The sequence below is a fragment of the Eulemur rufifrons genome, chromosome 7 (genome assembly GCF_041146395.1).
Source record: "Eulemur rufifrons isolate Redbay chromosome 7, OSU_ERuf_1, whole genome shotgun sequence".
Classification (NCBI taxonomy): domain Eukaryota; kingdom Metazoa; phylum Chordata; class Mammalia; order Primates; family Lemuridae; genus Eulemur; species Eulemur rufifrons.
The window spans coordinates 203,762,481-203,834,569 of NC_090989.1; the positions used below are offsets into that span (position 1 = coordinate 203,762,481).

The window sequence follows — 72,089 nt, forward strand, 5'->3', positions numbered from 1 at the left end:
GTTTTTTACTATCTTTTTGAACTATCTTTCTAGTGTTTGTTCTAGAGATTACAATACGCATCTTTTTTATGAGTACAATGTTCCATAAATATAATGTTCCATGCACAATGACACAGTATGCATCTTAATTTATTACAATCTACTTCAAATTAATACTAACTTAATTCCCATAAAATATAGAATACTTTCACCAATCTCTTCTTTTCCCCTTATGCTATTATTTTCATATATATTATACCTAGTGTGTTACAATCTGAACTATATAGTGTTATAATTATTTCTTTATACATTCTTATGTTTTTATACAATTTAAGAGAATAAGTGAGAGATATATTTATGCATACTTTTATTTATAACTCAGATATTTATTACTTCTGGTGCTTTTCATTTCTTCCAGTTGATTTGAGTTACCATGTGGTGTCATTTACTTCTAGCCCAAAAGATTTCCTTTAGTATTTCTCATAAGGCACATCTAATATCAAGAAATTATCCCAGTCTTTTTTATTTAGTAATGCCTCTATTTTACCTTTATAATTGAAGGATAATTTGCTTGGTAAAGAATTCTTCATTAGCAGTTTTTTTTTTTTCTTTCAGCACCTAAATATGCCATTCTCCTGCCTTCTAGGATCCACTGTTTCTAACGAGAAGCTGGACATTAAACATATTGATACTCTCCTATGCATAATACATTTTTATTTTAAGATTTTCTCTTTGTGTTTGGCTTTCAACAGTTTGGCTATGATGTGTCTAGGTATATATATCATTGTGTTTATCCTACTTGGGCTTGATTAATTTTCTTGGATGTGTAAATTAATATTTTTCATCAAATTTGGGAAGTTTGGGACCAGTATTTCTTCAGAAAAATTACAATTGCTGTTTAATCTACAATTTGAGGAGGTATATCTGATAAAATGTGAGACATTTATTGGGGAAAGTCTAGGAACCTGGGTATTGGAACATTTCTTTGGATTCAGATATAGCCTAAACCCATTGAATTTAGTGAGTACCCCTTGATCTCATAAGCAGTTTCTCCCTGGGTAAGACTGCTCCTGTTTGCTGATACTCAACAAAAGGATGACTCTCAAAGTCATTATCCTCAGTGAAAAAAAATCCAGATACAAATGAGTATACACTATGATTCCTTTTGCATGAAACTTTAACAAAGATAAAACTAACCCATCGTGATAGAAATTGAGAGGGACAATTCCCAGATAGAGATGTCTGGACAGTTTAAAAAGTGATCCAATATATTTGGGCTCTCAATAGATGAAGATTTACCTCAAGTACTCATTCAGATAAGGTTTGAATACAAGGTTATCTTCAAGAAGAGCACTATGCTCCTGAATCTTTTATAAAATTGTCACTACCCTTATGAAGTCAGGTGCTTGGTAAGTGCCAACTTCTCCTCCAATCCCTGGTAGGATGGACTCAGAGTGAGGTCAGGATCGATATGAAGAAATGGTCTTCCTTCACCTAGGTGGATTTACCAAGCATCCAGGAAGCCCGAAGCTATTATTAATACCAGAGGAAAATGATGTGGTCAAACATCTACTACTGTTTGGTCAGAGCAGATACTCTTTGCTCTGTATACTTTGCCTGGCAAATTAGGTTTTTGAGGCTTATTAGGCAGTCCAGATTTGTTATATGTAGCACTCTCTGCAGTTTTAAGGTCTTTAAGGTTTACTAAAAGTCACTGCTTGTAGATTGTTGAGAAAAAGAAGTGAAGATTAACCAGCTTTTGACACTTCTCTTTCTCCAAAACCTAAGGGATGATCCTAGTATAACTCACCCCTTGAAAGGAGACACCCACTCTCCTCAGGAATGTTCTGTATAATTTCCCTTAATGACTCCAATTAAAAAAAACAGTTATGACTAGAGAAAAATTGCAAGCTATAATCCAGAAATTAAAAATCAAAACTTCAAAGAAACTGAAGATCTTAATAGTACAAGCAGGAAGTAGGTAGCACACATGAGTGTATATCCTTAGGATATTAGACCAAAAAGAATAAAATGTATTTGGTTAGGGCCAAATTTATCAATACAAGTATGCCCACTGTAGACTGAGGAGCAGCCCATACTGCATTTTATACCAATGAAATATATATTTTTCCAATAGAATCCTGATAAATATTTTTTAAAACTCACCAGGTATTTCTGACGTACAGTCACCTTTTATAGTAACTTGAATGGATCTGTGGTGGCTGGTGAGTGCTTTTTGATCATGAAGTTCATTGAAACGAAATAGATTTATACACCTTAGTAGGGCACCTATCTGTATATTCATTATATATTCATTTATATATAGTATACATAATGTGTATATATATAGTGTGTGTGTGTATATAGTGTATGTATGTGAAATTCTAGGTCTCATGGGCAGAAAACTAACATGAATCATCATAACATGGATTCAGATAATCTCTCCCAGTCCTTAATATATCCTAGTTTAGAGACAGGAGGCTTCAACTAAAGGGGAGGCTGGGTCCCTTTGATGACATTACTCATAACTTAGTCACAAGTATATGCCATGAATCATTCCCCAGGCACTCCCAAGGGGACCTTTGTCCATATATGGATTGAATCTCCTTCAAACTGGGTCTACACTGTGTGGTGGCATTATTGGAAGTGATGGGTGCTGCAATTACAATTCACATAGGGGTGGCTCCGAAATGTGTGGTGAAAAGAAATCTTCCCAGTGGGCGGAGTTTAAGGGGAAGTACAGTTGGTTGTTCACTTTGAAGAAGAGACCTGTCCTGAGTTTAGATTTATACCAATTCATGTCCAGTGGCTCAGTGAGTTGACTGGTAGCTGGTGGCTAGACAAAAACAAGACTGGAAAATTGGTGACAAAGGTCTGGTGGAGATGTTTGTGCATGGAATTCTAGGAATAGATATAGAATGGTGCTTACAAATACTTAACAAAGGAGATAGGACATTTGCGGGAAGAAAACAAGTGAGGTTTGGGTGTTCATTCCTTTGGCTCTCTGTGGTGAGCCATGAATTAGCTATTACAGTGTTTCTCTTTCTAAGGCCACAACTCCTGCCAGGGTGGCATTTTCTGCCAGGTTCTAGTAATACTTCTTACCCTCACTATAGGCTAGGTAATCTGTGGATAACAATGGCTCCCTATGGTCACTGTTCACAGGACACTTCACCAGCCCTGTTCCTGTTTTTAGAGCCCCATCTATCACTCTCCTCTAGTGTCCCCACAACCACCCCGATGATAGACTTCATACGGGTAGGAAATTTTATCTCTTTTATTTCATGTTACTGTCCTAGCATCTTGAATGGTATGTATTGCACAGCAGGTTTTCAATACATATTTGTTGAATGAACGTATGTAGTGACCACTTTCCATTAATGATCTTTCTGTTAAAGTCTATTGTGATTGATTTAATATAGTTCCACCAGCAATTTTGCGCTTTTATTTGTAATTCGTTAAAGAATGACAAGAGGATTATAACCAGCAAAAGACCAGCAAACTTGTCATTATAAGCATGGAAATCCAAGATAATTAACAGAGAATTCATCAAAAAGCAATGTTAATGTATAAAAACCAATGGCTTTTCTATATACCTCTAACACCTACAGCACCTGACTGCACCTGCCTTAGAAGCCCCATGCTGGGTTCGGGGGGCTCCAGGACAGGGCTTGAGGGTCAGTGGGTCAGGTTAGCTACAAAGGGACAGGATGGAGGTTCTAGGTTGAAAATTTATAAAATTATAAAGTAAATTTAAAGTTATATTACTTCAATTCTAAATACTTCAGTAGTCATGTCTTTTTAAAAAAATCAAATTTTTGCCAGACTCACTCATGCTCACTCATGTATGTAATTCCAGCACTTTGGGAGGCCAAGGCCAAAGAATCCCCTAAGAGCAGGAGTTCCAGACCAGCCTGGGTGACAGCGCAAGACCCTGCTTAAAAAAACAAAAAACAAAAAACAATCAATTTCTCTACATAACTCAAATTTTTTTTCACAGTTTGCAAAAGTAACTGTACCTTTTCTTAATATTTTCAATACCCAATCCATATTGTTTCCCCAATTGTCTCCGAAAGTTTTATGGGAAAAATAAAATGCTGTTATTTCAATCAGGATGCAATTGAAGGCCACCTTTTGCATTTGACGGTAGTGTTCAAGTTTAACCCTTAACCTCTTGGAGCTCTTAGAGACCCTAAGCAGGAGACGCTTAGAAAGTTCGTCCTCCTTGGCCGGGCGCGGTGGCTCACGCCTGTAATCCTAGCACTCTGGGAGGCCGAGGCGGGTGGATTGCTCAAGGTCAGGAGTTCGAGACCAGCCTGAGCGAGACCCCGTCTCTACTAAAAATAGAAAGACATTATATGGACAACTAAAAATCTATATAGAAAAAATTAGCCGGGCATGGTGGTGCATGCCTGTAGTCCCAGCTACTCGGGAGGCTGAGGCAGTAGGATCGCTTAAGCCGAGGAGTCTGAGGTTGCTGTGAGCTAAGCAGACGCCACGGCACTCACTCTAGCCTGGGCAACAAAGTGAGACTCTGTCTCAAAAAAAAAAAAAAAAAAAAAAAAAAAAAAAAAGAAAGAAAGTTCGTCCTCCAGCGTTGTCAGTCATTTTAAAAGTGGGCGCAGAGTTTTCTGGGAAATGTAGTCTTGACTTGGTCTGGTTCCCCGCGCGGCACTCTGGGAAGGGGCTACTGCCTCCTTCTGCGCCTGCGCAGCCATAGCCCAGCCTGCTCATTTGGCTTCTCGTTCTCAGGGGGAGCGGCTTGGAAACCTCGGGATCTGGTTGGAAAGCGGAGGGTCCGGACCTGGGGTGAGAGTGCGAGGGATCAGGCTGGAGGAGGGGCGCTTGTGCTCGGGAGGGGCAGCGGGAAGTTCCTGGGATTCCTGCCCCGAAGCGCCAGTGAATGCGACAGGGCAGGCTCTCGGCTGGCCGGGGGAAGGCCGGTGGGGAAGGGACCCCGACCCCGCGGGCTTCGGGGCGCGGTTGGGGCTGAGCGCTGGTCAGGAGCAAGTGCCCCGTGCTGGCCCTGGTATGCAGACCGGGAGCCCGGCCTAGCCGGCGGCCGGAGGGGAAAGCTTGTTTGTAAAAGTTGACAATGAACGTGCCTGAAAGCGCGGGCGGTGGGTCTGAGGCTAGACCGCGAGCTCTGCAGCCAGAGAGACACCGGTAAATTGCAGCTCTATTGCCTGTAAGCAGGGGCGAGGGAAGGAACCTGGGTAAGAGTCTGGTTTCTCATCTAAAATGAGGGTATTAATAACTACATGGGTAAGTCATCACCTGTAAAGCAAATTGCCAGGTGCAGGTTACTAAGCCCTGAGTGACAGCTGCTGTTTATATTTAGTAGACACTTTTTTCTATTCACTGGGTGGCTTACGTAAACCTCACAACCACTCTATGAGGTCGACGTAACCATTTGGATCAAAAATAACGACTGAGGCTCCCGTTGGTGGAGCGATGTGCTCAGGTCACAAGCTGGTTGGTGGTGAGGGAGCTCAGATTCAAGGGCAGTTGTGCATTATTTCCGGTCTCAGGCATTGTCTAATATCACCCATGCCTAAAACTAGCATTGCAGCCTTCACAGCACTTCGCAGAGTGACATATCCCCAAACACACAAGGATATAATGGGAGATCCATATAGATGGAACCTCTGCGTGTGTCGTATGTATTTTGGGATTTCTGGTGTCTCTGCAGCTCCCTTGGTTCAGCAAGTTCCTGGCCCCTTCTGCACTGTGAGGCTGTGTGTCTTTTTAAGTCTAATAATGAATTCTAAGAGTCAGGTTTTTGCCTGTGAAATGACTTTGTTTTTCAGGTCCAGGTCCCAGCTCCTTGAACAAGGCAGCCTTGTGAGGTAGGAAACAGGGTGCTGCTGAACAGGAGTTTTACTTGGAAGAGAGCACTTGTCTGGCCTAGACCTCTCTCCAGAGCTTTAGAGCAGAGGCAAAAGAGTCCAGAAAGGAGCAGATACTGGATTTGTATGGTCAGAAGCAGTTCCTGATCCTTGTGCCCAGAATGAGCCAGACTTGGTGGTGACACCACCTCCAGAAGCCACTGGGTGACAATGGGAGGTCCAGCTCTGAGAAGAGCAAGGTGTGCTGGGGAGGCCCAGCAGCAGGCTGCTCAGGAAAGGCCACGTCATTGCTGAGCTTGTGAAGGGAGATCTGGGGGTCAGGGGTAACCAGGTAGAGGGTGGAAATCCTGTTCCAGTGATCCCAAAATAGCCTCCAGTCCCTTTGTTCTCCACTCTTTACAGATGCTCCACTGCTGTCACACATGTGGCACTGAAGACTTCATCCTGACCTCACAGAATCCCAGAATGAGGATACATGAAGGGTTTTCTAAGGTTATCTACTTCTAACTCTTTTGAAAGCTTTAAAGACATTCGACGTGAAAGGCTCAGTGACTTTCCAGGGGCATATGATTTATGAAAGAGCCAGGAGGAAAACAGTGCAGTTCACTCTCACAGGTGAATTACCAAAAGCATCTTATCAAAAGAGCCTTTTGAGAAATACATCCAATTTGAAACAAACATTTAAAAATCCTTGCCTTAAAGCATCTCATCTCTCTTACAAGGCTCTCTGTGGATTACCAAGGGATAAACAATATTCCTAAGAAAAATACATAAATGATGCACACTGAGTATTTTTCTGCTAAGTTTATTTTAATGAAAGAATAGGGTCTTATCCTTTGGTGTACTTTAATCCTGCTACTTTTCTATTGTTTTTATTTCTTTATGTGAGTTAGAAGGACATGCATTATTGTTAAATCAGTTGAGAAAAGTTTATATTCATTCAGTAAAAAAGGTTTAATATCCATAATCATTTCAGAGTTATAGAGAGACAGGTGGTACCACCTCCGCATGGTCCTTCTCATGCCTTTTCAAGGCCTATAGGACCCTATTCCCATAGAGAGGCCGCTCCCCAAGTGGGTTGCTGTGAGGCAGGCCAGACCTCATGACCTGGTCCTCTTTCTGTACCCCCCAGCTGAGCCTTCACAGTTCTCTGCAGTCTCCCAAGAACCACAGAAAATGAACACATCTCAGGTGAGCTCTTTATTCATTCCCCACTTTGTATTGTTACGGATTTATGAGGTTTGGAAGGGTCCGTGCATTAAATGGAAAAGGAAAAATAGAAATAGAGCAAGTCATTCTTGAGGGAAAATAACACAGTTTTACCTTGAACTCATGTTTGCTCTCAGCTTTTGATAAATAACCATTGTCAGGGTAAGTCGGTTCTTTCTAGTTACCAGTTTGCTAAGATTTCATGTCATGAATGTGCACTGAATTATATTGAATACCTTTCGTTTACTGAAATAAAGCTATAGCCATTTCCTTTTATCTAGGAACATTGTGAATAATTCAATCAATTTTCTAATATTAACTTGAATTTCTGTATAGACCCTAGTTGCTAATAAGCGTGGTAAATTTCTTCTTACATATTTTCCTGGGGCTTTTTGCTAATATTTTATTTAGGATTTCTATTTCTGTATTCACAAGCTGGATTAGACTATACTTTCTTGTTTTCCTATCCAATTATGGTATCATGGTTATAGTCTCAAAAGGAAATGGGTACTTTCAATGCTCTTTTTTTTCTTTTCTAATAATTTAGAAAAATGAGAAAATTGTTTTATATAGATTTTTGTGAAATTCACATATAAATTTTGACCTTGTGAAGAAGACTTTTTTTGTGAAGATTTTGATTACTGAATCAATTTATTAATCAATTTATCATAAGTTTGTACTGGATTTGTATTTTCTCTTAATATAATTTTTTATTACATTTTCATAGAATATTGTTCATTTACATTTTTAAGTGTATTTTCATGAGCTTGTTGATAGTATTCTCTTAGGATTTCAAAGTCTGTATTTCCTCTGCTATAGCAATAATTTTTTTTTGATTGGCTTTTAAATTTAATTTTAGTATAAAAACTGCTGACCAAAAATGGTCAAAATATATTCTAGTTGGCCCAATTTGAAACCTAGACTCATAATTTTAGGGTCTGAGGGTCGTAGCTTTTTGTGCTGGCAGCATAGTCTAAATATTGGGAGCAGATCAACATATTCCTGCCATATTTGTGCCGTCCACTTTTGCACACGCATCTGTCAGCACTGTTTGGTGAAAAGAATGTACTATCTCCATTGGATTGCCTTGACACCTCTGTTAGACATTAACTGGATGTATATGTGGGTCCGTTTCTGGACTCTCTTTGCTTCAAGTGATCTATGTTTATCTTTTTGCTAATACCACACTGCCTTGATGAGTGTCTCTTAACAGTAAGTCTCAAAATCAGGTCATGGGAGTCTTCTGACTTTGTTCTTTGAGGAATGTAAGTTTGAGTTAATCAAAATTTACATAATTCATCACAGAGTAAAGGAGAGAAATCATATGATTATATGATTACATGTAGTAAATGAATTTGAAAAAATTTAATACCTATTAATGAACTCTTAAGGTACTAAGAATAGAAAGGCTCTTTCTTAATTTGATAAATAGTATCTTTAAAAACCTACTGTAATATAATTTCATATGGAAGGGTTCTCTTGAGATTGAAAATATTGGAAATTTTAACCAGTAGTACTGGTTACAGAAAGAAAGGAAAGAGAAAGAAGGAAAAAGTACAAGGATTAGAAAGGAAGAAATAAAACTCTCATTTCTTAGAGATGACATGATTGCATATATAGAAAATCCAGAAGAATTTACAGATAAATTATTAGAATTAATGTTAGCAATTAGCTGTATACAAGATCAGTATAAAATATGGAAATATATCTGTATCCCATCAATGAACAATCATAAAATGAAAGTTTATATTTTGACATCATCTATCGAAGGATCATCAAACTCTAAATACAAGAATAGCCTATGCTTCTCCCAGAGCTCCTGAAGCATTTTTCTTGACCTTACGTCGAGAGTGCTTCTCGTGAAGATTTCCTGCAGATGTCTGCAGAACAGGCACAGTATGAAGCCCTCCCAAGGATTTTCAGTTATTTACTCTCCCCATGGCACACTTTGTTTCTAAGTGTGATTCATTTGAGCTGTGGACTTCTCTCTGGGGCTCTCTTCAGCACCCGGCTTCTTCTGCCCACTCTATGTTTGTGTTAGATTGTGGGCAACATTGCCAAGTTTTTGTTATCTAATACTATCTTACCCTCTGTCTTCCAGAATTTGTGCAGATTTTCCAGCTTCTGCTGGGATGCATCCTTGTATTCTTCCTTTGTCATACATTTGTAGTGGGTTTTGTATTTTAGCTAAGTGTGTTTTTGAAGGCAAGTGATACAAATGTGTGTGCTCAGTCTATTGTCTTGAACTAGAGGAATCATTTATGTTTGCAATTCTCTCTTTTCTTAATTTTCAGTTGTCCAATCTCTCTGATTTCTCTTTCCATCATTTAGAAATTCTTTCTCAGCCTTTATGCCCTATTCTTTTTCTGCTTACCTCTTATTAATAAATATTACTATTTCCTTGAATGCCTTACATAGTACTTTTCTCTCCCCAGTTTCTATGTCCTTTCTGAGCCAGCTCTTTTTCTGTTAAGACCTCAGTTACCATTTTCATGACTAATGTCTCCTAGATTCTTATTTTCATTTTAGACCTTCCTTCTCTGTTCCAAAATCATGTGACCAAAGGTGGAGGAATTGGGTAAGTCTGTTATGTTCCACAAGTATTTTGAGTACAAATGAAGAACATCTGCCTCACTACAACCCTCTGCCCAATCTCTTACTCTTATTCATTTTTCCAGTTTCTATACGTATATGATATCAGCACCAACTCAGTTGGTACGTAGCATCTGTGTATATAGCTGCACAAGAAAATAATGAACAGATTTTATTTCCTATAAAGAGTATCTTCCCTTTCTTTGTTGTTTTTCCTTAATATAGATCATCTCTTAATTTGGATCTTTTGTTTTGCTGTTTAAGTCTACTATTCACATAAAGCAATGGTTCCTAACTGGAGGTGATTTTGCTCCCCTGGAGACATTTGACAATGTTGTTATTTTTAATTATCACAACTGGGGATGCTACTGGCATCTAATGGGTAGAAGACAGGGATACCACTAAATGCCCTAAAATGCACAGGATAGTCCGTCCCAAAAATTCATAATCTGCTCCACAGTCAGTAGTGCCAAGCTAAAGAAACCCTGCTTCTGAAATATAAATCTGGTTGTGTGGAATACCTCTCGGGCTTACACGTATCTCTTCATTGGTTCCCCATCACCTCAGCAGAGATCTCCAGGTTGTGGTGTATGTGCTACAGAGTACTCAGCATAATCCGTTGATGTATGAGAAATGTATACAGGAATCCAATTTATAATAATTGTACTTACAAAAATAAGGCACTAAGTTTCCTCAGTATATTAAGTTACAGTGTATGTATATAATTAGTTTAAAAATAAATATAAACAAATCAGAACATGAGAATATTTGTGCCAATTATGTATTCCCAAAGAATAAGACAGAATTAGAGCCACGTTAGGCATTCTTGATAGCATTTTGTTTTAAACTCTCAACAATAAACGAGTGAGTTTCCAAAAGTATTTTTCTATTCCTGATTTTAAACCCTCAGATTAATCAGAAATGTGCCATTACAGGCATCAGTGTCATTGGAGGACGTGACTGTGGAATTCACCCGGGAGGAGTGGCAGCAGATGGGCCCTGCTCAGAGGACCCTGTACAGAGATGTGACGCTGGAGAACTACAGCCACCTCGTCTCAGTGGGTGAGCAGACCGTACCATGTGACTCCCTCTACAGTGCAATTCTGTTTTTTCTTTTTTCTTTTTTTCATGTTAATCACTTTTATTGAGGTGTACTTAACAGAAAATAAAATTCAGCACGTTTTAGTATACAAGTCAGTGAGTTTTGAAAAATGCGTACAGTTGATTACCACCATCCAATCATGATTTCTGTCACCCCCAAAATATTCCATGTAGCCCTTTGCTGTGAGTCTCCCTCCCTCACACCTACCCCTTGAACCCTAGGACCTATTGATCTGCTTTCTATTGCAATAATTTTACCCTTTCTCAGACTTCATATAAATGGAATCGTAGAGTATATACTGTCTTTTGTCTGGCTTCTTTTCTTTAGCATATGCTTTTGAGACTCATGCATGTGTTTATGTGTATCAGCAGCTTATTATTTTTATCCTAAGTTAGTGTTCCTTTGTGTGCATATACCACAATTTGTTGTCCTTTATCAGTTGGTCGACGTATGAGGTTTTTTTTCCAGTTTGGGCCTATTATGAATAAAGCTGCTATGAACATTCACATACATGTCTTTGTGTCAACATATTTTCATTTCTCTTGTGTGAATATCTAGGAGTGGGCTTGCAGGGTCTTCTGGTAAGTAAGTTTGTATGTAACTTCATAAGAAACTACCAAATGTTTCCAAACTGGCTCTACTGTTTTTCATGCCCATAGCAATATATTTGAGTTCCTATTGCTCTTTGATTACTGATATTTGGTAAGTCTTATTATTTTTGACCATTTTAGTTGGTGTCTAGTTGTATCTTACTGGATTTTAATTTGCATTTCCCTGGTGACTAATAATGTTGAACCTTTTTTTCATGTGCTTTTTAGCCATTCATAAATCTTCATTAAGTGTCTGATCAAATCTTTAGCCAATTTTTTGTTTAGTTTTAAGGGGTTTTTGTCTTATTGTTGCATTGAAGAAATTCAGGTCTTTATTAGATATATGTCTTACAAACTTTTTGTTGTTGTATCCTTTCCTGGCGTTGGTATCAAGGTGATATTGGCGTCGTAGAATGCGTTGGGGAGGATACCATCCTTCTCAGTGTTGTGCAATAATTTCTACAATATAGGTATGAGTTCTTTGTAAGTTTGGTGAAATTCAGGTGTGAACCCATCTGGTCCAGGACTTTTTTTGTTGTTAGAAGATGTTTAATTGCTGCTTCAATTTCTGTGCTTGGTATCGGTCTGTTCAGGAATTCTATTTCTTCGTGCTTGAGGCTAGGAAGGTTGTGTGTTTCTAAGTATTTGTCCATTTCCTCCATGTTTGTAGTTTTGGGGCATATAGATTTTTATAGTATTCAAAGATAATGTTTTGTATTTTTGTGATGTCTGTAGTTACCTCTCCTTTTTCATTTCTAGTTGAGTTTATTAGAGTCCTTTCCTTTCTAGTTCTTGTCCGTCTAGCAAGAGGGCTGTCAATTTTGTTTACCTTTTCGAAAAACCAACTTTTGGTTTTGTTAATCTTCTGTATAGTTCTTTTGTTCTCAATTTCATTTAGTTCTGCTCTGAACTTAGTTATTTCTTTTCTTCTGCTAGGTTTAGAATTAATTTGCTCTTCCTTTTCCAGCTCCTTGAGACAGTTTATTATTTTGTTGATTTGTGAGCTTTCTGTCTTTTGGATGTGAGCATTTAATGCTATTAGTTTTCCTCTCAGGAATACTTTTGCAGTATCTCACAGATTTTGATAACTTGTGTCCCCCTTATCATTTAGTTCAAAGAATCTTTTGATTTCCATCTGGATCCCTTCCCTGACCCAATAGTCATTCAGCAATAGATTGTTTAATTTCCATGACCTCATGAAGTGGTGAGTGTTTCTGTTGGAATTGATGTCTGATTTTATACCACTGTGATCTGAGAAGATAACATAGTATAATTTCTATTTTTTAAAATTTGTTGAGATCTTATTTGTGGCCTAGGATGTGATTGATTTTAGAGAAAATTCCATGAGCTGATGAGAATATATATTTTGCTTTATTTGAGTGGAATGTTCTGGAGATGTCTGTTAGACCCATGTGTTCTAGAGCTCTGTTTAAGTCCACTGTTCTTTGCTTATTTTCTACTAGGAGGATCTGTCTAGTTCAGTCAGTGGGGTGTTGAATTCCCAAGCTACTATGGCATTACTGTTTATCATGTTATTTGGATCAAACAGCGTTTGCTTTATGTATCTGGGTGCTCCTGTGTTGGGTACATAAATATTAAGAATTGTTAATTCTTCTTGTTGGATTTTTCCTTTCACTGTTATATAGTGACCATCTTTGTCTTTCTTTACTTTTGGTATTTTAAAGTTTATATTATCTGATGCAAGAATAGCTACCCCTGCTTTCTTTTGGCTTCCGTTTGCCTGGAAGTTTATTTTCCAACCCTTGACCTTGAGTATGAAACCTTCTTTTTGAGTTAGATGTGTTTCCTGGAGACAGCAGACACTTGGCTTGTGATTTTTTTTATCCACTCAGCCAGTCTGTGTCTCTTCAGTGGACAATTCAAGCCATTCACATTTATTGAGAGAATTGATATTTGGGGTAAATTTCTGTTCATGTTGTTGGATAAATTCTTACTGTTTTGTTTTACCTCTTGAGCCATTGTGGAATCCAGGTTCTGGACTGTTAACTCTTGAGTGATTTTACTTTGGTGGGTGTCTATTGTGCCATTCAGTGTATAAGGCAGGTCTGAGTGCTTCCTGCAGGTCAGATCTGGTCTTCGCAGATTCCATCAGTGATTGCTTGTTTAGGAAGGTCTTCATTTCTCCCTCATGGATGAAGCTTAGTTTTGCCAGGTAAAGAATTCTAGGTTGGCCAATTATTCTGTTTTAGAAGATTGAGGATGAGTCCCTGGTTCCTTCTGGCTTGTAAGGTTTCAGTTGAGAAGTCTGAAATTAGTCTGATAGGTTTTCCTTTGTAGGTTATCTGCTGTTTTTGTCTCACTGCTCGAAGCATTGCCTCTTCCTTGTTTACTTTGGCGAGCCTAATAACTATGTGATGTGGTGATTGCCTTTTCACATTGAGTCTCCCAGGAGTTCTATGTGCTAGTTAGTACCTGGATATCTAGATTTCTGGGCAGGCCAGGCAGGTTTTCCTCCAGTATTCCAAGAAACAGATTTTCCAGCCCTTGTGTATTTTCTTCTTCTCTCTCTGGGATGCCTATAATTCTTATTTTTTTTTTTATTTATTTTTTTTTTTGAGACAAGAGTCTCACTCTGTTGCCCGGGCTAGAGTGAGTGCCGTGGCGTCAGCCTAGCTCACAGCAACCTCAAACTCCTGGGCTTAAGCGATCCTACTGCCTCAGCCTCCCGAGTAGCTGGGACTACAGGCATGAGCCACCATGCCCAGCTAATTTTTTTTGTATATATATATTTTAGTTGTCCATATAATTTCTTTCTATTTTTAGTAGAGACGGGGTCTCACTCTTGCTCAGGCTGGTCTCGAACTCCTGACCTCGAGCGATCCACCCGCCTCGGCCTCCCAGAGTGCTAGGATTACAGGTGTGAGCCACCGCGCCCAGCCTAATTCTTATATTTGGTTTCTTTACAGAATCCTACATTTCTTGTATGTTTTTCCCTTGTTTGTCTCTTACTCTTGTGTTCTTATTCTTCATCTGGTTTGTTTAGCCATAGGCATTATCTTCAAGCTCTGAGATTCTTTCCTCTGCGTGATCCATCCTATTCTTAAGGTTTTCCATTGTATTTTGTAGTTCCTTGAATGCCTTTTTCATTTCCAGTATTTGTTTGGTTCTTCCGTAATATTTCAATTTCTTTAGAGAATTTTTCATTTATTTCCTGTATTGTTCCTGTACTCATAACCACAGTGGCTAGGGCTAGCACTGGAGGGTGACCAATCAGGATTTGGCAGATGCTGGTGGCGGTGGGGGCGCTGAATCAACAGGCTGCCAGCTGTCACCTCTGTATAACTGTCCCGCAGTCTCTCATCTGCTTATCAGAGGGTCCTGCTCTTTCTGTCCCACCCTGAGCCAGCCGAATGGTCAGCGGTTTCCAGGGGCAGAGCCCCCTTTTCTGCGTTCACCTTATTTTTTCTGGTCCCACTGACACGGTCATAGGAAATAATCACTCGGACCAGTCCCTCCCCAACCCAGTGCGGTCCTAGCACAGAGCACTGCGGAGTTCAGAATGTTTCCACTATTGGCTATTGTCTCCTCTCCATAGAGCCTGTCATCTCGTGCCATGACTTTGCACCAACTTTAGGCACGTCCCTGTCTGAGTGGGTGTGGAGGTCTGTGGGGGAGCCGGACATCCTCCTATGGGTCAGATCACACTGTTGGCTGGCCGGGCTGGCACGGCCATCCTGCGCTCTGTGCCTTATGGTATATCTCATACTCTCCAGTCTTTGCCATCGTATCTCCCATTCACCTTTTTTTTTTTTTTTTGCTGCACTGTGCGTCCCATACTATTTCTCTGCAGATCCACCACGCTGTTCTTATGGGGGAGTGATCCACTCGTGTGTAGCCGTCTGAGTTCTTAACCTCCTTCTCTGGGAGCAGAGAGCCAGGAGGTCACCACTAATCCACCATTTTTTCCTCCTAAATTTAATTTCTTTGATAGTTATAGGGCTATTCAAATTATCTGTTTCTATTGTACGAATTGTGATATTTTTACTTTTCTAGTAATTAGTCCATTTTTTCTAAGTTGTCAGGTTTATATGTGTAGAGTTGTTTATACTATTGCCTTATCATTTTGATGTCTTTTGGATCAGTGTTTATATCCATTTTATTCTTTATATTAGTAATTTCTATGTTCTGTTTTTTTAGTTGTTAGTCTTGCTAGAGGTTTCTCAATGTTATTGTTCTTTTCAGTCAACCATCTTTTTCTATCATTGATTTTTCTCTTTTGTTTTTGTTTTTAATTTCATTGATTTCTACTCTTTTTTCTTCTCCTTATGTTAGGTTTATTGTGCTTTTCTTTTTATAGTTTTTTAATGTGAGATCATAGACTATTGATTTCAGACTTCCCTCTTTTCTAATGTAAGCATTTAGTGCTATAAATTTGTCTCTCAGCACTGCTTTGGCTGTATCATATAAATTGCAGGTCACTAAGACAAATCTCTGATATTTTCTAATAGTTCTCCTTCTCTGAACCCTGGTTTGTACAGTACATGATTGAGAAGAAATGCAGTTAAAACTTAGCAACTATTTATTAGTATCTACTGTTTAGTGTCTTCCTGTGCAGTTTTTAACTTATTTAATGGCACATGCTTAATTTTCATAGGGTGATTTGAATAGTTTCTGAGGTCAAGAAAAGTTTTCTAGAAAATATTTGTGACATTTGTTAAAGCTGGGTGAAGGATACATCAGGGGGTGGTTCACTAAGCTATCCTTTTTACTTTTTTGATGAAAATTTTCAAACTCAAAAAGATCAGTGATACTTGAGAAAAGCTTTAAGGAAAGTCTAGGAATAAGTTAAATAAGGAAATATAAACATTCCATGCAGAAAAAAGAACAAGTATGAAGACCTTGGTAGAAGAGAAAGAAGTGAGCACAGGGTCAGAACAAAGATTCAGTACATCTGGAACAAAGAGAGCAAGAGGGAATGTGGTACGAGATGTGGCGGAGGACCAAGATAATCTATATTCTTGAGGCCATATTTTGAAGTTTTTAAGCAATGAGTAGCCATTGAGGGTTTTAAGTAAAACAGTAATACAATCAGAACTGCCTTTCAGAAATGTAATTTTTGGCACTAAAAAGAATTAGATGCATTATGTTTTATCCAGAAATGTCATCTCTAGGAATACCTGCACATACACAAAATGATACATGCACAAGGGTTATTCACTGAAGCATTATTTGTAATAGCAGTGCATTATCAACAACCCAAATGTTCATCATTGACTAGTTAACTAAACTTGGGTTAAATCTACACACAAATGAAGACTATGCAACCATAGTATGGGCAATAGCTTATATACAAATAAGGGGTGATAGGTAGTATATGTTAAGTCAAAAAGAGAGAAAGCAGAATGGTGTGCATAGAAAGCTATCTTTTGAGTAAGAAAGAAAGATGGACAGGAATATATGCAATTGTTTATATTTACAAAAATGAAACACTAGAATAAAAATCAGAAAGTAATAAAAATAGTGTTTCGGGAAAATCCCCGGACAGTATAGAAAAACTGCCCCCCCCACCCCCTAACTGAGAGGGAGCAGAGAGACCAAAGAATGACTCAAACAAGGCCAGCTTGTTGAGTTAGATGAGTTTATTAGAGGTTACTTACACAGGGCATTCACTCCTTGCACAGGAGTTCCCTGCACATTGAGTTTTCTGGACACTCACTCCTGGGCGGCGCAGAAGTTCTTCAGAGAGTAAAAACTGCACTGCAGCGCCTACCCATGGTTGGTGGCCTTAAATCTCCCCCCAGCCAGTAATGCAGAGCTCTTATACTGTATCATCATGTGTTCACATTGAAACAAATCAAGCATGTGCAATACAATCCTCATGAGCCTTCATACAACCCATGTTATGTTTATGATCTAATTCTCCACTAGGTGGAGACTTTAGTAATCCAATGGTTAAGAGTATTGTAGGTTAGCTAAAGCAGTCAGGGCTGGTTGACATCAGTTGTCTCTGTCTCAAGAAAGTGCTGAGGCACATCTGCTATGCCTGGTAACTATCTTTTGGCATCTGTTTACTTTGTAACAATTTTGTTGAGCACTCAAAGGTAGCACAGCACAATGTTCCTCTTTGTGTGGTGGGGAACTTGTATTTTTCCCTCAAGTGGAAACAGGAAAGGAATGAGTGTTGGAGACAGGAATGGAAGTGAGACTTCAAATATACCGTTTTATACAGTTTTGATTTTTGAACTACATACATGTTTTGCATATTGAAAAATCACACGAAATTTAAAAGGCAATCCTTAAATGTGAAAATTCTGGAGACTGATGGTTCCAGATAAGATTGATTACAGATATGTCTCCCTGTTCCTCAAGTACAGCTAAAATCACTAGACAATATTTATAAAACACACATAAGAAGACTTTGAACAGTGGAGAGAAGGAAACAGACCAGCTAGGGACCTCAGAACCCAAGAAATGACATCTTATTTCCTCAGCTTTATTTTTGCCTAACACATTTGGGCCTGGGTGCTGGAAAAAACCAGCAACCCAGAAACACCAATGGGCACAGATTTAAAAATCCCAAGTAAAGCCTGCTTCCTCTAAGGAACAGGAAAGGGACAGTTGAGAAAGACAGAAAATTTTAGACAGCTGCCCTACTCTAGCTAAACATTGTGGGAAAAACTACAGCCCTCTCCTGTCAACAAAGGCCGACTTCCACCCTTGTCCTATAGTATCCAAGTTATCCACCTCTCCAGTGGAGTGATTTCATATGAGGCCTAGTGAGCCAGGACTTTCACTATGAACTGACAGTAAAAAGTTGCCCAGATCCCTACCCCACGGTGTCCAGCAGCAGAGGCTAAGTGGAGAACTTGGATTTCCAACCTCACCTGGCAGTCAAAAACTGTCTTTTTTAGCTGCCATGGTATCAAAGGGGGCCTACTATAACAGAAGATAAAGATGACCCGTAATACATAGAATGTCTAGTGTACAATTGAAAATTATAACAGTAATAATGTGTGGGGTCATTATAACATGAATAAGTGAATTGAATAACAGCAGTGCCACAAGGGATGACAAGGGTCACAGGTAATAATCTGTTATAGGATGCCTACAATACCTGTGAAGTGGATATAGTTATTGTTAGGTGAATGGTGATTCCTAGACTCAGTACAAGCCTAGATAAGTGGTGAAAGAGTGCCCCAGATGAGACTGAATCTGCAAAGACTTGGAGACATAGTTGTGGGGTTTTGGGGGGGGCCAGCATTTGGTTTTGTTTGCTTGGTTGGTTTGGGGGACCGAGCCTTATAGACTTGTGGGACACCATCAGGCTGATCAATGTACGCATTTTGGGAGTTCCAGAAGGAGGAGAGAATGGAACAGATAGTTACTTGAAGAAATAATAGCTAAAAACTTTCCAAATTTAATAAAAGACATGAATCTACAAATCTAACATGTTGAATGAATTCCAAGTATGATAAACCTACTGAGATGCAAACTGAGCCACACAATCAAACTGTCAAAACACAAACATGAAAAGGAAATCTCGAAGGCAGCAAGAGAGGTGACACCTCACATACAAAGAAGTCTCAATAAAATTAGCAGCAGAATCCTTGGAGACCAGAAGGCAGTGTATTGATATATTTAAAGTGCTAAAAGGAAAAAAATATATATCAAGAGACAATTCTATTTCTAGTAAAACTATCCTTCAAAAAATGAGAAATTAAGACTCTTCTGAGGAAGTTCATTACTCCTAGAGCTGCCATATAAGGAATGCTAAAGGGAGTCTTTCAGGTTGAAAGGAAAGGATGCTAGATAATAACTTGAAGCCACTTGAAGATATAAAGCTCTCTGGTAAAGACAAATACATGAGCAAATACAAAAGCCACCACTGTAATTTTGTAACTCCACTTTTTCTTTTCTACAAAATTTAACAGATAGATGTATAAAAATAATTATGAATCTATGTTACTGATCTCACAATGTATACAGATATAATTTGTGACATCTATAACATAAGGGCAGGGGACAAAGCTGTATAAGAATAGAGTTTTCATATGTGATTGAAGGTAGGTTGGTACCAACTCAAATTAGATTGTTATAACTTTAGGTTATTGTTTTGAATAAAATTTTTCAAGTTTCTCTCAGCTGGTAGCTACTGCCTCCAGCAGCCTCCAGGGCCTGGACAAAAGAGCACCAGCAAGGGATCCACCTGCATGAATCCTTGTGGGGTGGCAGCTTCACCATCAGGGGTTGGAATGCAGGCATGGCTTCAAAGACACAACCACAATGTGAAAGTTTAAGAATTTTTAGTACTTATAGATTCCAGGTTACACAGCACACCTGGAGGCCACACACACAGGTCAAGGAGCTCAGGCAGAGAGATAAGAAAGGAGAGTGTGGCACGTAGCAATATATATAAGGGAATAGGGTGTGGGTCACTTGAAGTTCATGGGCAAATGCTAAGTGATCCCTTTAAAAGAAATGGCAGGAAAGTGGGTGCCCAATCTAAGTGGGAGAAATGCCTGTAAGGTTTTATCTCTGACCACTGGCTTGAACCATTTGGGTGTGGTGTAGAACTGGAAACTGAGCCAACAGTGACTGAGCTTTGCCTCTGGCAAGAGAAAGCTAAACCTGAATTCATAAATGGATGCTGAGGCAACATAAATTGTAAGTATTCACTACAGATGTTATAGGTAATCTCCATGATAGCCACAAAGAAAATCTATAAGCTATATAGGAAAGAATATGAGAAGGCAATCAAAACTACAGAAAAATAACTAAACACAAAAGAAGGCAGTAATGGAGGAAATGAGGAAAAAGAATCTATAAGACATACAGAAAACCAATAGCAAAATGGATGCAGTCTTCCTTTATTAGTAATTACTTTAAATATAAATGGATTGAATTTCCCAATCAAAAAGCAGAGATTGGCAGAATGAATTTTTAAACCATGATCCAATTCTATACTGTCTATAAAGACTTAATTTAGATCTACAGGTTTAGATACAAACAGGTTAAAAGTAAAGAGGTAGAAAAAGATATTCTATGTAAACAGTAACCCAAGAGAAGCAGAGGTCCTTATACTAACATCAGAGGAAATAGACTTTAAGTCAAAAACTGTTACAAAGAGACAAAAAAAGGACATCATGTATTGATAAAAGGGTAAATTCGCCAACAAGGCACACCATTATAAACATATATGTGCCAAACATCAGAGCCTCAAAATATATGAAACAAACAGTGACAGAGTTAAAGGGAGAAATAGACAGCATTACAATAATAGTTGGATATTTTAATATCCCACTTTCAACAATGGATAGAAGAACCCGACAGAAGATCAGTAAGGAAATAGAAGACTTGAACACTATAAATCAATTAAACCCAACAGGCATATTCAGAAGACTCCATCCAACTATAGCAGAATACACATTTTTCTCGAGTGCACATGGATCATTCCCCATAATAGACCATTTGGTAGACTACAAAATAAGCCTTAATAAATTTTAAAAAATTAAAATCATACAAAGTATCTTTTCCAATCATAATTAATGAAGCTAAAAATGAATAACAGAAAGAAAATTGGAAATGTCACAAATATGTGGAAAATAACACACTTTTAAACAACCAGTGGGTCAAGAAGAAATTAGGAAGAAAATTAGAAAATACCTTGAGAGAAATGAAAATTAAAACATAATATGCCAAACCTTACGGGATGCAGTGAAAGCAATATTAAGGTAGAAATTTATAATTGTAAATGTATACATTGAAAAAGAAGAAAGATCTCAAATCAAAACATAAGTTTACATCTTAATAAGCTAGAGAAAGAAGAGCAAACTAAAATTAAAGGTAGCAAAAGGAAGCAAATCATATTAAATAGAGATTAGATATGAGATAAAAAATAGGGAAACAGTAGAAAGCATTAATTAAACCAAATTTCTTTGAAAAGATCAACAAAATTAACAAATGTTTAACTAGATCAGCTAATAAAGAAAAGACCCAAAAAAGTAAAATCAGAAATGAAAGTGGGGGATGGTATTACCAACTCCACAGAAATAAAAATGATAAGAGAATACTGTGAATGATAAATAAAATAACCTAGATTAAAGGGACAAATTTCTTAGAAATGTATCTACCAAAACTGAATCATGAAGAAATAGAAAATTCAAATAGACCTGTTAGTAGTTTCTAGTACCATTCTCTAATAAAAGGAACTGGGATTGCTTGGAAAAATGGTTGATTCTAGGGCAGAGGTGGGGAATGTACAGGATGAATATGGAGTGTCTTATAGAGTCAAAAAGTAGGGACATGCTATCAATAATAAAAAAAAAAAATCCCATAACCAAAATTATGTCTGTTTTATGTTGCTATAACAGAATACCTGAGGCTGGGTAATTTATAAAGGAAAGAAGTTAATTTGGCTCGCAATTCTGGTGGCTGCTTCTGGTGAGAGCCTCATGCTACTTCAACTCGTGGTGCAAAGTGGAAGGAGAGTGGGCCTGTGCAAACAGATTACATGGTGAGGGAGGAAGCAAGAGTGAGAAACTGAAGAATCCAGACTCTCTTCAATAGCCCACTATCACAGGAAGTAATCTATTCCTGTGAGAGTGAGAATTCATTCCCAAGGGAGGGCATTAATCTATTCATGAAGGATATGCCCGCATGACCCAAACACCTCCCACTAGGTTCTACCTTTCAGTATCACCACATTGGGGATCAAATTTTAACATGACTTTTGGCAGGGACAAACCACATCGAAACCATAGCATTCTGCCCCTGGCTCCCCAAAACTCATGTCCTTCTTACATGCAAAATATAATCATTCCATCATCATTCCAAATCTTAATTTGTTCCAGCACCAACTTAAAAGTCCAAAATTCAGCTATGAGACTATAAAATAAAAAATTATTTACTTCTAAGATACAATGATGGAACAGGCATAAATTTCAAAACTCAGCAGGATAGACATTAAACCTTAAAGCTCCAGAATAAGCTCCTTTGACTCCTTGTCCCACACCCTGGGCACACTGGTGTGAGGGATGGGCTCCTAAGGCCTCATGCAGCTCTGCCCTCATGGATTTGCAGGGCCCAGCACACATGGTTGATCTCACAAGTTGGAGTTGAATGCCTGCAGCTTTTCTAGATGCATGCTATTGGTGGCGCTACAATTCTGGGGTCCCAGAGGTGACCCCACTCCTGCAGTTCCACCTGGCATTCCCCTACTCTGCAGTAGATCTGATCCTACATTTCTACTCAGCATTGTCATAGTAGATGCTCTCTGCAGTTGCTCCACCCCTACAAGAAGTCTGCTGGGATTGCAGGCTTTACCATACAGCCCTTGAAATCTCAATGGAGGAAGCCACACCTCCGTAGCCCTTGCATTCTGTATGCCTGCAGAATTAACATCACATGGATGCCAGAGCTTACTGCTTGTGCCCTTTGGAGTGATGGCACAAGTCTCACCTAGGGCCACTTGAGCTATGGCTACTTCAGTTGGAGCAGCAGGGATGCAGGGAGCAGCATTTCAAAGTGCTACAAAGCAGCAATATCTCAGGTCTGTCCTCTGAACCCATTCTGTCCTCCTAGGCCTCTGGGCCTGTGACAGAAGGGGTGGCCTTGAAGATCTTTGAAATGCTTTCAGGGCCTTTTCTCCATTGTTTTGACTATTAGCACCTGGCTTTATTTTTAATCTATGCTGATCTCTTTAGCAAGCAGTTGCTCAGCCACATCCTTGGAGTTCTTTTCTAAAAATGCTCTTTCATCCTCTACTACAAAGCCAGGCTATGGATTTTCCAAATCCCTATACTCTGTTTCCCTTTTAATTATAAATTCCACCTTTATATCATCTCTTTGCTGTTATAACTTATGATAAGCCGTTAAAAGTAACCACACAGCTTCATGAGCTCTTTGATGCTTAGAAATTTCTTCTGCCAGATATACTAGTTCATCACCCTTAAGTTCTGCCTCCCATTAAGCCATAAGGCATGGACACAATGCAGCCAGATTGTTTGCTACTATGTAAGGATGGCCTGTTTTCTGATTTCCAATACCTGGTTCCTCATTTCCTTCTGAGACCTCAATCAGATTGGCCCCTGCTGTCCATATTTCTATCCATATTTTGGTGGACAACCACTTAACCAATCTCTAAGAAGTTCCAAGTTTTCCCTTGTCTTTTTGTCGTCTTATAAGCCTTTGCCATAATCATCGTTAATGCTCTGTTCATGGCAATACTTTTTCTATCCTACTTCTGCAAATTCTTCCAGCTATTATCCATTACCCAATTCCATGTTTGCTTCCACGTTTTCCCAGGTATTGGTATAGGAACATCTCAATCCTTGGTACCAATTTTCTATCTTAGTCCATTTTTTTTGTTACAGAACACCTGACACTAGGTAATTTATAAAGAAAAGAAATTTATTTGGCTCACAATTCTGGTAGCTGCAAAGTTCAAGATTGGGCAGCTTCATCTGGTAAGGGCATCATGCTGCTTCAACTCATGGTGTAAAGCAGAAGGGGAGTGACCATGTGCCAAGAGACCACATGACAAGACAGGAAGCAAGAGTGAGAAACTGAGGAAGCCAGACTGTCTTCAGCAACCAGTTCTTGCAGGAACTAACCCATTCCCATGAGAGCAAGAATTTACCCCTATGGGAGGGCTTTAATCTATTCATGAGGGATATGCTTCCATGACTCAAATACCTCCCACTAGACCTCTCCTCCCAACACCACCACTTTGGGGATCAAATTTTAACATGAGTTTTGGCGGGGACAAACCACATCCAAACCGTAGCGGGGGTATGTCAAAGAGGAGTCAACTGAAATATCTCCCAGTAGCCAAAGTTGTAACAGTTTGAGCAATAAAATAAATGACATAGTATTGATTTATAACCCAATGTGCAAAATACCCATGAGTCCATACTGATATATTTAATAAATAAGTGATTAAATAAATAGGAGAGAACAGAAAAATCTCCCCAACAGAAGAATTCCTAATAATTTATATAGTACTCCCCCTTCAAGGAGGTGGAGCAGAATTCTCCACCCCTTTAGCGGGCTGTGCCTGGTGACTTTCTCCTAAAGAGTACAGTGTGCACTGGCAGAAAAAGGAGTTACTTTTTAGTGGAGAACTGTGACATACACTACTTCAGCCAGGTAATCAAGGTTAATAACACCAGTGATAAGTTCATTGATAGCATGAACCCTGGATATGTGGTAAGAATGGCAGACACTTTACCTCTGTGGTCTTTTCTCCCCAAGATACATAACCCCACTTTAGCTGTGAGAAAAACATCAGACAAACTGAACTGAAGGATATTCTACAATGTCCTTTAAACTGTCAGGGTTATCAAAAACAAAGCAAGACACAGTTTAGAGGAGACCAAGGAGACATGAAGACTAAACATAATGTGGATGGAGTTGTGGAACAGAAAAAAGACATTGGATAAAAATATAAGGAAGTCTGAATAGCATATGGACCAAACTTGGCATGGTAATTTAAGATGTTAATAGTGGGGGAAATTGGGTTCCAGGTATATAGGAATTCTCATTTCTAACCTTGCAACTTTTCTATAACTCTAAAGCTATTCTAAAATAAAATCTATATTTTAAAAAAATCAATGCATGGGCACAGCAGCAAAATGGAGAGGACAGAGGAAAGAATCACTGAACTTTATGACAGAACAATAAAAATAACTCAGTCTTTACAAAGGAAAAACAACAAAAACAACAACAACAAAACTAGACTCTATAAAAATGAAAAGAGCCTTAGGGGACTGGGATACTACAACAAAATCTCTAACATTTGTGTCATTGGAGCCCCAGAAGAAAAGGCCAAAAATGAAAAAAAAAAATAAAATAATGGTTAAAATGTTTGCAAATGTGGCAAGGGACATAAGCCTACAGATTCAAGAAACTGAGCAAATTCCATACAGCATATACTTCAAACCACAAAGCATAGTATGAATCTTATGACAACTAAAAACAACAACAAAAAATATCTTAAAAACAGCAAGAAGAAAACAATATCTTACATATAGGGGAAAAACAATTGGAATGACAGCAAATTTCTCACCAGAAATTACGGAGGGCAAGTTTTTCAAGTGCTGAAAGAAAAGAATTGTGAATACAACTCTATCCAGTGAAAATATCTGTTGGAAATGAAAAGAAAATTAAGATATTTTGAGATGAAGGAAAACTAAGAATTTATTGCCAGCATACCTACCATGAAAGAATGGCTAAAAGAAGTTCTTGGAACAGATAGGAAATGATGAAAGGATTCCTGGAGCATCAGGAAGGGAGAAAAAATTCCTCCTGAGTTTTCTCACTTTTGTTTGATGGTTGAAGGAAAAATTACAACATTATGTCTGATGTGGTTCTCAATGTTTATAGAGGGAATTTTTAAGATCATCATTTTATAAATAGGGAGCAAATAAGAGCCTTAATGAATCCCTTTATCTTTACGTTTCACCTGAACTGGTAAAATGTTGATACCAGTGGACTGTGGTAAGTAACATATGTATAAGTTATTACATAGAGTAACCACTAAAAAATCTATGTAAAGTGGATACACTCAAAAACACTGTAGTAACACGAAAATAAGTAAAAAATAGAATTCTAAAATAAAAATTCAAGAGACCCACAGGGAAACAGGAAAAATGAAAAACAGAGGGAACAAAGAAAAAACAAACAAAATGGCACACTAAAGCCCTAACATATCAATAATTGCATTAAATGGTCTAAATACACCAAAAATTTACCCAACTATATGCTGTCTACAAGAAATTCACTTTAAAAATAATAGCTAGATTGAAAGTACATGAGTAGAAGAAGATACCATGGTACATTAATCATAAGAAAGCAGGATTGGCTATATTATTAGCTAATAATATAAAGTAGACTTCAAAGCAAAGAAAATTACCAGTAATTGAGTGAAATGACATAAGGACAAAGGGGTCAGTTTGCCAAAAAGAAATAGCAATTCTAAATCCTAAATACTACAGTGTTCCAAGAGTCACATCTTATGTAACTATAGTGTGATATTAGTATCAGGAACTTGACATTGGTACAACAGTGTATAGTTCTATGTCATTTATCACATGTATAGGTTTATGTAGCCACCAGCATGATCAAGACAACAGACTTATTCAGTTACCACAAAGAGTTTTGTTCTGCCCTTTTATAGTTAAAGTTGCCCCAACTCCCCTTACTATCCTTACCCTGGAACCACTAATTTCATAAGCAATTATTTCTTCTAATACTTTTTATCCCCTTCCTCTTCTCCTCTTCTTCTGAGACTCCTATGACACAAATGTTAGATACTGTATTGTAGTCTCACAGGTCCCTATGGCTTTAGCCTGTTTTCTCTTTGTTGTTCAGATTGGGTCATTTCTACTCTTCTATCTTTAAGTTCATGGAATCTTTCCTCTGTCCTCTCCATTTTTTTCTGTTGAACCCATCAACTGAGTATTTATTTTTCAACTCTAAAATATCCACTTTATAATTTTCTATCTTCTATTTCTTTGCTGAGACTTTCTATTTTTTGTTTCAGTCGTGGTTACTATTGCTTGTTTAAAATTCATGTGATGGCTGATTTTAAATCCCTGTCAGATATTTTTACTTCTGTGCCATCTCACTGTTGGCATCTGTTGATTGACTTTGCTCACTCAGTTGAAATTTAGTTCTTGGTATGACAAATGACTTTGGATTGAACCCATACATTTTGTAAATTATAAGATCTGGATCTTACTTAAATCTTCTGATGTAGCAGCTATTCTCTGAAACTAGTGTGGCAGGAGAAGAGGGGTGCTGCCTCATTTCCAAAAGGTGGACTGAAAGTCTAGGTTTCCCACTCAGCCTCTGTTGACATCTGGAGGGAGGGGATTGTAATTACTGCTTAATGGTCATTGGCAGTTCAGGATCCCCACTGAGCCTTTGCTGATACCACCCTGCACAGTAGGTTCAGGAGTACTGTCTTACAACTCCCCCTGTGGCTTCTACTGACACTGTGAGGGCAGGGGACTTTGTCACTGCCTGGCATAGAAGAAAGTCTCAACCCTGGCGGAGGACATAGGGTGCTTCCTTACAGCCTGGTGAGGACCGACATTTAAGTTCCACACTCAGCCTTTCATGGCAGGTGTGGGGATGGAGAATGCATTTTTTTATGTGGTGTTTGGCTGCAGTAAGAACAGTTATTGTCTAAAAGTTTTCAGTATTGTTAGGCTGCATCTTTCCTGGACCTTTGGCTGGAGAGAGCAAGCTTTGGGTTGGTTTTGTTTGTTTGTTTATTTGACTTGTTTTTCTTCCCATATGTGCACACATTGGTGTTGCTTGTTGCCAGCTTCTAATTTGGCCAAAGAGAAGACACAGGGAACTCATCATCGTCATTCCTTGGGTCCTGAGGTCCTTAGCCAATCCGCTGTTTTCTCTCCACATTTCAGTGTCTTATGTTTTCTAATATATAATGTCCAGAGTTTTTAACAGTACTTACTAGGAAAAAAAGGAAAAGTACCTCTACTCCATATTTCCAGTAAAAAGTATTGTGAGGTTTTAAAAAAAATTTTTTTAAGAGAAAAGGTCTTACTATGTTGCCCAGGCTGGACTTGAACTCCTGAGCTCAAGCAATCCTCTTACCTCAGCCTCCCAAGTATCTGGGACTATAGGCATGTGCCTGGCAGAAAGTGTTTTTTTAATTTTAAATTTTTGGATTTTTAAAAAAATTCTTACTATCATTGATTTCTATTTTAATTCTTGTTTAGAGAACAAGGTCTTAATTCTTTTTAAGTTTATTTAAACTCATTTTGGAATTCAGCCTATGATTTATCCTGGTTAAATGTTTCATATGTATTTGAAAACAATATGTTTTCTTTTTGGATCAGTGTTCCATAAATGGGAGTTAGGTCATGTTTGTTGATAATATGGTTAAAGTCTTCTATACTTATTTTTAATCTACTTATATATATTATTGAGAAAGGGGTATTACTGTCCACCTATAATTGTGGATTTGGTTATTCTTCCAGTTTCATCAGAATTTACTTCATCTATTTCAAAGTAGTATTATGAGATGGAAAAACATTTAGGATTATTATGTCCATTTAATAAATTATTCCCTTTATCATTATACAGTATTTATCTCTTTTTTGAATTTTACTTTGATACCAATATAGCCACTGAGACATTTTAAAATTACATGTACATAGTATTTTTTTATTCCTTTTACTTAATATTTTGTGTTTTTATTATGGATTCAAAATGGATTTCCTGTAGACATTATGTAGTTGTTGCTATGGTCTAAATGTTTTTTTGTCCTTCCAAAATCCATATGTTGAAATCTTAACCCCCAAGCTATAATAGTGTTAGGAGATGGGGCCTTTGGGAGGTGATTAGATCATGAGGGTGGAGCCCTCATAAATGGGATTAATGCCCATATGATAGAGGACCAAGGGAGATCACTCCTCCTTTAGCCATGTGAGGACACAGCTAGAAGTGAACAGTCTACAACCTAGAATAGGGTCTAGACTGGAACCTGACCATGCTGGGATCCTGATCTTGGATTTACTGGCCTCTAGAACTATGAGAGATAAATTCCTATTATTTATTAAGCACCCAGTTTATAATATTTTGTTATAACAGCCTCAGCAGACTAAGAGAGAAAGTAGACTAACACAGGTCTTGTTTTTATATCCAATCTGTCAATCTCTGCCTTTTAATTGCAGTGATTAGACCATTTAGGTTTATTGTTATTATTGATATAGCTGGGTTTAAATCTAACATTTGGCTGCTTGCTATCAATTTTTCCTATCTGTTCTTTTTTTTCCTTTGTTCCATTTTTTCTTGCCTTATTTAGATTGGGTATTTTTAATGATTCCATTTTATCTACATTATTGGCTTATTAGCTATGCCTCTTATGTATGGATGTAGTTGTTGTACCATTTACAATAATATATCATTAACTTGTCACAGTATACCTTGAAATAATAATTTATTAGTTCATATAGAAGAATTGTATAATTTCTATATTTTATCTTCCATCTTTTATGCTGTTATATGTGTTACTTAGATTTTATATTATAAACCCCATAATATGTTGTTTTAAAAGATAATTTACCATGTAAAAAAATGAATTCCAAAAATGAGGAAAGTATGTTTTGCTTTTATCCTCTTCTGTCCAGTTTATGGTACTGTTTATTTCTATAAATTTCTTTGCATAAGTCAAAATTTCTATGGTACCATTTTCTCCTATTTGAAAAATTTCTTAACTTTTTTTATAATACCCATAAGTTGGTAATAAATTCTTTTAGCTTTTGTTTGAAACATCTTATCTGTGCTAAGTATAGCATTTTAGGTTGATTTTTATTTTTTTAGTACTTAAAAGTGTTATTTCATTATCTTCTGGCTTGTATAATTTCTGACAAGAAGTCAGCTTTAATTTTTATCTTTGTTCCTCTGTAAATATTAAACCTTTTTCTGTCTAAGATTTTCTCTTTTTGAGTGGTTTTCAGCAGTTTCATTGTAACAAACCTTGGTGTGGTTTTCATTATGTTTCTTCTCCTTGGCATTCATTTAGTTTCTTGGATCTGAAAGTTTATACACATCATCAAAATTGGAATATCTGGCCATTATTTCTTCAGATTTTTTTTTTTATTCCTCTCCTTTTTTTCTTCTGGAATGTTGACTATGCATGTGTTAGACTACTTGACACCATCCCACAGGTCATAGATTACTCTGTTTATTATTTTCCAGTCTTAATTCACTATGGGTTTCTTTCATAGTTTTATTGCTGTTTTTTAAAGTTTTAATCTTTGTCATTTGTGATGTGTTGTCTGTATGCTTGTTAATCCTATCCAGTGTGTTCTTGTTTGTTGTTTGGTGGCTTTGTTTTCTCATTTCAGATCTTGTATTTTTTATATCTAAAATTTCAATTTGGAACTTTTATAATAACTTCCCTTCTTTTCTCATCATGTTCATGTTTTTTTTTCTCGAACATGTAGAGTATAACTGCTGGTCTAATGGGCTTGTTAGTTATATCATATGTGTCATTTCTTATTCTGTTGCTGATCAGTTTCTCTCCTTGACAAGAGTCATATTGCTGTTTCTATTCATACCTAGTAATTTTTGGTTGGGTGCTGGATATTGTGAATTTTACATTGCTAGGTGCTAGGTTTTGTTGTATTATTTTAAATATTTTGGAGTCTTTTTGGGGATGTAGTTAAAGTTACTTGAAATTAGTTTGATACTTTCAAGGTTTATATTAAGCTTTTTTATGTTGGATTCAGAGCTCACTTTAGTCTAGAACTAATTTGGCCCCTCTACTAAGGCAGTACCCTTGTGTTTGTTCTACCCAATTGGTCATGAATTAGGTTTTTCTCTCCTGGCTGGTGGTAACATAAACTTCCTACCTCCATGTATGTTTTGGTGATTTTTTCAGCCTATTCTTTTTCACTGGTCTTTCTCTAACCACAAGTGGCTTTCTTACATGCTTATACAAGTCAGTACTCAGGAGAACCTTCTGCCAGTCTCTAAGACTGTATCAGTGCAGCTCTTTCTTCTCGTATTTCTTACCCCCACAAATTCTAGTTGTCAAGGTTTCCTTAAACATCAGTTTTGTCACCTCTACATACTGAGTCTGCCATCTCTGTTTTGGTGGTCTCTTTTTATGCTGTGGGTTGGAAACTCGGCAGTAACCTGTGATAATCATAGGGCTCGCCTCATTTGTTTCCCTATTTTTAAGGATCCCTATCTGCACTGTCTGTTGTCTAAAGTCTAATTACAATTTCATATATTTTGTATGGTTTTTTAGATGTCTGATTTGAGGGGCAAATCAGTTCCTTTTACTCTATTATGGCCAGATATGGAAGTCCTCATGAAATCTCTTGTTTGAAACCCAAAACATTGACTGTTTTAGAATTTAATGTAATTTAGGCTTGCAATTCAAGAGTTCAAGGACATTGATCATTTGTGACTATGAGAAAATGTTTTTTGTTGTCACTTCTCCCTCCAAAAAGTTCCAGTGAGATGAGCTACCTTAATGTGCCCCTTTCTTTTCTTCTTTCTTTCTTTTTTTTTGCCTGATTTGTCTTATTTAAAAAAAAAAATGTTGCAAACATGGCTGATAATTCTTTCTCCTCCACCAATCTTACTGTATTCCATTCATTTTCCTTCCTTCTAGGAAATAACCAATAACCTGGATTTTATATGTATTCTTCTGTTTAGTAATTTTATACTTTTATCAGCTATAAATGATTTGGCTGTGTATTTTTTAATCACTCTACTGGTTTGTAAATTACACCTTCTGTTGCTATGCTTTTAGTAGTTACCTTACATTTTTAACTTGTATATTTGTAATGTGTCCCTTTCTAAGCCGTACTTTCCTTCACGTTCAGAAACAGCACAATCTATGCAGCTAAGTAAAATCCTAAATTATTTTCCACTTACAGGATACTGCTTTACAAAACCAGAACTGATCTTCACATTGGAACAAGGAGCAGATCCATGGTTATTAGAGAAAGAGAAAGAATTTTTAAGCAGGAGCTCCCCAGGTAAGTTATTGAATACTGGCAGAAGGTTCATTGATTCACTAGGGGTTTTCACACAGCTCAGCATATAGTCAGATTCAGGACTAAAATTTATTCAGTGAAAGGATATAAAGCAAATCAGGAAAGAAAAAAGGCACATGAGGCAAAGTTTAGAGGAAACCAGGCACAATCTTCTGAGTTCATACGTACACAGTTCCCTAAGCAATGAATTGTGACAAAACATGTGAAATGTTGTCTACCTGGAAAGTTCATTAGAGACTAAGTCCCTAGGGTTTTTATTGTGGGCTATTCACGTACTCATCCTGTCTAGCACATACCAAAATTCCACACTTTCCGGTAGAAAGCAAGTGTTGAACATATCATGTTGTTTGTGCAAATAGTTTTGGCATAGTGAGCCCCTCTTAGCAGTTCTGGGAGTCTTGGGAATTCTCCTGAAATCTAAGTTCCTAGATGCCAGCCAAGTGCTAACCTTGCAAGCAAGCCTTTCTAAAGGTAGCAGTCTCAGTCCTGCGTATCAACTCTTGTCTGCACAAAAGCTGTGCAAACCCATGGCATAATAAAGAGTGACACAAACATATTTGTTGCATAAACTAATCCATTTACAAATGGATTAAATTCATCTATTAAGAGAAAACACTATTGTATTTTATCAAAGAGATACATTTTAAAAATAATTTGGGAAGTTCAAAATATGAGTATGAATTACTAAGGTAATAAACATAAAAATAAGTCAGTGTTTTATTATCTAACTGATACTTATGATTCAATTGAGGTCAAAAAACATGAGAAAAGGCATTTTGATGATGCTAAAATGGACAATTTCACTATTATATTTTAAAAATAGAAAATTTAAAAATGATATGTAAAAGTTTTGAATATATTTGTACCAAATTAAGTTGCATAAAACAAAAACTGCAAGTGTTTTAAAGAGAAATAGAAACATATTAAACTTTTCTGATTTCATAGCAGAGACTCTAGAATAGAAATATTTATTAGAACACAGCCATATCCATTCATTTATGTGTTCATGCTACAGGGCAGAGTTAAGTAGTTGCAACAGAGACCACATGATCAGCACAGCCCTAAAATATTTTCTCTTTTGCCTTTTTTTTTTTTTTTTTTTTGAGACAGAGTCTCACTCTGTTGCCCGGGCTAGAGTGAGTGCCGTGGCGTCAGCCTAGCTCACAGCAACCTCAAACTCCTGGGCTCAAGCAATCCTCCTGCCTCAGCCTCCCGAGTAGCTGGGATTACAGGCATGTGCCACCATGCCCGGCTAATTTTTTCTATATGTATATTTAGCTGTCTATATAATTTCTTTCTATTTTTAGTAGAGATGGGGTCTCGATCTTGCTCAGGCTGGTCTCGAACTCCTGAGCTCAAACGATCTGCCCACCTCGGCCTCCCAGAGTGCTAGGATTACAGGCGTGAGCCACCGCGCCCGGCCCTCTCTTGCCTTTTACAGAAAAAGTTTACTGACCCCTGCTCTAGGAGTTATAAATAGCATATTTTATAAAATGAATCTAATATGTCTTTTAAAACTCTGAAAACAAAGAATAAACCTTCTTTAAAATGATCTTGGAATGTTGACAAAATATAAAAGTATTTTAGGGAAATGTCAATAAATTCCACAAAGTAGAGATATTATTGTTCAATAAAACTATAAATTGTAAACTATGAGAATTAAAATCTATCTTGATATCAATAATGAATATATATTTTAAAATATATTTAATCAAAGAGTAAATCAAAACCAAAATTATCCACTATCCAGAAAATTTCAAAAGTGAAAAACATGAATATTATAACCATTATCTATACCTTTGAGCTATAGATAAAGCAGTGCTTAGAAGGAAATTTTTAGTCTCACATACTTATTTTAAAAAGTGAAAAAGTTTCAAAAGAAAAACTAAGCAAAGTAAAAGATGTAATAAAGATAAAACTAATGGTATAAATTATAAATCCAAAAAGTGTTTTTTGTAATAAAAATAATTAAATAAAATAGCTAGTCTCAGCTAGAAAAATGGAAAAAGCACTACCATTCATTTGAAGTTTTGGCTCAAATTCTTCCTAGTTCTATGGTATAGTCTTGGAATACTTTAGCCTATACTTTATCTCTCCCTTTTGTAAACTCACAACCTAGTTGATAGATAATGTCAAAAGAAAATGAGACTCTGTGCCAGGAAGCATACAGTTATTGTCTGAGCTCCATTCCTGACCTGGATTGTAATGCACTAAAAAGAATGGTCTCTGTTTCAGTCTCCCATATGACTAGTCCATGGAATGTAACATATGAGTACTTTTAATAACATTGTAGATTAACTCCAAAGCCAATTGGGAGAGGTATTTCCTACTGATTCATTCAAAAAACACCATCCCTAAATGTAAATACCCAAGTCAAATTTCTGGGAGTTTTGAATCAATCAGGTATAGGTTGGTATTGGATCTGAGCCCTTGTGTATGAAAGAGCTCTCTAGGTAATTTTGAGTCATACTGCTATTTAAGGGCCACTGGCTTAATTTATATTATAGACAGATACAAATTAAATCAAAATTGGGGTTGTACTTTGGAAAGGAGAGCAAAGCTACATAAAATATATTTTATATAAGGTGCTATTGATTAAAAGTTGAACTATTATTTTATGTACAACAAAAAAAGAGAAAATACTCATTTAACTATACACTTGCTAATGGTTTTAAGATGCCTCCTAATTTGAGTGATGGTAATTTGCTTATAAAATGAGTGTCAGATGTATGAGTATTCTGCATGTATCCCTTGTTAAAATGAATAATACAGACAGTAACTCCTTTCAAATTTTAAATAAATGTTTAAATTTGTGAAAAAATATAAGAAGTCTTTTTTGTGTGTGGTTTGGGAAATACCTTTGCTGTCTGAAGGGCATCTACTCTACATAGATCTAAGACTGTAATGCAGGGTGATTTAGGGAAGGAGTCGTGAGTATAAGATTATTGTTGGAAACAAACTATTTAGTGGGGACTGGTATCCTGACAAGGCTAGAGTGGAAAACATAGTAGGCTAGTGGAATGGGAGCTACAAGACATAATGAGTGTAAAACTTTGTTTTCATGAATCCCATCTTAAGTCTTTTATCTGTTGGTACTAAGGGCAGTGTATTTAAGGCTTTTAAATATTTTTAGCATAGGCCTGACATTTTTACATGGAATGTGGGTAGCAGCAGGGCAATAGCAGTCATACATACACAAGAAATTTATGATAAATAAATATAAAGGATATTTTTAAAGTTTCTATGGCCAGATGAAACATATGATCCTTTAGGTTCTCATAGTCAGTAAAAACTAGCGTTAAAAAGTACATGGAAAGCAGAATTAAGAATTGACCAAAGACAAGACTGGTTTTGGGAAAATGAGTGAGCAAATTGAAAGGAGAAAAGTTGAGATTTGATGATCTACAGAGATTCACTATTGGATGACCTTGATATAATAAACCAAGTCACCAGAGCCAGGGAAGAGCAATGAGTCCAATCTAGGTGAAAAAATGACTTTGACTCCCATCAGTTTTACACTTCCACTTCTACATTTGTTTTTTTGTGATAATACTACAGAGAGGATTAAAATGTGGCCTATAGGACTGTTCCTTTCAACATGAGGAAATCGGCCATTATAAATTTATTTTGGTGTTGATGTATAGAATGGAAATGGAGCTCCAACTGGAATCCTGTGGGCTAATGATTATCCTACCATCTTAATCTATATTTGACTAAGAATCTAGACTAGTTACTACTTAATGCAGACCTTGTCACAGATAAATCCACTGAAAACCTTTCTCCATTGATTTTTTTTGTTATTGATATCTACTTAGTGTTGACAATCTTTTTGAATTTATCACATTCTCTGATTTTTCCTGTTCCTAGGATCCAGCCCTCTTAAATATACACCATTCTCAATTGTCTCTTTCCTTTGTATCCTCTTCTTTATTCAGTTTTGAAGTTTATATTTCAAGATTCCAAATACGTATGTATATTCATTTCTAGTTTCCTCTTTTTTCTATGACAAAATTTTATTAAACAACAAAAAAGAAAGGAAATACAGGGAACATGCACTTGGAGTTACTATATTGTTGGGAAATTGGGCCAGAAACTGAGGAATCAAATACATAATAGGACAAATGTATGTAAGTCCCATTCCATAAGAAGCATGTTAAGTATCATAAAGTATTTTTAATTTTATCATTTTCAGAAGACTCCCAACCTGATGAAATCTCAGAGGAGAGCCCAGAAAACCACAACAAACATTGGTGGCAAGTTTTATTCACCAACAAATCATTGACTACAGACCAAGAAATTTCAGAAAAACCATGTAATCTGGACATAAACATTTTTCCTGCAAAAATCATGCCCTGTAAATGTGACACTGCAGGTCACCTGGGTCTCAGCCCATTGGCCCCACACTGTCAGTATTCAAAAGAAAAGGCTCACAAGCATAATGTATGTGAGAAATGGCTCCTCAATATTAAAGATGACAAAAATAGTATTCAAGAGAAATCTTTTGTTTATGGTAAAAACGTGAAAGCCCTTGATCATAAGGAAGAAGTTACTCAACATCAGACAATTCAGACTTTGGGGCAAGCTTTTGAATATAATGAAAGTGGAAACGCTTTCCTTGAAAAGGCTGCCCTCCTTACATCTAAGAGTGCCCACCAAAAAGTGAAATGTTATAAAATCAGTAAATTTGGGGAAAGCCGATGTGATAAATCAACCTTTATTGTCTCTCAGAGCATTTGTCCAGAGGAGAAGAGTCACTATGAGTTTGGTGAAAATAGAAATTGTTTCAGTAGGATAACTCAAGAAACTGACACTGAAGGGAAATCTTTTAGCCAAAAAGCACACATTAGAGAACATCAGAGAATTCATGGGGTGAAACCTTTTGAATATGGAAAAAATTTCAGCCATAATTCAGCCCTCCCAGTGCATCAGAGAATTCACATAACAGATAAATCCTCTGAGTATAACACATGTACAGAGACATTCAACTACCAGTCAACTTTCAGTGTACATCACAGAACTCACATAAGGGCAAAACACTATGAGTGTAATAAATGTGGAAAACCTTGCTCTGTGAATTCATGCTTGATTCAGCCTCAGAAAATTCTCACAGGGGAGAAACCCTATGAATGTCATGAATGTGGAAAAGCTTTCAGTGAGAAATCACGCCTAAGAAAACATCAGAGAACTCACACAGGAGAGAAACCATATAAATGTGATGGATGTGAGAAAGCTTTCAGTGCAAAGTCAGGACTGAGGATACATCAGAGAACCCACACAGGGGAGAAACCCTTTGAATGTAATGAATGTGGGAAATCTTTCAACTATAAGTCAATCCTCACAGTGCATCAAAGAACTCACACAGGAGAGAAACCCTTTGAATGTAATGAATGTGGGAAATCTTTCAGCCATATGTCAGGCCTAAGGAATCATCGGAGAACTCACACAGGGGAAAGACCTTATAAATGTGATGAATGTGGGAAAGCTTTCAAACTGAAGTCAGGCCTAAGAAAACATCATAGAACACATACAGGGGAGAAGCCCTACAAATGCAATCAGTGTGGAAAAGCTTTCGGTCAGAAATCACAACTCAGAGGACATCATAGAATTCACACAGGGGAAAAACCCTATAAATGTAATCATTGTGGGGAATCTTTCAGTCAGAAATCAAATCTCAGAGTACATCACAGAACTCATACTGGGGAAAAACCCTATAAGTGTGATGAGTGTGGAAAAACTTTCAGGCAGAAGTCAAATCTCAGAGGGCATCAAAGAACTCACACAGGGGAGAAACCCTATGAATGTAATGAATGTGGAAAAGCTTTCAGTGAGAAGTCAGTCCTAAGAAAACATCAGCGAACTCACACAGGGGAGAAACCCTATAATTGTAATCAGTGTGGGGAAGCTTTCAGTCAGAAATCCAACCTCAGAGTACATCAGAGAACTCACACAGGGGAGAAACCCTATAAATGTGATAAGTGTGGGAAAACTTTCAGTCAGAAATCAAGCCTTAGGGAACATCAGAAAGCCCACCCCAGGGATTAAACATATGCATGTAAAGAATATGAGAAAACTCTTAATGGGAAATTAAACCTCACAATGTATTTCAAAACAGCACACACAGGACAGAATGTGAATGTAGTAAATACTGGAATTTCTGCTGCACAATTTCAACCTTCGCAAAACATCAAAGAACTTAGGAGAGAAATTTTTGAAATATATTTTATGAGAGCAGTCTTTCAGCTACAGTGAAATCCTCATTGGATATCAGAGAAGTCACCCAGCAAAGAAATCTTATAAAGATGATAAATATGGGAAATACTCTGAACTCAATCCTCAGAAAACTCAAGCTGCAGAAAAGCTCTGAGAAGCTAACAAAAGTGTGAAAATTTTGTGCTAGCAAACAAAACTCATACATCATCAGAGAAATCACACAATGAGAAAGCCTAGAATATAAGTGTGTGATAACCTTTAGCCAAAAGCCAACTGTCTCAGTACAGCAGAAAATATGTAAGAGGATAGAGACCTTACAGTATATTAAAACAGACAAAAAATGAAGGTAATGGATGTAGGAAATCCTTCTACCTTAAGTCAACCCTCAGTTTGACTTACACAGAAGTAATCACCTCATGTTATATAATGATTATTAAAATCTTCATTAACAACCACTTCCACTTCTCCCTCATGCCATACATAATCTAAATTTCTCAACCACTTTGTCATCCAAATGGAGTCATATTTTTAACCTCTAGCTAGTGGTATGTGGGGTCAATGACAGACAAGTCTCATTAAATACATCACTCAAATTCTCAATATTTTCTTCTATCCCTCACCAGAATGGAGTGGAGGGAAACCTGGGGGCTCAGGCACTGATGGAAAAGTACAAGATGGTAGGAACCAAAGTCAAAGAAGGACTCTGTGGAATGGTGTTTTCTTCTCCATGTATACAGTTGGACTTTGTGCAACTCTGCTGAGCTTGTAAAGATTTGGCGTATACTTGATACTGACATAAACTCAGCAGCCGCATTTAATAAAACTTATGGATGTGATTTCTGAGGACATCTGAATTCAGTGTATATCAGAAAAGTCACAAAGGAGAAACCTCTTACAACATTCCAAATGACCACAGCTTTTATCCACAACTCTTCCTCATCAGTCAGGTAATATTAGAGGAAGAAATCCAACATTTCAACACATGTAGGGAATTCTTTACCAAAAAAAAAAATCCCATGAAATATCTGATAATTGAGTTTTGAATGTGTGAATGTTTTCAACAAATTATTAAACTTTAGTATCAGAGTTTGTTACAAGGGGAAAATCTATCAATTTGAGAAAGGTAAGTAATAGCCTTTATCTAGAGATTGTTATATCAAAACTATTGTTTCATATGTAATGTCAAAGCCTTTAATGAAGTATAACAATATTGATTAATAGAGATTCACTAGAATAAAAAGCTTAAAAGGAACAATAAATAAATTGCATAAACTAAACAGCTGCATCAAAAGTATATGACTATTTTCTGAGTTCTCTGTTTATGTGATTATGTGTATGTGCATGCCACTTACCAGATATTTGTTTTATATTAATATGTGTATTGGAACTGAAACTCATTATAATAGAATTATATTCCCCTTGTTTAATAACTATTCTGACATCAGTTAGAACTTGCCACATGTATATTAATAACAAATAAACCTTTTATAGGAAACATCTGAAAGGTCAGAGTGCCATACCACATTCCCTTTCTCCTGCTGCCTCTGACATGTGCAGATAGGAAAGGCTATTTTTGCTAAACTGCCTGTTTTCAAAGAGGACAAACTGTTTTCTAACTTTTGTATTATCTCAGGGTCACCAGTACATTTCACACACATGCATACACACACGCAAATACACGTGCAAATATTTATATATATATATCTTCAACATGACTGATTCTTTCCTCAGTAGTGTGAGTATACAAATAGCCCTTGGAAGGCATTCTTCATTTGTGGTCCTGTGGTTTCCATTTCTGGCATTTTAATTTTATTGTAGTTTCCATCTCTGCCCAAATTACCTAGCTGATCTTGCATATTGTCTAGCTTGTCTGCCAGAGCCATTTTATATGGCGTTTGGCATTCTCTTATTTAAGCAATTGCTTGGATCTTTGTTTCTCTCTGCAGCCACCTAGCTTTCCAGATTTTCAGTCAGTTTTTGCTGTGATCTCAAATATCTGATGCCTTCAAGAAAAGTTGTTAATGTCTTCCCAGCTGTTTTCTTGAGTCACAGATAGAAGCAAGACACTTTCCTGTTCTCCACTTCTGTGAGCTGTAATTGAACATCATCAATCTAGTTTTGAAAAATGTTCCAGAGTAATTTAATAGAAAAAAGATGATTGTTTTTTAAATGGTGCTAACATAACATGGTAATCATTTATTTTAAATGCACCTTGATCTTTATACCAAAAACTTACTCAAAATAAGTTATAGATCTGAACAAAATTGCTAATAGTTCAAAATTTCTGCCAGAAAACAGAAGAAACTAATTGTACTTTGAGGTACAAGGAGATTTTTAAGAGAGAACACAAACATGAGATGTAAAAGCAAAAAAGATAAGTCGGAATTCATTAAAATTTAAAGCTTCTAATTTTAAGTTTTTATTATGAAAATGAAAAGAACAACAGATTGGGAGAAAATATCTCTAATAGGTACATCTGATGAAGGACTTGCATCCACATTATGTAAAGAATGTTTATAATGTAATAATAGTACAGACAACCCAGTTATAATGGGAAAAAAAGGAAGATACTAAAAAAGGCATTTCACAAGATACATAGTTAGCCAATAAGTACTGGAAAGGATGTCCAAAGCTTTGATAAGAAAGAAAATGCAAATTAAAACTGTAATGTGATACCATTACAAACCCATTTGACAGTTCTTTATAAAGGTAACAATAACTTACTTATCACCAGCAACTTCAGTTCTCAGTGTTTATCCCAGGGAAACACACAGAATTGTACACAGATGTTCATAGAATCTTTACTCATAATAACCCCAGATTGGAAAGAATCAAATATCTATCAACGGAAAACTGTATAAAAAGTTATATTACCTTACAATGGAATGTTACTCAGCAATAGAAAGAAGAAACTACTAATGCATGTAACAACATTGCTAAATCTTAATAAGATTATGCTGAGCAAAAGAAGCCAGGCACAAGAGGGTAGAGCTGTATCACATTATTCTATTTATATGAAATTCTAGGAAAGACAACTAATCTAGAGGGATATAAAGCAGACCATTGATTGCCTAGGGATGAGAAGGGGAGGATCCACTGGGTAGAGGAATAAGGGAATATTTTAGCATGATGGAATGTTCTATATCGAGATTGTGATGATGTTTACAAAGCTGTGTAAATTTTTGGAACTCATCAAAATGTTCTAAAAATTTGTACACTTCATCCTATATAAGTTATACCTCAATACAGTTGATTTTAAAAATCATAAAATTGAATATTGAATCCTCAGTGTGTTATGGGACCCAGTAGATTCTGAATTTGCCAAATGGCTTATTGACTTCACTACCTGGATATTTATTCTCTTTCCTCTTCTTTTATGGCTGTGACTTTGGACAAGTCAGTTCTCCTTTATGTGCCTTAGTTTCCTTATTTGTAGGAAGTGTATAATGATGGTAATTACCTATAATCCTTTTTGGAGGCATTTTCTGAGTTAATCTGTCAGACACTTAAAATGGTGCCTAGCACAGAGTAAGCAATATATAATAACTATCACCATTATCTATTTTATTAGTATTAAAAATCAAAATAAATGTATGTGTTCTTTAAAAGAGGCTCAAGACAGATTATAGCTCATAATAAAAGGATAATTTAGGCCTGAAAGAGATTCAGCTTTGATGTGATGGGTATGTGGGAGTTGCTTTTACTATGGTCAACTTTTTGAACTCTCTAATGAGACCATTTCTGAAAATTTTGACACCTCAGGGCTTCATGCTTCTATCAACTGCCTGACATGACTTAGACCAAACACTTTCTAAGTGTTGATTTCCCAAGGAATTCATTGCTTTTCCACAAAGAGAAAGCTCCCTAAATGACTCCATCCACCCCTACCTTCTCTCTGATGGAAGCTTTTAGAAGTTGGAACTAAGCTGGAATACCGTCAACTTTAGGTTTTTTGTTGCAGTCCAAGGTAGAAGTTACGCACCAGATGTATAAATATTCTATACAGAAATCACACTTCAAGATAGTACTAAAAGCACACACATACCCTTTAACTGTTTTCAGCATATAGTGGCCACTGTTGCCCCAAGTTCCGTTTCCTTGTTATGCTGGAGGTGGTTTTATTTGTGCCCCATGATGCATTTTAACACAGGAACTGCATTCTGAGTTCTCTGGGCAGTAGAGTTACATCACAGTGACCTCCACAAGAAAAGATCATCAGTTGATTTTGCCCTAAGCATGGGCAAAAGAAATGAGGTTTTACATTTGTTATGGTTTCAGTGTGTCCCCCAAAGTTCATGTGTTGGAAACTTAATCCCCAATGCAACAGTATTCAGAGGTGTGATACTTAAGAAGTGATTAGGTCATGAAGGCTCTGCCCTCATGAATGGATCATTGTCACGATCACAGGAGTGCGTTTATTATTGAGAGAGTGGCTATATTATAAAAGCAAACTCAGCCCTCTCTTGCTGTCTCTCATGCATGCTTCTAACCATTTGATGCCTTCTGCCATGTTATTATGTAACAAGAAGGCCCTCACCAAATGTGGCCCCCTTGATCTTGGACTTTCCAGCATCTAGAACCATGAGCCAAATAAATGTCTATTCTTTGTAAATTGTCCAGTTTCAGTTATGCTGTTGTTACAGCAGCACAAAATGGACTAAGACAACATCCTTCACCACAGATATGCCAGGACCTGGGAGGAAAAAAAACACCATCATTTTAAGTATTAAAGGGAGCCCTGCGACTTTGAAGAATTCATGGGGGCATGACTTGGGCCAGATTTTGAGAACTTCTCTTCTGGGTCAGTGGAGAATTTTGACAAGGATTCTGAGAAGAGACTGAGCTCAGTTCTTAGAGGCCATTCCATATTCCTAAGACAAGCTTAATTTCATCAATGGTATAAGTATGACCATACTTGTCAGGTGAGATGAGGTGAAATTGAACCAAGTGATGAGACAAAGGCAATCTTTTATTTGGTACTATAATTTATTTTCATATGAAAATTACTAGAGCAGGACAGAAGACAGACAATAGTCATATAGGGAAAAGGTATTGATTGTAAGTATGCAATAGAAACCATTAAGTGTCATCAATTGAAATTGATAAACCTTATTCTCTCACCAATACTTTATATCTACATATATTTAAAATGAGGAATGAGGGTTTCAGTACTTTTTCCATTTGCATCATTTGCTTTGGTAACATCCTTGGGAAAGGCAAAATCCAGTGTTCACATCCCCATAAGAGGATAAAAAAACTCTTATCCCGGGCCTGCAGACCAAGTGCTTGTCTTCCAGATGGTGACCACCTAGCATGGGTAGCACAAAGATTCATGTCTTCCAACAGGCCTGCTAGATACCCAGCAAAGCCCAGATTGCCAGGCTCTAGAAAAGCAAGTTGGGCTACAAAGTTTGAGCAATTTCCTGAACCAGCATCTGGAAAGGACTCTTGAAAATCAGAAACTCTTGGGATTTCTGGTACCCCTTGATTTTTCAGAGAGGGACAGTAATGGGCAGAGAATGATGTGGCATCTATGTGCCCCACCCCCAGTGGGAGCTCCATTTTGCAGGAAGCTGTGGTGATCAGGGACTTGCAGGGGCCTGGGATCATGGCACTTGCTTTTGCTGGTGGGCATGATGCACCACCGAAGCTGCTGAGCAGCCCTTCTACATACCCTCCCTTCTCGGTCTTTGTGAGCAAGATTGGCCTCAGCACCCAAAGGATAAAGTGGCCACTGCTGCAAACAAAAAGTATGACTTTGGCTATGGACCACACCTGAGTCTACCCTGCATTAAGCTTGGGCACATCAAACCTGCTTAGTAGATGTATGCCAAAGGAAGGAGAGCATAAATGATGTTTCTAATGAACACACTGGTAATTTGTTTTCATGTTATCCTATTTTTTATTGGAAAATAATGCAATTTTTAAAATTAACTCTAGTATATTAAACAATCTTGCAGCTACCTAAAAAAATAAAAAGAAAATGAAGAAAAACTCTAGTATAGCCAGACTCCTTGGCATGTTTTTTTGATCTTTTCATGTTATTTAGCTATAAATGTCCCCCTTAGTACTACTTTTTCTGCATACCATGAGTTTTGGTAAACTGTGTTTTCATCTTCATGTGTCTCAAGTATTTTCTGATTTCCCTTGTAATTTCTTCTTTGACCCATTGTTTGTTTAAGAGTATATTGTATAATTTCCACAAATTTTTGAATGTTAATTTTTCTTTGGTTTTTCACTTCTAACTTCATCCCATTGTAGTTATAGAAGAAATTTTGTATGGTATCTATTTTTTTTCAATCCATTTAAGGCTTAATTTATGAACTAACATATAATCTATCCTAGAGAATATCCCACGTGCACTTGAGATTAACATGTATTCTGCTGTTGCTAGGTAGAGTGTTCTGCATATGCCTATTAGTTCCAGTTGGTTTATTTTGTTTTTCAAGTCTTGTATCTCCTTATTTATCTTCTGTCTGGTTGTACTCTTCATTACTGACTGTGAGGTGTTAACATTTCCAACTGTTATTAATATTACAGAACTATATTTCTCCCTTTGATTCTGTCAGTTTTTGCTTTGACAGTCTGTTATTAGGTGTGCAAATATTTATAATTGTTATGTCTTCTTGCTTTATTGAAACTTGTATTAATTTATAATCTCCTTCCTTGTCACTTGTAGGCTTTTTTGATTTAAACTCTATTTTCTGACAATATAGCTACCACTGCTCTTTTTTGATTGCTATTTGCATGAAATATCTTTTTCTATCCTTTTGCTTTTAACCAGTTTGTGACTTTGGATCTAAAGTGAGTCTTTTATAGACAGCATTGAGTCTCTTATAGATAGATAGAGTTAGATATGTTTTTTATACATTCTGTCCATTTCTCTCTTGATTGGAGAGTTTAATCCATTTACATTTAAAGTAACTACTAATAAGAGGAACTTCTATTACTTTGCTATTTGTTGTCTGTATGCCTTATGGCTTTTTTGTTCCTCATTTCCTACACTTGTCATTTTTTGTGTTTAGTTGATTTTTGTAGTGAGACATTTAAATTCCCTTTTTATTTTCTTTGTTTACATTCTGTAACTGCTTTCTTTGTGGTTAAAATGAGTATTACATTTAACTTCCTAAAGTTATAATACTAATTTATGCCAATTTAACTTTAATAACACACTAAAACCCTGCTCCTATCCCCTTTCAGTTATTGATGTTACAAAATTACATCTTTATATAGTATGTAACCAAAAACACAGACTGATAATTTTTTATACATTAGTCTCATGAGTCATGTAGAAAACAAAAAGTTACAAAGTTACAACACTAACTTTTATGATTGTATATTTTCCTTTTTCAGAGATCCTTATTTTTTCATATGGCCTTGAGTTCCTTTCATTTAAACCTGAAAGACTCCCTTTAGCATTTCTCACAGAAAGGTCTAGTTGTAATAAATTCCCTCAGCTTTTATTTACCTGGGAATTCCTTAATTTTTCCCCCTTTCTGAAGGACAGTTTTGCCAGATATAGGACTCTATTTTTTTAATTTGCCTTTTTTTTATTGTATATATTTAAGGTGTACAACCTGATGTTTTGGTATATGTAGTGAAATGGTTACTATTAGGTCATTAAATATGAAATGTCTGATTTTGAATCAAAAGTGTAGTTTATTATATCTCAAACAAGAAGCAGTACAATTAATCAAAGTATGCACCTAAACAGTCAACACAGTTTTGCTATCTTAAATGGTAGGTTGTTTATGCCAATGAAGAAGCCTGGAGAGTGAGTGGTGATGAAATCGTGAAAGGCATTTTCCCCAGCTTGTTGAGAATTGAATATTTTTCCTTGCAAGATGTGGTCCAAAGCCTGGATGAAGTGGCAGTCAGTTGTTGCAAGTTCTGGGGAATACCGTGGATGACAGTTTCCAAGTCCAGCCTGTGTAGTTTGGGCAGCGTTGTTTGGGCGACATGTGGTCCAGCATCATCTTACAAGAAGATTGGCCTGTCTCTATAGACCAGTTTTGGCTGCTTAATTGCAAGCATCCTCATCATTTCATCCAGTTGATTGCAGTAGACATCTACTGTAATCTATTGACCAGTTTTCCTGAAGCTGTAGTGGACAATACCAGCGCTGGACCACCAAACAGACACCATTAGCTTTTCTTGATGAATATTCAGTTTTGAACTATGTTTCAGCACTACAATGCTTGTAATATGAAAATGTTTTCTAAATATGACCAGTCTGGCACAGAATCTTCTCTTCCTTCTCAAGGTCTTCCGCTCCATGTCCTCTAACCCACTGAACAAACGTGGACAAGCGTTTCTTCTAGAGTTGGTCTAACAATTCCATTTCAAAAAGTCATTTCCAGAAGACATTTTTTTCCTATGATTTTTTTTTATAACAAATGGGCATTTACAAGATGTGTTATTTTCTAACTCTATCATACGTCGGCAACCTCTTTACATCTAGAAGGATTACATGTAGTAAACGTTTTCTTTTAAAGGGTTTGGGGGAAAGTTGAGGGCAGCTTTTTCATATTATATACCCAGGACTACTTCTATAATCAGCCAGTAAATCTTCCCAAAGGGTGGTGGGCATTTCCAAATGTGGTATGTTTTTTTCTTGTGTCTGGTGGCCGAAGACCAGCCGCCCGATGGCCCGCTCACCGTTCCACCCGTCGTCATCCCGGGCTCCGCTCCCCTTCCAGGCCCGTTAAGGCCTTTGTCCGTCGTTGTCAGGACTAAGTAGGGCTCGCCTGGTTGGGACAGCGCGGGCACAGCAAGACCCGGATCTGGGCCGCTCCATGGCCCAGGGAGGTGACCCAGCTTGCGTCCACAGACCGGCCTTCTCGGGCCCTCCAAACCCTGACGTTGGTGCGCGGCGTTTGGGCGGCCGCCATTCTTCTCGCCCAGCCAAGCCGCCGCCGCCCAAGGCGCCCCGTTCTGGAGGCTTGGAGGGGGCCGGGCAGGGCTCGGCTGGGCCAGACCAGGCGGCCGGCGGAGTCCGGCCTCGGAGAGGCCGCCGCCATCATCAGGTCGCCGAGGTGGGGTTGGCAGAGACGTTCGCGGCTGCGTCTAGGCCTGGGCCTGGCTGCAGGGCAGCCACAGCGAGGGCTCCGGGTGTCCGCAGGGCAGAGGCCGCGGCCCATCCCGGGGGCCTCTCAGCTCACCCGGAGCTGGAGGGCCTGGAAGACCCAGGGGGCTGGGCTGGCCCCGCGGGAACTGGCTGCTCCGCGTCTCACCGCGCTCTCTCTTAATATTTTTTTAAATTACAGAATACTATGGGGGCACAAATGTTTAGGTTACATATATTGCCTTTGCCGCACCCGAGTCAGAGCTACTAGCACGTCCATCCCCCAGACGGTGCACACGGCACCCATTAGGTGTGAATATGCCCATCCCCCTCCCCCCACCGCCTGCCTGACGCCCGATGAACTAGCGCTTCTTGTATCATCCTGGATGGAGCTGGAGCCCATTCTTTAATTTTTTTCCTGTCTCTCGTCCTCCCTCTTTTGGGACTTAAGTATTAGCTGCTTGAAGTTTTCTTATAGTTCACTGAGGTCTCAGATTTGTGACTCTTTTGTTTTGTGATGTCTAATCTGTGCTTCCTTCCAGTGTAGTTTTCATACTGACGTTGTAATTTGCATCTCTACAAGTACAATTAGTTTTTTAAAACATATCTTCCATACCTCTACTTACCTGCTTGAGCTTCACTTTGGGACACAGTTGAGTTACTTATAAACTCCTTTCCTGTCTTGCTTTTATGTTTTGGGCTAATTCCCCTCTCCTGAGTCAAGACCTTTCTGATTGTTCATTGTCCTGTGAAGTGTGAGTTTTTCCAACATGGCTTATGGGAATGGACACTCTTCCTGGCACTGTGTGAACACCAGGCACAGTTTTCTCTAATTTTTTAGGACTTTTTTCCCTTGGTCTTGAGTAGTTTCCTAGCACCCATGCATTGTTTATCACGCTTCTACATGCCCAAGAGGGGATCTCTGCGGGTGTCTGTGGTTCTTTCCCTGTGCTGCTCTCTCCTCTCCCATGTTCCTGTAAGGCTGGTGGCAGGCACCCCTCCCTTCCCTAATGAAAAAAGAGGCGGCTCCTCCTGTCTCTCAGTACCCTCCCCAAAACTTAAACAAAGAAATTCCTTACTCCTGGTGCCAACATCTCCTGGCCGAAGAAGCTCCCATCCCCCAGCCCTAAAAACCTATATAAACCCACTCAGACTTCTGGGCTGCGCAGCTTCTCTGGGTACCATGGGTCCCGTGAGGCTTGCCCGGGTCCCTTTCTCAGGGGCTCGTTACCCCCACCTGGGAGCACCCCAATAAATCCTCTTTACTTATCCCTTTCAACTCTGCTCGTCTTTCTTTCTCTGGCGCCGGCTACTTCAAAGAAACCTTACAGTTCCGTCCTGTGCTCTGTCTGCCTTGGTTTTACTAGACTCTCAGCTTCATCACCCCTACCCAGGGAGTCTGGTAGACTCGGCCTCAGTTTTTCTTCCCTGGGTCATGGGCTGGAGAGTCTGTCAAGGCAGGGAGCTAGGGCATTCATAAGGCTTCCTTCATTTGTTTCCTGTCTTTCAGTGATCGTAGTGTTCATTGCCTGAAGTCCTCTGTCTTGAAGATCATTGTTCAATGTACTTTATCTTTTTGGTTTTGGTTGGTTCCAGTAAGAAGGTGAATCAGTACCTGTTAGTCTGTCTTGGCTAGAAGCAGATTGCAGTGGAGCTTCAGCACATGCTGTAGACCGGCTAGAATGCTTTCCTTCCCCCTGTGCTTAGCTGCTTCCTTGTCATTCTTCATTTCTCACCTGAGCCCAGTGACCCCTCACCCTACCCCAGTCCTTGAGTTGCTAAAAATGGGTAACACCCTTGGTGGTGGAGGGGCAGTTGGACACCACCCTTCAGCACTGTTCCAGAATGGGCGTCTGGGCTGGGATACCCTGTGAAACCCCGGAATCCCCTCTTCCCAGTACCTACCCCCTGCCAGTGACTCTGGGAGTGGGGCCAAGGAGGGACCTGGGGCTGGCTTTTCTCATTTTTCCACACAGCAGGGAGAGCCGGGATGCCACCTGAAATGGAGAGTTCCAGGGGCCCCTGTGTGCCTGGGCCTTGACATCAGGAGTCTGAAATAGCGGTTCTTCTCAGTCAATCTGGCCTCTCTCTAAGACAAAATGACAAGAGAGGGCACTTGTGCTCTTGAACCACTGAGGGAAAATTTCTCTTGTGAACAAAGAGGGCAGGGCGGGGCCCTAGTCCTGGCCATGAAATGCGGATGCGCTTCCCAGCACGGCTGCAGGAACCATGTCTCCTCTGGCCCTACAGGATCCCTGAGCCCCTAAAATGGGACCACCCTGTGAAACCCCAAAGCAGCTGCTGGCTTCCTGTGCCAATCGTTCTGGCCCCAAGCATTATCTGGACTCAGTGGGTGCTAAGCTGAGGGGTCAGTTCCTCTCTGCAGCCTCCCTCCCTCTGCCTCAGACAGGCAGCTGTGAAGCCAGCTCCACAGTGGAGGGACCAGGTGTAGGGACCTGTCCCCAGCTTCATTGAGGGGTCAGAAGGTGGTGATTTGGTGAGGATAAAGTAACAGGAGCACTTCATTCTTAAAGAAACATTCTGCATAAATATCCCTGGTATTAATGAAAGGAAAAAAAAACCAGGATAAGGTGAAGTGCTGTAAAATGCTGTGAGATTTAATCATTCAATAATTGTTCTAGGCCGGGCGCGGTGGCTCCCGCCTGTAATCCTAGCACTCTGGGAGGCCGAGGTGGGCGAATCCTTTGAGCTCAGGAGTTCGAGATCAGCCTGAGCAAGAGCGAGACCCCATCTCTACTAAAAATAGAAAGAAATTATGTGAACAGCTAAAAATATATATAGAAAAAAAAATTAGCCGGGCATGGTGGCACATGCCTGTAATCCCAGCTACTCGGGAGGCTGAGACAGGAGGATCGCTTGAGCTCAGGAGTTTGAGGTTGCTGTGAGCTAGGCTGATGCCACGGCACTCACTCTAGCCTGGGCAACAGAGTGAGACTCTGTCTCAAAAAAAAAAAAAAAAAAAAAAAAAAAAAATTGTTCTAAATTATTAAACGTGACAATTGTATGATGACATGATTGGCTGTTGCTGTGCATTGTTAATGTGGCAGCATAAACTCCAGGAACACTGTATGTTCATTAATTAATCACCAGGTCAGCCCTGAAGGGAGCTCGTTGGCATCCTGCCAAGTATGGGGTAGGTGTTGACACCTCAAGAGTGTTAGAGTGACAAAAGTCATGGCCAAGACTACATAGCGGGCTCAGGTAGAGTGAGCTGAGAGCTCTCAGGGGTCATCTCTCCTCGTTCCACACCTGTCCTTTCCACGTGGCTCCAGCATCTTCCCTCATCAGTGGCAGGAAGACAGACCTAACCCAAAGGAGGCAGGTGGCCCAGACAGAGAGAAGCTGGGAACCTGGGCCCTGGAGCTGGAGGTTAGGAGAGTCCACCCGGCTCAGAGCGTTGAGGACCTGGAGCGGGAGCTGCCTCTGCTCCGAGGGCAGCTCAAATGTGGTGGTCAGGGGAGCTCGCTCAGCCTACGTGGCTTGTGGGGAGCCCAAGCAGCCACATTCCCTCCTGGCTACAGCCGACATCCTGGACAGGGAGGGAGACTGGGGCTCCCAAGCCACACCGAGGGCCTCCATGCCAGAGCAGACTCCTGAGAACAGCAGGGGCTGGGCCAGTGGCCTTGTAGCTCCCGCCCCACCCCCACACCCCCACCCTGGGGCCTGGCTCTCTCAGTTCCCTCCTGCAGGCCATGCCTCCCCTGCCCCCGTGCCCAGGCAGTGTACAGCCCTCTACGTCCTGCCCCGGAGGTTGCTGGCACAGGGAAGCTCTTCCTGACCCTTCCCTGACCTCCCCTCCTTTGTACCCACTGTGCATCTGAGTCCCACTTTCGTCATTTGTGCCCTTCCAGACTGAGTTCTGCAAAGCAGAATGTGTCTTGCACACTCATGTACCGCACGTATTAGTATTACAGTACCTGTACATCATTTGTTAATTAACTAATATACATACTTTGGGGATCTGTGCATAAAACTTTTTCACTGATAGTGGTGTGAGATGGAAAGATGTTTGGAGAGTGCAGGTTGAAGCCATGGGGAGTCTGACTACTTTGTTCATCAGCTCTTGAAGAGAGAAATGTTCACTCCCCTACGCTGCTTTGTGCCCACGCTCACTGGTTCTTGAAAATCTGCACCAGAATGCGTCTGCCTGCATGAAAGGGATTCAAAACAGCTTTTTGAAGTATGAAAGTACAGTTTTAAATGGTGAAAAGTAGAGCTGCACGCTAACCTCTCTCCTTTCCAACTCATATTGAAACAACCGGGTGGGCCTCTTGGGTGGGTTAGCTGCGGGCCACTCACACAGCCCCCTTCTCTCTTCAAACCAGGACCAGTCTAAAAGGCACTGAATCTGTTGCCCTGTCACTAAAAACAAGAGCTTGAAACCAAGGGAGCTAAAATAGGAGTCCATGTATTGAGCAGAGCTTCTCCAAGTTCAAATGGATATAACCAAATAACCCCATTCAGTGGATCAACATTTTAAATGACTTGTGGGGCTTAAATGATGATGATGTCTCCCACTAAAGCTATATATCAAGACCCCAAACAAAATAGATCTACCTTAGGGACCAGGGTTGGCTATAATTATGGTTGAGAATGTGAACTGGGAATATTTGCCTTAATATTTACAGAGTAAATTTGACTCTTCCATGCTAACAGCACAGAACTCTGGAGTCTGGGTCAAGTACTTTTTAACTAAGATCTTCAACAGATTCTAATCCCTTCCTGAAAAATCCGACCCTCTCCACAGGCACTCTGATCATGGGCTTCTATTTCGGCTAAAACAAACATTAAGCTCCTAGATCTACAAAACAGAATGTCCATCCTGATGCCTGCAAATTGGAATCTAAAACATATGAATGTGACTTCACACCTGAGGATAGCCACGTTTCCATAAAGTGCTTGCACATTTTTGTTTATTTTACTTTGAAGTATCTTGTAGTTTGTTACTACTTTTTCTTTTACTATGGTTTCTAGTTGATTATTTCATAGAATGTTATTAAACATAAATAACATTCTATGCTTAATAACATTTCTTTTTTAAAAGGAACTGATTAAAGTAAAATGTACATAAATGCACACGTTTAGTGTCTGCTTAGTTGAGTTTGGATGCATGCATACACCCACGTGGCCAATACCTCAGTCCCGATACAGAATGTGTCCTTTAGCTCACGTGGTTCCCAATCTGCACTGTGAAACCCAAGCACCACAGGTTTGCTGATTCTGGTTTATGTTTCCTAGAATTTTATACAAATGAGAGCCTACAGCATATTTTCTTTTGCAGCTGGCTTCCTTTGCTCAGCATTGTGTTTTTAAAAGTCATTCAGATTGTGTATATCAATAGTTAATTCCTTTATATTGCTTTCATTGTATGGATATACCAAAAATTGTGTATCCATTTACCTGTTGATGGACATTTGAGTTGTTTCCAGTTGGGCTATTTTAAATAAAGCTTTCATGAACATCCATGTATAAGTCTTTGTGTGAACATACATTTTTATTTCTCTTGTCTACGTATTGTACCTAGGAGTAGAATTTCTAGGGCTGATGATAAATGCATCCTTCACTTTAGAAAAAGATACAAAACTGTTTTCCGAGGTGGTAGTGCTGTTTTGTATTCTCACCTGTAAGGCACGAGAGTTTCAACTGCTCCATATCCTTGTTAACAGTTGGCAATTTGAGTCTTTAGAGGGAGATACTGCAGAGAACGTAAGTTGAGGCTACCTGCATCTTCCATTTTTATTTTTCTTACCCCTTGTCCCCTCTCCTACACTCTGACATGTAAGTAGACACTAGTACTTGGTAATGTAATTATCACAATAAAGAAGTGACTTTTATTAAGTGTTTACTCAGTACTATATGCTTTGCTAAGCACTTTACGTGCCTCATCTTACTGTACTTAATCTTCACAATAACTCTAAGAAATTGGTTATGTCTATTAGACAAAGGAGGAAGCTTATACTTGAAGTCATTACGTTGCTAGACTGTAGGCTCTGGGAAGACAGGGACTTAGTCTGTTTTGTTTGCTGCTGGATCCTCAGGACCTAGATAGTACCTTCCACATAGGTGTTCCCTAAATATTTGTTGAATTAATGACAAATGAACAAACGTGCCCATGGTCATTTACCTGGAAGTGGTAGAGCTAGGATCCACATCTGGAACTGTCCGACTCTAAACCAACTACACTATGTGGCTTATATGTTGGTTGTATCTTAAGTATTAACATTTCTGGGATCTAGTGGTTTCTCTACCCACATCTTAACCAGAAAGGACACATGTCCATCATTCTCAGTGTTCTCTGCTCAGTGTTCTTCATTCTTCCTTGATGATCTGCATTTCCATCTAAAATCATTTTCCTTTAGTCTGAAGAATGTCCTCATTGGCATTTCTTGTCATGTAGGTCTGCTGGTGACAGATTCTCTCAGGTTATAGTTATCTGAAAATGTCTTTATTTCACCCATTTTTAGTGGATATGTTTACTGAATATAGCACTCTGGGTCCATAATTTTTTCCTTTCAGCATTTTAAAGCTGCCATTCTAATATTGTCTGGTGTCCATTGTTTCTAATGAGAAGTCAGCATTCATTTATATTATTGTTTCCCCAATACACAATGTCTTTTTTCCCTCTACTGGATTTTTACTTTTTTTAAGAGACAGGGTCTTGCTATGTTGCTCAGGCTGGAGTGCAGTAGCTATTCACAGGCACAATCTTACTACTGATCAGCACAGGAGTTTTGACCTGCTTCTTTTCTGACCTGGGCAAGTTCACCTCTCCTTTGTCAACTTTTTGGTCCTCCACTCCCAGGAGGTTAGATATCGATGAAAAACTTAGAGCAGACACCCAATCAGCATAGCTCACAACAGCCTAGAATTCCTGGGCTCACATGATCCTCCTCCCTGAAACTCCTGGGTAGCCTTGGCCTCCCAAACTGTTAATATTACAGGCATGAGCCACTGCGCCTAGCTCTTTATATTTAGTTTTCAGCAATTTCACTATGTCAAATAAAAATAAATCTGTACTTGGATAAGGAGAGCTTTTATTCATAAATGCTATTGTAATAGAACAGCCTCAGGATCTGCAAGTGTTTCGAAATCAAACAGAAAAAGGCTTTCTTTTATAGGGAGGGGTAAGCAGAGCTAGCAGGGACTTCAGGCAAGTAGCAGGGGTGAAGCAGGTGGCAAAATTAGGGCATTTGAACAGGAAATACTTTTCTCTGTGGTTGGCTGACACTTGGAATGACTGTTAAGGAGGTTGTTTTGTACCTTAGTGCTGCTCTAGCTTCCGGATGAGCTAAGGATCAGGGGCCTGAGGGGAGGAGAGGAAGCTGACCAGTTTTGTCAAATCAAGGGTAAATTACATAATTGTGAGCACTGAGTCAGCTGTGATGTAGGTGTTGTTTTTCTTTGTATTTATCCTCCTGGGGGTTACTGAGCTTCTTGAATGCAGGTTAGTGATTTTCACTGGAAAATTTTCAGCCATTATTTCTTTAAAATTTTCCCCCCAATCTCCTCCCCATCCCTCCTCTTGGGACTCCAGTTACATGTGTATTTGAACACTTGATACTGTCTCACAAGTCACTGTGACTCGCCTTTTTAAAAAAATCTCGGCCGGGCGCGGTGGCTCACGCCTGTAATCCTAGCTCTCTGGGAGGCCGAGGTGGGCGGATCGTTTGAGCTCAGGAGTTCGAGACCAGCCTGAGCAAGAGCGAGACCCCATCTCTACTAAAAATAGAAAGAATTATATGGACAGCTAAAAATATATATAGAAAAAATTAGCCGGGCATGGTGGTGCATGCCTGTAGTCCCAGCTACTTGGGAGGCTGAGACAGGAGGATCGCTTGAGCCCAGGAGTTTGAGGTTGCTGTGAGCTAGGCTGACGCCACGGCACTCACTCTAGCCTGGGCAACAGAGTGAGACTCTGTCTCAAAAAAAAAAAAAAAAAGAAAAAGAAAAAAATCTCATTTCTCTCTAATTTTCAGATTAAATAATTTCTATTGCTCTCTGTTCAAGTTCACTGTTTTTCTTCTGCAATTTCATACTTTCCATTAAGCCCATCTAATGAATTTTCGTTTCAGATGTTGTGCTTTTCATTTGCTGGATTTCCATTTGGTTCACTCTATATAAGTTTCCATTTTTCTGCTTTGACTTTACATCTCCATTCATTATAGTCTTTTTCTGTGTCCTTGAACACATTTTAATATTAACTTAGCAATTGTAAAGCCTCTAGTCTACTAATTCCAACATCTGGGACATTGTGACAGCTTTTTTTCTTAATTATGAATTATACTTTTCTACACATGTCTAGTAATTTTTTATCTTATGCTGGATATTTTAATAGTACAATGTAAGGAGTCTGAATTTTGTTGTCTACCTTAGTGAATGTTGAGTTTTGTTCTGGTATGCCGTTAAATGTCTTGCAGTTCTTTTTGATCTTATCAGGTTTGGTTTTATACTTAAGACAGGCTTATTTCTCTTTTGCAATTCATCCCATGACAGTGTAGCATTTATGTAGTGTAGTCCTTATTCCTGAGGCATCAACTAAATGGCCAAGGCACTCAGTGAAGTCTCTCCTGTTTGTCTGAACCAGAACTTCACCTTTTCCCAGCCATGACCTCTAATACCTAAGTTTAGCTGTCAGCACTGCAGCTGCCACTCTCTGCTACTGTGATGCTTCGAAAGAAAAGATGAAGCATTCTCTTTGGCAGCATTTGTTTCTACAGTATCTTTGAGAATATTTTCCCTTCTGGAGCCCGTATGAAGTGTAGTGGATTATCCTAGATAAGAATGTTTGGCTTTCAGTCAGCTGCAAGCAATAGACAATTTTCAATGTGAATGATTCTAGCAGAAAATTTTGGAGGGTACAAAATGAGGTTTTCCCGTAAGATCTGTAAGATACCACAGAAAATCAGAATAATTCAGGAGCAGTGGAGCAATTTATCTAAACTGAGTTTGGTTTTTATTCTTTTCCAATCTTGTATGGATGAGGTAGTGACTTTTTCTTCCCCCCCCCATCATATTTATTTATTTTTGCATTTTTTTAAATTTTTTAAAAAAATTTAAAAAATAAATATTTTTAATCTATAACAGGAGTACAAATGTTTAGGTTACATATATTGCTTTTGCCCCCCACCCCGAGTCAGAACTTCAAGCATGTCCATCCCCCAGACAGTGCATACCACGCCCATTAGGTGTGAATATACCTACCCCCTCCTTCCGCCTTCCATCTGCCCGACACCTGATGAATGTTATTACTATATGTGCACTTATGTGTTGATCAGTTAATACCAATTTTATGGTGAGTACATGTGGTGCTTGTTTTTCCATTCTTCCAGCTCTATCCAGGATAATACAAGAGGTGCTATATCACCATTGTTTTTTGTGGCTGAGTAGAACTTCATGGTATACATATACCACATTTTATTAATCTGCTCATGTATTGATGGGCACTTGGGTTATTTCCACATCTTTGCAATTGTGAATTGTGCTGCTATAAAGATTCTAGTGCAGATGTCTTTTTTATAGAATGTCTTTTGTTCCTTTGGATAGATGCCCAGTAATGGGATTGCTGGATCAAATGGTAGTTCTACTTGAGTTCTTTGGGGTACCTTCATATTACTTTCCACAGAGGTTGCACTAATTTGCAGTCCCACCAGCAGTGTATGAGTGTTCCTATCTCTCCACATCCATGCCAACATTTATTGTTTGGGGACTTTCTTTTTTTTTGAGACAGTCTCTCACTCTGTTGCCCAGGCTAGAGTGCTGTGGCGTCAGCCTAGCTCACAGCAACCTCAAACTCCTGGGCTCAAGCAATCCTACTGCCTCAGCCTCCCGAGTGGCTGGGACTGCAGGCATGTGCCATGATGCCTGGCTAATTTTTTCTATATATTTTTAGTTGTCCAGCTAATTTCTTTGTATTTTTAGTAGAGACGGGGTCTTGCTCTTGCTCAGGCTGCTCTCGAACTCCTGAGCTCAAATGATCTGCCCACCTCAGCCTCCTAGAGTGCTAGCATTACAGGTGTGAGCCACCACACCTGGCCTTGTTTTGGGACTTTTTGATAAGGGCTATTATCACTGGAGATTGTGATATCTCATTGTGGTTTTGATTTGCATTTCCCTGAAGATTAGAGATGTTGAGAATTTTTTCATCTGTTTTTGGCCATTAATCTATCTTCTTTTGAAAAGTTTCTGTTCATGTCCTTTGCCCACTTGTTGATAGGGTTGTTTGATTTTTTTCTTGCTGATTTTCCTGAGTTCTATATAGATTCTAGTTATTAGCCCTTTATCGGATGTGTAGCATGTGAATATTTTCTCCCATTCAGTAGGTTGTCTGTTTGCTCTCGTGATAGTTTCCTTGGCTATGCAGAAGCTTTTCAATTTGATCAGGTCCCATTTGTTTACTTTTGTTGTTGTTATGATTGCCTTTAGGGTCTTCTTCATAAATTCTTTGCCTAGGCCAATGTCTATAAGAGTTTTGCCAACATTTTCTTCTAGAATTCTTATACTTTCACACCTTAGGTTTAAGTCTGTTATCCACGGTGAGTTGATTTTTGTGAGAGGTGAAAAGTGCAGATCCTATTTCAGTCTTCTACATGTGGCTATCCAGTTTTCCCAGCACCATTTATTGAATAAGGATTCTTTTCCCCAGTGTATGTTATTGTCTACTTTGTCAAAGATTAGATGGCTATATGAGGATGGTTTTATATATGGGTTCTTAGTTCTGTTCCATTGGTTTATGTCTTTGTTCTTGTGCCAGTACCATGCTGTTTTAGGTACTATAGTCTTATAGTATTGCTTGAAGTCTGGTAAATTGATGCCTCCCAATTTGTTCTTTGTGCTTAAGATTGCTTTTGCTATACAGGGTCTTCTTTGGTTCTATAAAATGTCTATACTACCCAAAGTGATCTACAGATTCAGTGCAATCCATATTAAAATACCAACATCATTTTTGCAAATCTGGAAAAAATAATCCTATGCTTCATGACTTTTTCTAATTATAGGAAGATTGTTTAAGGTGATGATAGTTGGTAATTAAGACTGAGGTTAGGAGCCTTATACAGACACTTGAGGCTTTATATAATTCATTTGTTTAGCTGAATACAGGAAAGGTGACAATATCCACTAAGAACTACATAGATTTAATATAATTTTATTTAAAATATTAGACTGACATTTGGTAAAATATGACAAGAAATATCAAAACAGAAAAATAAGATTGTTAAGAATTGTTTTGAATAAAATAAGGTTGTTTATATTTTTTGAGACTCACGCCACCAGATGAAAAAATTAAGCCACAGTAACTTCCTAACTGGTCCACTGTCATTGACTGTGAACATCCCGTAACCTCCAATGAATCCATCTTCCGCACTGCAGCAACTGTGAGCTTATGACACTGTTCAGTGACTTCCCATTGCTCTTGAGATAAAGCAAAGCTCTTCAGCAGGTCTTACAGGACCCTGCACTGTCTGGTCCCTACCCACCTACCCACCTCTTCAGGTACATCTCTCATGAGATCACTCCTCACTTGCTCAGCTCTGGCCATATGGCCTTTCTTTAACCCCTTATTCCTGTCTTATTGCTTTGTGCCACGGGCAATATCCCTCTGTTATCTCTGCCTGGAAAGCTTTTCCCTCCCCATCTTCACGTAGACAACTCTAATCCTTTAGATATCAAGTATGTCTTAGGGAATCCTCCTCTGACCTTATGGTCTAGGCCACATCCTGCACTTTTGGGCACAGTGTGTGAACTCCTTTGAAGCATATGTCCCGGTTGCAGCCCACAGTTGAGGTGAGGCATTGTAAGTTTGTTGATTAATAGTATCCCAGTCTCTTGAGGGTAAATGATCTCTTTTGGATACCTGTCCTGAGAATAAAGTTTTGGATCTTTCAGACTTCATTTCTTTCTCTAAGATGGCACCTGGATATTAGGAGTAGCTTAACACATCCTATCACAGAGTCTCGGGGAAACGGGAAGCAAATGCCAGGGGGCTTGGGGTCGTAGGTGACAGGGGTCAAAGAAAGGAGAGACAATCTCTATTCCTGAGGAAGGGTGAGTCTGACATCTGGAGAGACTGCATCAGGCACAGCCTTTTTTTCTTTTTAACCTCAGATCAACCTCCGATGGGGCCACAGACGGTGGTGTCTCCCAGGAGCCCAGGGGCCCATCTCCACTGCCATCTCCTCCCTCCACTGGACCCACACCAGGACTCTTAGAGGCTCAGGAATGAAATGTTTCCCTAAGAAATCCACCTAGTGGTGAAACCCCCGCCACTGTTGTGTAGTGAAAATTTCAGTGAGCTCCTATGTATTCTCCTCACCCTTCACATGTCAAGCTATTTTCACTGGCTCTCTAGGCTTTTATACTTTAAATGTTTTCTATAAATGTTCTAAATATGTGTATTTGGTTTGATGTTTGACATTTTATTGAACTGGGGAGAAATGGTGTCTGAGAGTCAGGATCTCCTGAGGACTAAGTAACTCAGTCCTAAAAGGTCCTCACTTGGAGCTCGTGACACAGAAGCAGGAAGGGTTGCTGCTGGAGGGAACTGGTTATGTTGGGCTAGGAGTGGGTGCGAATATGCTGGAGGAGGAGGAGGGGGAGGTAGGACTTTAAGATTGCAGCTACTAGGCAATTAATCAGAGTGAAAAGTGTATGTCCTAATCCTTCAAACCTGTGACTTGTTACCTTATATGATAGAAGGGACATTGCAGTGTGATTCAAGGTAAGGACTTGAGATGGGGAGAGTATCCCCGGTTATCCAGGTGGGCCGGATGTGATCACAGAGGTCCTTACAGGGGAAGGCAGGAGATCACAGTGACTAGCAGGAGATGTGACAGCGATGGAAGTGAGAGGTTGTAGTGATGTGAGGACGGGGTCTCAAGCCAAGGACTGAAGGTGGCCCCTAGAAGCTGAAGAAGGCAAGGAAACCGATTATCCCCTCAGAGCCTGCAGGGAACCAGCCCTGCCAACACCTGACTTTAGTCCAAATGAAACTGATTTTAGACTTCTGATATTTAGAACTCTAAGAATACATTTGTTTTATTTTAAGCCACTAAGTTTGTGATAATTTGTCAAAGCAGCAATTGGATATTAATACACCATCTTTGAGAAGGTATTGAACTGACCAAAGCTTCACCAAACTGAAATGAGGCCTAGGACTCTCTAGGGGGCTTCAGTTAGAGCCCTTGGAGACCCCACACCTGCTCCCTCAAACACTGCCCCCCCAGCATAGATGGCACCGCAGCGCACACACTGGAGTGGGGCAGGGAAGCCCCAGCCTTCAGGAGGAATTAGCTGGGCTTGTTCCGGGGTGTAAGGAACAGTCTCTCTCAGGTGATGGTGCTTCAGTGTATATGGGGATGGGAGGAGGCATCAGAAGTTCATTCAGATATCCCAGTAGTCACTTCGGGATTTAGTGCTTTGGTGAAGAAGGTATTCTGGAGACGTCATGGAAAACATGAACCATCATTGATGGACCCAGACCTGTTTGACCCATGACCTGCCCTCTCTGGGAGAATCTGTACTCACCATAAACAGAACCTACACTTCCCAAGAGTTCTAGGAGATGGGATAGGTCAGTTTCCTGGCATCCTGTGAGGAAACAGAGTAAGAGAAACTCTTTGATTGCAGCTGGGAATGCAAAATGGTGTAGCTATGTTAGAAGACAGTTTAGCAAGCCCTTACAAAACTAAACATACAATTAACACATGAGTCAGCAACTGTACTCCTTGGTATTTATCCAAATAAGTTAAAAACTTGCATCTACACAAAACCTGCACACGGATGTTTATTGCAGTTTTATTCGTAATAGCCAAAACTTAGAAACAACCAAAATGCCCTTCAGTAGGCAAATGGATAAACTATGGTATATCTGGACAATTGAATATTACTCAGAGCTAAAAAGTGAGCTGTCGAGCCATGAAAAGACATGGCCTGCCCCGCATGGCCTCTGCCATGGCAAGTAGTAGAGCTGAGGTTTTGGAGAAATTCTGATAAGATATGCCAAGCTCTGCAAGAGAGTTTGAAGATTGCATTGTAGTCAATAATGTACAATGAAATTACTGCATGCAGCAGTGTAGAAAATTTTCCTTTTTAAAAGAATTAAAAAAAACCATAGCTTTATAAATCAGTGGAAAGTGGCTTTCTACAGAGAGAACTATCAGATGTGTTTACATCACATCTTTCTTTCAAGGGCTCTAATGCTTTGGCATTGTGGTGTTCTTATTTATGTATTCCTTATTTATAGCTCTGATAGCTTTAATTTTCTAAGCAGTCTTTCTATCAGATGTGCACGTCTGCTGTGCCTGGTTGAAATATAGTGGAACCCATCAGTAGTGATGTGGAGTAGTTATGATTTGTGGACATTTCCATAATAAACTTCAAGTTTGAATTATTGTGCATAAAAACTGTGAATTTATGTTGTATTGGGCTGGAGGTTGATAGGATTTCAGCTGACATCTGTGAATTTTGGTTTAGACTCATTATATATATCAGAATCTTGCTTTTTAAAACGTTTCTTGTAATCTGCTCTTTAAGAAAAAAATATTTAGTTTTTAAAACAATTTTTTGGCAGTTAAATAATGTAAACCAGATCTACTTTTGTACTGATTGAAAAATAAAATTTTTAGAAACTTAGATTTTAAAGGAAATGACAGTGCTTAGCTTAGCATTATTGGTAGTTTGAATCATTTAAATCTAATTAAAATGTTAAGAAGTTTTTTAAGTTTTATACGATATAAAGGCCTAAAAATAATGCATAAAATGAAACATAGCCAACATTTATAATTCCTGCTTACTTTTATTATAATACATAAAAGTAATTTGAGTACTTACCTGATGTATCTTGAGTGGTTATTTAATAAATCACTGGATAGGCTGTGTGTTTCAACATATTTTTAATATTTTCTGAAGAAATAAGGATTTGCAGTCACTAAAAACTAAATAATCTAATGTTCTGTATCAGGAATTATAAGTATGGCTTTTTGAAATCATTTTCTGTGTCATTATTTTTACCCTTAATGCTTTAGCTCATCAAAGTGAGGATTCAAGAATAAACGTGAGAAAATCTGGGATAATACTGATTCTTTTCCCATAACCAAATCTCAATGGATTTATTTTTTTTGGCAAGACTAATACGGATTTAATCTGATTTTATTGTTCCTTAAATTTTAGATTATGTTAGATACCATTTAAATGACAGTAAAAGCATTCACTCTTTAGTAGCATTTTTTGTTTTTCAGACAAGCTGAAGTACTTTTAATAAGACTTAGTAATATTTAAATAGCAACCTTCTCTGCTACTCTTTTTTAAAAATCTAGGCTTTTGACTGTTTTGACTTTTTTAATGCATGACATTTTTACCAAGTGCACTGCATGGTCTATTATTGGTAGAACAGATAGGGAGACAATAAGAACTTGTGATAAGTCATTTGATTGATAATAAACACTGCAAATACAGCATGTTATTTATAAAATCATAGAGCACTTTTGTTAAGCTCCAAAAATGTATATATAATTCTAGGCCATGACAGTTGAGTTTTATTTATGACTTTGTAGATTAAGTTATTTGTGTATGAAACAAAGCAGAAAAAGATATTGAGAAGGGATTATGTTTACAGAGGACTTCTTTAATGTGTCACATTTCTTATATGTAAGCATATTTTTAATGCATACTTAAGTTATGTTTAAAAAAACAAACAAAATGATACAATTGCAGTGTGGTGCTTGTTGTCAGTGACAATAATAAAACTGTTTTGGTGGAAAAAAAAAATACATGGAGGAACTTGAAATGCATGTTACTAATGGAAAGAAGCCAATCTGAAAAGGCTACATATATTGGATGATTCTAACAAAATGACATTCTGGAAAGGGCAAAACTATGGAGACAGTAAAAAGAACAGTGGTTAGCTGAGCATGGTGGTACATGCCTGTAGTTCTAGCTACTAAGAGGATGAGGCAAAAGGATTGCTGGAGGCCAGGGGTCTGAGGCTATAGTTGCCATGATTATGCCTATGAATAAGCACTGCACTCTAGCCTGGGCAACATAGCAAGACCCCATCTCTTAAAAAAAAAAAAGAACAGAGGTTGGGGAGAGGGATAAATAAATAGAGCACAGAAGATTTTTAGGGCAGTGAAACTATTCTGTATGATATAATAATAGTGGATACATGTCATTATATACATTTGTCAAAACCCATAGAATATATTAATACAATACCAAGAGTGAACCCTAATGCAAACTGTGGGCTTTGAGTGATAATGATGTGTCAGTGTAGGTCCATCAGTTATAACAAATGTACCACTCTGGTGTGTGATGCTGATCATAGGGGAGGTTGTACATGTGGGAGGCATAGGATATATGAGAACTCTCTGTACCTTTCACTCGAATTAGCTGTGAACCTAATACTGCTCTAAAATATAAAATTAATTAATTAATTTCTTTATTAATTTATTTATGTAGAGACAAGGTCTCACTCTATCACCCAAGCTGGAGTGCAGTGGCGCAATTATAGCTCACTGCAACCTCCAACTCCTGGGCTCAAGCAAACCTCCTGCCTCAGCTCCCAAGTAGCTGGAACTATAGGTACATGCCACCATGACTGGCTGATTTTTAAAAAATTTTTTTGTAGAGATGGGGTCTTGCTATGTTGCCCAGGCCACTCTCAAATTCCTGTCCTCAAGCAATCCTCCTACCTTGGCCTCCAAAAGTGCTGGGATTATACACCTGAGTCATTGTACCCAGCCTAAAGTCTTTTTTTTTTTTTTATTTATACTTATTTCCCATTAACACAAAGGATAATAGGCTTTTTGTTTAACTCATTTGAGTATATAATTATATATCTTTCAATTGTGCTGAAAATTTTGATTCCTAAGATATTAACAATGATTACTTCTTTGCTTTACCTGCAGAATACATAATACTCTTCAAAGAACAATGCCTATGTATTGACTACTGACAATAAGACTACTGAACAGAATTTAAGCTTTTTTAGCATTCTTTTTGATCTTGGAATATATTTTCCTAGGCATGTACAGTCAAAATGCTATGTTTTAGAGTCATCTGAAGTACTTCAATATGTAGTTTATGCCAACAGCTTGATGCACAGCTGTATTCATTTATATTTATTTGTTTTCAAGTTTTAGGGATTTCCTGCCTTTGTTTTAATTTTGCTTTTTAATTATGTAAAACATTTACATGGCTCCAAAGTCAAGATTATAAAACAAAGACCATGCAAAGAAATTTAGCCCTCATTTTTATCTCCTCCCAACAATTTCTTCTCTCCCTCTTTAGATAGCCAGTGTTCTTAGTTTTGGTTTATCCTTTCGTTGTTTCTCTTTGAAAATATAAGCAAATGTATTTAAACATTCCTCTCCCTCTTTCTTACACAAAAATTGCATGCCATAAAACTATTTTACATGCTACTTTTTTTACTTAATAGTATACCTTAGAGATGACTCAATATCTGACTCAGTATTGATATATAAGATCTTCTTTGCTTATTTTTACAGCTGCATAGTACTCATACTCAACTAAATAAATGTAAGTTTTTTAGTTTCCGATGATAGAATTTTGGGTTATATTAATTTCCTGCTGCTATGAATAACGTTGAAATGTGTGGCGAGAGTGTTCCAGTATTACATCAGCAAAATGGTGGATTAGGAAGCCCTGGATCCTTCTTCCTCCCACAAACAGACCAATTCGGCAACAATTCACGGCAAACATTTCCATTGTAAGAAATCCAGAAACTTACTGAATGGCTTCTGTACCTCAGATGAACACAAAACCAGACTCACTAAGGCCAGTAGGGAGATTTGGGACACCCTTTTCCAGAACCTTTAGCCCCAGCACAGGGACATGCAATCAAGAAGAGACCTCCCCTATCTCACAGCTTCTTTCAGGGGAGAGAAGGGGTTGGTTCATGCATCCAGTGCTCCAGCTTTTCCAAGGGGGCTTCTCAGAGAGCTGACTTGTATCTTTCCACACTTAGAGCTCAGACAAGAGTGGCACAGTATATACTCTTGAGGGAAAATAGAGATGGCAGCTTGGGCTGGCAGATGCCATAGATCTTATCCTTCCTCATGACGGAGTGAGCAGATAAAAAATCCCAGCTATCAGCTTCCCCCTAGGGAGTGAAAGATTTGATCTACCTGTCCAATGCTCCAGCTTCTCCAGGGGTTCCCAAAACACTGGCAGTACTCTTGTCAGTCTTGGAACTGATGGGTCTGGCAGTGTAGCCTGCTTAGGGAGAATGGAGATAGTGGTGTGGACTGGCAGATGTCATAGCTTCTCCCACTGGCTCAGCACAGAGGAAGTGGACAAAAACCGCACATGCCTGCTTGTTCCTGGGGAAGGAAAGAGTTGGTAGATGCCCTCAGAATCTCTGGCCAGGCAGATTGGTAGGGGTCTTCTGAATGAGCCCAGCCATGGAAGCCTGGAGGAAGTACCTGGTTTCTATTAATATAATGCACAGACATCAACACAGAGAGATAAAGAAAATGAAGAATCAGGCAATTATTTTCAAACAAAAAAAATGAGATAAATCTTCAGAAACTGACTCTAATGGAATGGAATTATTTATCTAACAGACATTGCAAAATAACCATCATAAGGAAGTCGTTAAGAGAACAACATTTGGCCCGGCTCGGGGGCTCATGCCTATAATCCTAGCACTCTGGGAGGCCGAGGTGGGAGGATCTCTCAAGGTCAGGAGTTCAAGCCCAGCCTGAGCAAGAGCAAGACCCCGTCTCTACTAAAAAAAAACATAGAAAGAAATTATTTGGACAGCTAAAAATATATATAGAAAAAAATTAGCCGGGCATGGTGGCACATGCCTGTAGTCCCAGCTACTCAGGAGGCTGAGGCAGAAGGATTGCTTAAGCCCAGGAGTCTGAGGTTGCTGGGAGCTATGCTGATGCCACGGCACTCTAGCTAGGGCAAAAGAGCGGGACTCTGTCTCAAAAAAAAAAAAAAGAGAGAGAGAGCAACGTTTGAACAAAGTGAGAACTTCAACAAAGAAATAGAAAATACTAAAAAGTACCAAATGAAAATTGTGGGGTTAAGAATGCAATAACTTAAACTGAAAAATTCACTATATGGGTTTAACTGCAGACTAGATTAAGCAGAAAAAAGGATCAGCAAACTTGAAGACAGGTGAATGTAAATAATTCAGAGGAGTCAAAAGAAAAAGGAATGAAAAGAATGAACAAAGCTTAAGGAACTTATGGGACACCATTAAGTGAACTAATTTATATATTATGGGAATTACAGAAGGAGAAGAAAGAGAAAAAGGACCAAAAGGCTTATTCAAAGGAACAAAGCTAAAAAATTCCCAAATCTGAGGAAGGAAGTAGATATCCAGATTGAAGAAGCCCGAAGGACACCACAAAAGGTGAACCCAAAGAAGTCCACAATGAGACACGTTATAATCAAATTGTCAAAATCAAAGACAGCAAGAATTTTGAGAGCAGCAAAAGTTACATACAAGGGAACCTCTATAAGACTATCAATGTATTTTTCACCAGAAACTTTACAGGCCAGAAGGCAGTGAGATGACACAGTCAAGTGTTGAAAGGAAATTACTGCTGAACAGGAATACTATACTCAGAAAAACTATCCTTTAAAAATTAAGGATACATAAAGACTTCCCCAAGCAAACAAAAGCTAAAGGAGTGTCTGACAACTAGACATTGCCTTACAAGAAATGATAAAGGGAGTTGTTCAAGTTGAAATGAAAAAATGCTAAACAGTAATACTATAGCATAAGTATGAAACTCACTGGTAATGATAAATAGACAAATATATAACACTATATTACTGTAATGCTGGTGGGCAAATCATAAAAGTTAAAATACAAAAGTATTAAAAATAGCTCTAATTTTAAAATATGTTAAAACATACCCAATATGAATAGATGTAAATTGTGACAATTACAAAGTGGGTGGGGCAGAAGTTAAGTGTAATTTTTGTATATGGTTGAACTTAAGTTGTTATCAGCTTAAAGTAGACTGTTACAACCACTGTAAGATATTTCACGTAAGCCACCAAAAAAAAAACCTATAGAAGTTACACAAAGGAAAAAGAAAAAGGAATCAAAGCATATGAATGCAAAAATTCAACAAAACACAAAGGAAGACAGAGAAGCAAAAGAACTAAAGACTAACAGAAAGACGGACAAAGCAAAATGGCAATAGTAAGCCATTCCCTTTCAATAATTACTTTAAGTGTAAGTGGATTCATCTCCCTAGTCAAAAGTTATAGTGTGGCTAAATGGATAAAAACACAAGACAACTATATGCTGTCTAAAGAAACTTCTTTACATTTAAGGAGACACAGACTGAAAGCAAAAAGATGGGAAAGGATATTCCATGCAAATGGTTATGAAATAGAATAGGAGCAGCTATACTTATATAAGAAAAAATAGACTTTAAGTCAAAAACTGTAATAAGATACAAAGAAGGACATTATATAATGATAAAAGGATCAATCCACCAAAGATATAAATATATATATCTAACATCAGGGCACTTAAATATACAAAGCAACCATTGACAGGACTGAAGAGAGAAGTGGATAGCAATACAATTATGGTAGGAGACTTCAATATTTCATTTTCAATAACGTATGACATCCAGACAGAAGATCAATGAGGAAACAGATGACTTGAGAAACACTATACACCAAATAGATGTAACAGACACACACGTGCAGCATTCCACCCAGCAGCAGCACACACGCTACTTTCTTCAGCATAAGTCACATGTGAGGTCACAAAACAAGTTCAACAAATTTAAGAATTGAAATCGTGCTAAGTACTTTTACTGACATAAGGGTAACTAGAATATGAAGAAGTGAACTAGAAGTGAAACTAGATATCAGTAGCAGAAGAAAAACTGCAACAATCACAGATATATGGAAATTAACACATTCTTGAAAAATCATTGAGTCATAGAATAAATCAAAAAAGAAAATTGGAAAATGCCTCAACAACAAAAAATGAAAACACAACATACCGAAATTTATGGAATAAAGCTAAAGCAGTATTAAGAGGGAAGTTTCTTACAATAAATGCCTACATTACAAAAGAAGAAATACTTCAAATAACCTAACTTTATACCTCAAGGAGTTAGAAAAAGAAAAGGAAACTAAATTCAGAGTTAACAGAAAGTTGAAAATAACTAATATTAGAACATAAATAAATGAATTAGAAAACATAAAAAATTCAATAAAAATGAGTTGGATTTTTGAAAAGACAAAATTAACAAGCCCTTAGCTAATATAATTATGAAAACTTAGAGAAGACTAAAATAAATAAGATCAGAAATGAAGGAGATTACAACTGATACCACAGAAATAAAAAGGATCATAAGTGACTATGAAAAATTATATGCCAAAAAACTGGGTAGCTTAGGAGAAATGGGTAATTTCCTACAAATATATAACCTACCAAGACTCAATCAAGAAGAACTAGAAAGTTGGAACACACCTATAACTACTAGGGAGATTGAATCAGTAATCAAACACCTCCTAACAACAAAAGGCCCAGGACCAGATGGCTTCCCTGTATAATTCTACCAAACACTTAAAGAAGAATTAATACCAGTCCTCTTAAAGATCTTCCATAAAACTAAGGAGGGAGTAACACATTCAGGCTCATCCTATGAGGCCAGTATTACCCTAATACCAAAGCTAGACTCAAGAAAACTATAGGCCAATATTCCTAATGAATGTTGATGCAGAAATCCTTAACAAAATGCTAGCAAACCAAATTCAACAGCACATTAAAAGGGTCATACATCATTACCAAGTGGGATTTATCCCTAGGATGCAAAGATGATGATCAATTAATGTGATACACCACATTAACAGAATTAAGTATAAAAATCACATAATCATCACAATAAATGTAGAAAAAGCATTTGATAAAAATTTGATAATCATGATCAAAAAACTCAACAAAATAGGAATAGAAGGAAACTATGGAAGCATAATAAATACCATATATAAAAAGGTCACAGTTAACATCATAGTCAAGGATGAAAAATTAAAAGCCTTTCTTCTAAAGATCAGAAACCAGACAAGGATGCCCATTTTTGCCACTTCTATTCAACATAGTCCTAGACAGAGCAATTGAACGAGAAAAAAAAAAAAAAAATCAAATTGAAAAGGAAGAAGTAACTTTGTCCCTGTCTATAAACAATATGATCTTGTGTTTAGAAAACCCTAAGACTGCATTTAAACAAACACTGTTAGAACTAATAAATTCAATAAAGTTGCAGGATACAAAATTAACACAATAGAGAAATCAGTTGTACTTCTATACACTAACAATGAACTATCTGAAAAGGAAATTAGGAAAAAAAACCTATTTATTATAGTACCAAAAAGAATAAAACACTTAGAAGTAAACTAAACTAAGGAGGTGAAAGACTAATATACCAAAAACTACAAAACATTGGTGAAAGAAATAAAAGAGGACACAAACAAATGAAAAAACACCCCTGTTCATGAACTGGAATACTTAGTATTATTGAAATGTCCATATTTACTTCTCAACACAATCTACAGATTCAGTACAATCTCTCTCAAAATCCCAACAGCATTTTTTACAGAAATTGAAACAATTGGACAATTTATATGGAAACAAAAAACACCAATAACGACCAAAGCTGGAGGTATCAAACATAGTGATTTCAAAATACGTTACAAAGCTACAATAATCCAAACAATACGGTACTGGCATAAGGATAGACATATAGACCAACAGAACAGAATAGAGAGCCCAGAAGTAAATTTTGGTATATGGTCACCTGATCTTCAATAAGGGTGCGAAGAATACACAATTGGGAAAGGATAGTTTCTTCAAGAAATGTTGGGAAAACTGAATCCACATGCACAAGAATGAAATCAGACCCTTATCTTACACCATACATGAAAATCAGTGCAAAATGGATTAAAGATTTAAACATAAGACATCAAATTGTAAAACTCATAGAAGAAAACATAAAGGGAAATCTTCCTGACATTGGTCCTGGCAGGATTTCAGGGGTATGACACCAAAAGTACAGGCACCAAGAACAAAAATAAACAATTGTAACTACATCAAACTAAAGCATTTGTGCAGCACAGCAAAAGAAACAACAGAGTGAAAGGCAACATGTGGAATGGGAGAAAACATTTGTAAACAATACATCTGATAAAGGGTTAATCTCCAAAATATATAAGTAACTCCTGCAACTCAGTAGCAGCAAAATTAATTTGTCAGGTAGACGAATAAATGTTCAACATCACTAATCATCAGGGAAATGCAAATCAAAACCACAATGAGATATCACTTTTACATCTGTTTAGGGTGGCTATTATTAGGGGAAAAAACGCGTTGGTGAAGATGTGGAGAAATTGGAACCTTTGCATACCGTTGGTTGGAATGTAATATGATGCAGCTGCTGTGGAAAACATGGAGGATTCTCAAGAAATTAAAAGTAGACCACCATATGATCCAGCAATCGCACTTCTGTGTATTTATCCCAAAGACTTGAAGTCAAGACTCCAAAGAGATATTAACACTCCCATGTTCATTGCACCATTATTCACAATAGCCAAGATGCAAAAACCACCTAAATGTCCCTGGACAGATGAATAGATAAAGGATATGCATACGCATACAGTGAAACACCATTTACCTTTTAAATAAAAAGAAATTCTGAATATGCAACAACATGCATGAGCCTTGAGGACAAGTGAAATAAGCACAGAAAGACAAATACTGCATGATTCCATTTATATGCAGTATCTAAAAAAGTCAAATTCATAGAATCTAAGAGTGGAGTGGTGGTTGCCAGTGTCTAGGAGGGAAGAGGAAATGGGAAGTCACTAAAATCGATAGGCATAAGGTGTCAATTAAGCAAGATGACTAAGCTCTAGACAGCTGTTGTATAATATTGTACGTATAGCCAGCATGAATTGTACACTTAAACCTTACGAAGAGGGGAGATCTTAGGTTAAGGATTCTCACCATATTAAGATCAACCTTTTTTTTTAAAAAAAAAAAAAAAAGAGAGAGTGCTCCAGCATCATTGTGATCATTCATGGTTAACAATTATATTATGTAACCTACCCCCAAATTGGCTTCTTACTGAAAATTGTTTTATTTGCCCAGATGTGCACCTCTCATTCTCACTCAGATCCACGTCATCTAACCAAGTGTTTACTGTGGGATTACAGTCTTCTAATAAACTCCATCTTCCTGGTCACAGTGATTGGTCTATGCATTGGAGTGGCTCTGGTACATAGTAGCTGATCAATAAATGAGTGTTGATTGAGCGAACAGATGAATGAGTAAACATAAACTCATCATCATTATTTCTTTTTATCTATGGTTTTCCCAAAAATCTAAAGAAGTAGGTTATAATTCAATCTGAAATTAGAATATGTTTCCTAAATCCAATCTTCCATTTCAGATTGGTCTTACATAACTGATAAAATATTGCTTCTTCATCTGTTTACTGAACTCATAAAGAAACACTCAATGTTTTGGATTAGCAAATTTTAAAGAAAGAGTGAAAATATTCTCTAATTTGCATTCTTGTGTGGCTATAGAACTGTAAAAATCTATTCATTGCAAATCAACAAGAATTTTATCTGCATGGTACTCAACAGTATACAGTAGATACCACAAATGTATTTTAAGAGGACACTTTGCAATAGAGTAAACTTGTTCCATTTGTAAAGGTGCTTGTTCTTATTTACTAAACACCTTAATCCATATTGTATAAAAGAGACATTTTGTTTGCAGAGTTTTTGTTACCATTCAGGAAAGATATTAATCCTTAGAATAAATTATATATCTCGAGATCTTTAATCTCAAATATAAACCTACCGTATTAGTTGGGCTTCAATCAAGAGACAGAAGACAAACAGTAATTTGAATGGAAAAATTAATACAAAGAACTATTGACTGTAAGTGGGCAGTGACTA

General features: G+C 38.1%; 1 protein-coding gene across 2 annotated transcripts; it reads left to right on the forward strand.

The window, feature by feature from the left end:
- The first annotated feature begins 4,743 nt into the window (after nt 1–4,743).
- On the forward strand, nt 4,744–37,870 carry LOC138387139 (zinc finger protein 782-like). Of its 2 annotated transcripts, none has more exons than XM_069474046.1 (6): nt 4,744–4,788; nt 6,231–6,320; nt 6,961–7,019; nt 10,565–10,691; nt 31,709–31,810; nt 36,021–37,870. In XM_069474046.1, exons 3-6 carry the CDS (start codon nt 7,005–7,007, stop codon nt 37,868–37,870), a joined length of 2,094 nt encoding a protein of 697 aa, XP_069330147.1. In that variant the 5' UTR covers nt 4,744–4,788; nt 6,231–6,320; nt 6,961–7,004. The 2 variants fall into 2 exon arrangements, with proteins under 2 accessions (XP_069330147.1, XP_069330146.1); XM_069474045.1 differs by lacking the exon at nt 4,744–4,788 and adding an exon at nt 5,598–5,828 and having other exon boundaries at nt 6,231–6,443.
- The last annotated feature ends 34,219 nt before the right edge of the window (nt 37,871–72,089 follow it).

What these genes read in the sequence shown, in the direction of transcription:
- LOC138387139 (XM_069474045.1), top strand. Translation starts at nt 6,395, where the DNA reads ATGATTTATGAAAGAGCCAGGAGGAAAACAGTGCAGTTCACTCTCACA. An exon ending in AGTGCAGTTCACTCTCACAG is followed by an intron (nt 6,444 to 6,960) that starts GTGAATTACCAA and finishes TGTACCCCCCAG; the next exon opens with CTGAGCCTTCACAGTTCTCT. An exon ending in TTTAAGCAGGAGCTCCCCAG is followed by an intron (nt 31,811 to 36,020) that starts GTAAGTTATTGA and finishes TATCATTTTCAG; the next exon opens with AAGACTCCCAACCTGATGAA.